The 66,713-nt window shown below is 38.0% G+C and overlaps 2 protein-coding genes across 9 annotated transcripts in view; both read left to right on the top strand.

Moving 5' to 3' along the window:
- Nucleotides 1–1,939, top strand: part of LOC107566042 (uncharacterized) — a 25,887-nt gene extending 23,948 nt beyond the window's left edge. For all 3 annotated transcript variants that reach the window (XM_016251411.1, XM_016251409.1, XM_016251410.1), the window contains exons 20-21: nt 958–1,017; nt 1,132–1,939. In XM_016251411.1, the coding sequence (XP_016106897.1) occupies nt 958–994 (37 nt within the window). In that variant the 3' untranslated portion in view covers nt 995–1,017; nt 1,132–1,939. The remainder of the gene's footprint in view (nt 1–957; nt 1,018–1,131) is intronic.
- Nucleotides 1,940–38,237: 36,298 nt separating this feature from the next.
- On the top strand, nt 38,238–62,666 carry abi3bpb (ABI family, member 3 (NESH) binding protein b). 6 transcript variants are annotated; one of them, XM_016251403.1, is made up of 22 exons: nt 38,238–38,526; nt 43,775–43,954; nt 46,405–46,473; nt 46,636–46,768; nt 47,525–47,706; nt 47,801–47,853; nt 48,385–48,421; nt 49,043–49,114; nt 49,320–49,394; nt 51,298–51,498; nt 52,639–52,809; nt 53,354–53,419; nt 55,603–55,671; nt 55,873–55,983; nt 56,151–56,240; nt 56,363–56,572; nt 58,124–58,229; nt 58,822–58,901; nt 60,172–60,201; nt 60,821–60,979; nt 61,072–61,194; nt 61,612–62,666. In XM_016251403.1, exons 1-22 carry the CDS (start codon nt 38,259–38,261, stop codon nt 61,725–61,727), a joined length of 2,601 nt encoding a protein of 866 aa, XP_016106889.1. In that variant the 5' UTR covers nt 38,238–38,258; the 3' UTR covers nt 61,728–62,666. The 6 variants fall into 6 exon arrangements, with proteins under 6 accessions (XP_016106889.1, XP_016106888.1, XP_016106892.1 ...); XM_016251402.1 differs by having other exon boundaries at nt 55,870–55,983; XM_016251406.1 differs by lacking the exon at nt 49,320–49,394 and having other exon boundaries at nt 55,870–55,983.
- The last annotated feature ends 4,047 nt before the right edge of the window (nt 62,667–66,713 follow it).

Here is a 66,713-nt window from a genome sequence, read left to right as displayed (position 1 = left end):
ATATATATATATATATGTATATGTGTGTGTGTGTGTGTGTGTATACAACTTATACAAGCTAATCTGCAATTACTTACGCATAAAAAATTAAATGGTACATGCATGCATAATTCTGAGCTAACAACAGTTTAACAAAAACAGCTAACAAAAATGAGTTGTCCAAAACTTAAGAAGTGTACACTGGATGATTTTTGTTTTTTATGACTAGTCCCACAATGTTCTGGAAAGCACTAGAATATCACAAAATATTACAGAATGTTACAGAAACTTCTAGAATATTTCCATCCTTGCAAAAGCAACACGTCTTTAAAAAAAAGAAAGAACATGCAAATTTACCTGTACTAATCCGATGTTTCATAATTAATGATAGAAGTTCTAAAATTTACCTGACCTAAATATTTACCAAAATTGATGCTACTTGAAAATAAATAGTACATAGCACCAGAGAATTACAGAGGAGCCATTAAAAAAATAAGTGAAACTACATTTGATTACATTGTATTGTATGAATCAGTCAGTACCAGAAAATATCAATAAAAATTGTTAAATAAAATTAAGATAATAATAATAAAATCACTAATTTACTCAGTGTATTTCTAAGCTAGTATCATGTTGTTAGCCTAGCAACATGTTATCATGTTAAGTTTTCACTCGTGGGACATTAAGAATTTGCCCTTATAAGGTTCCATTTACTTAGTCTGCCTTTTATTTAGGCATTAGACAGCAAGTCTAAAAGCAAACCAAGAACATTCTTTGGTTCTTAGACTCAAGCCTGGCAGAAAAGTTTCAGTTCAGAGTTCAATTCAAGGCATCAGTCAAGTCAGTAATAGCTGACGTCCTTATTTGATTCAGCATCACGTTAAACAGACTGCTTTTCTCAAGCAGGAAAGCCTCTCATTGTGATGAATGAAGTTTTATTGGTTTGTGTTTATTTTATGTTGTATGTCTTCATTATAGGGCGCTTGACGCTAGACGAGAGAGCTCTTCCAATTAGTGTTGCAAACCGCTAAACCTAAGGTACCTGTGATGATTCTTCTTCTTTTTTTTTCACATTATAAAAACATTTGTGATATATACCGATAGATTGCCTGGTGATGCTGTATGTAATTCTGGTCATATTTTGCTCAACAGACACTTGCCTTTTTTAATGCAAGAAGAGGTCCTCTTCAGCCATGGTGGACTTTGCAGGGAGATAATTTGTGAAGATGTAAATGGACTTTTGATTTTATGTGTTTATGGATGAGTGTGCAACCATCACGATGGATTGACAGATTGTGATCTAAAACAATGTATTTGTGATTATGTTTACTGTTGTTACCGATGGGCTGATTTATTACTGCATTGTCAAGGCCATATTCATAAACACTTGTTAGTGACACATATCCGTATCATCTGATCACACCAGATAATGCAACTATACGTCCGGGCTTCATGTTGGTTCCTCTCTTTTTTTTTAATGGAAAGCCTGTATTTATTTCTTATGGTTTTTCATTTGTCAGTGCCTTCACTTTGATTGTTTCTCTTTGTTTTTATGTGCAATGTGGGACATAATTTCTTGTGTCCTAAAACACAGACTGACTGAAGAGAGAACGTTTCGCAATAGTTATACTATTTTAATGAATACAGAGAAAAGTAGTTCCATACTTATATTTGCAACTTTAGTGTTTAGCCCTCATGACAATTTTTTTGTTTTGTTGCAAAAACAGCTTATTGAATAAGAATTTTCACTATACAAAATTGATTTTAACTTTCCAATGTTTCTTTTAGTAATGTGTTTTCTGTTTAGTGACTATCCTGCAGTTAATTTTTCTACTTTTGTAAAACACTTACCACACACACACACACACAAGTCATTTAATCAAAATGTTAATGTCTGTTATCACAACAGATTGCTCTATTTATGTATATTTTTAATATCGTTGATTTCCACAATGATTTTCATGGTGGTCACAGCACAAGTTCTGTTTTACGAATAAAGAATAGTGCACAACATTGTGATTTATTGTTTGATTTACAATTTATCGACAAATTAATAATCTACAAATAAATGACTTTGGACGCACCAGAAATTACATGTACAAGTGTGTGCAATTTGCTTTACAAGTTGGATTAGAAAAAATTTTATTCGCAGGGAAGGTAATCTGTTTGGATGCTTATTTTCATTTTCTATGAAAAGCTCTTTTAGATACTGTGATTCTTTGTCAGATTAGCCTCTGCACTGTGTTCAGGTACTTAAGATAACGTTTGCGTATTTGGCTAAACTCTTACCGCTACTAGGCATCTGCCAAAAGCTTACTCAATGACAAGTTGCCATAAATATACTTGGTCATGCTGAAGGAGATGGCTATTAACTAATTTGTCATTTAGCTGATGCTTTTATCCAATGGGACAAATCCAAAGTCCTATTCTGGAGCAGTCTTAACCTCAGGCGGCATAACCACAGACTCCCCCGCAGGTTAGGAAATTGGATTTTTGAAAGCTACTAGTGGCTCACTATAACTACACCAGCTCCTGCCAGGCTATTTTCTAAATACGAATTTGTAATGTAGCAAATCTTTTTAGCCAATGCAAAAATTCTGTAGTCCGCGCAGATCTAGACAGTAGGGATGAACCGAAGTGCCACAAGATGATTGTCTCCATGCCACGCCACACTGATGCAGTAATTCATGTAAAAGGAGGCCCAACCAAGTATTGAGTACATGTACAGTAAATTAATATACTTTCCAGAAGGCCAACAATTCACTAAAAATATATTTTTTATTGGTCTTATGAAGTATTCTTATTTGTTGAGATAGTGAATTGGTGGGTTTTTGTGAAATGTGAGCCAAAATCATCCCAATTAAAAGAACCAAAGACTTAAACTACTTCAGTCTGTGTGCATAGAATTTATTTAATACACGAGTTTCACAATTTGAGTTGAATTACTGAAATAAATGAACTTTTCCACAACATTCTAATTTATTGAGATGCACCTGTACACCGGTACAAACAAATATGGCTGGGGAAAAAAACTCATTCTCCCCTTGCCTTATATCGAAATCATTTTTGCTTTCTCCTCTGTGCTTCTCCATTCGTCACTCTCTCCACGGAGCTTACGTTGCACCTCGTCCTCGTTGCACAACTCCTTGTCGTGAATGCGCCTGCTTGAGCAACCGGAAGCTGGAGATTACAGTGTATAAATGTTTAAAAATCAATATTTTTCTTACACTAACACATCGTTTCGCTTCAGAAGGCCTTTATTAACACCCCGGATTTGTGTCGAGTAATTTTATGATGGATAGAAGCACTTATTTCGGCTTCAAAAACAGGGGCACCATTCACTGCCATACAGCTTGGAAGTGCCAGGACATTTTTAAATATAACTGCGATTGTGCTCGTCTGAAAGAGGAATGTCAGATACGTCTAGGATGCCCTGAGGGTGAGTAAATCATAGGCTAATTTTCATTTTTGGGTGAACTATCCCTTTAACTCTTTAATTTTAATGATACTGAATTTAAAAAACACAAGCCAATAAAATAATCACACTTACAGAAAAACCATATGAACAATCACGTTAAAATCACATGTGAAATGTGTGAAACACATGTGAAACTCATGTGAAACTCATGTGAAACACATGCAACACACATGAAACATTTTCATGGTGTAAATGTGTGAAACCCATGTGATCACATGTGAACACGTGAACAAATGTGTTCACGTGTTCACATGTGATCACATGGGTTTCACACATTTACACCATGAAAATGTTCCAAAACCACGTTTCATGTGTGTTTCACATGTGATTTTAAGTTTCTGTAAGGGTTATTGAAAGTCACACAATAAAATTGGACAGAAAATATATTATTATTAAATATCAATATATTATTTTATTCGATTCTATGCAACAGAATTAGATTTAACTTTTTTTTTTTTGACTAGACTAATTATCCAAATATTGTATCGTTGTATCGTCCTATTATTATTATGTGAGCAGAGCATAGCGGGGAGCAGATCAGTGAATGAGATGGTAGCGTCATTTTACCATTTTACCAGTGTTACAGCAGAGCAGCGCTATAGAGTGGTGGAACTATTACGTCACTTTGTAGGCCAGTCGTCTGTTAGCATCACACTGGTTCCCTTGACAAAAAACCAATAGGATTTTTCCATAGGCTTTTGGATTATCGTAAAAAAAAGAAGAACATAGTTCATGACACTTACACGTTTTGTCCATCAAGATAATCTTCAAATAATATAACTTTTATGAATTTTGAAGCCAATAAATTTCAATACAATTAGAGTGCATTAATCTATTAAATAACAGCAGCGTGAGCACGTTTTTGGATATGGTAAGATTACATTTATTTTAGTTAATAAAGTACGACATTTCCACTATCATTTTGTTAGGGTGCTTACACAAAATTATATTTTATCCTTGCTTTTAGAAAATCCTCAATCTTTCTGCTTTCTAACAGCTTCATGTGGCCGTAAACATTGTAGCGTAGCTTTAAGCACTATGAATAATTAAAGTTTCACTTTCACCATGACCACGTAAAGCCAGTAAATGTGGTGTTTACATGGAATAATCGTAATATGAGTTTACTTTATGGTACGAGCCCAGAGTCTCCGCATCAGTAGGAAACAAGCGATAATACCACGGACCTTATTTTAGGGGATTTAATCTAACTCCCATTCAAAAAACCCATTGACTCCAGGACGATGGAACCGTAAGTTCTAAAGCTTCCGGGTTTTTGCTTACAAAGTGAAGTCATAGTTCCACCACTCTGTTGCAAACAGGAATAACTATACTGCATAGAAATTTCCTGTCAACACGTTATTTGAGCGGATTTTGCTTTTCCGCTGAGCATGAGTGGAATGCACATTCATAGAGCGGAATATTGAACGAAATGTCACATCGCGTAGTGACGATGGCTAGAGGGACAGTGAAATCTGCCATTTTCGGCCGATAATTTCCGGCGGCCAAAATTTCAGTGCATCGCCAGACAGCATAACCATGTACTGCCTACAACCTTTTCACTGACGTCTGATGCATATTGAACACAAAATGGGAAACTACTAGGGAAATTAAAACATGTCCAATCAGATTCTATGAGGATTTTTGAGGAAGAACCAGATTTTTCAAAGTTTGCAGGTTATAGAACCACATATATGAAAAATACTATGAAATAGTTTGTTTGAAACGCTTAGTAGCAAGAAACCAGTTATCCACAACCATAACACTCAATTTGTTTTTGTAAATTTTTACATTAATTTGTTTGGTTGTTCTCTGTACTACCATTATCTGAAGACACTAGGCACCAAGGTTTGAACTGTTGGCACTGGCCAATTCTTGGCCATAAATTCGCTGCCAAGTGGACAGAAATGTGTCAATTGTCTGTGCAAAACTACCTCAAATTTGTGTTATTTGTACTAGGACATAATATAAATAGTTCCTGGATTGTCCCTTTCAAGTTTAAACCTACAATTTCCCCAGATATTATAAAAAGCAAATAGCCTCTTCAGCTTTTTTTCTTTAGCAGGTCTGTCAAACCCTTCTCATGGAGGGCCAACAAGTGTAGTTACAGCCTGTTCCAACACACCTTACTGTAATTGTCAAGTAATCTGAAGTCCTTGATTAGCTGACTGAGGTGTGTTTGCTCACATTTGGAACTAAACTAAAAAAAAAAATTTGGCCATCTAGGAGCAGGGTTTGACACCCCTGATCTAAAGCAACTTTGACTACACTTATTGCGTAGGTAGTTTGACTGAAGCAAATTGGGTGCCTTATTCAGTGGTGATGGAATCCCCCAAAAGTACACAGATTTCCTGTCATTGTCAGGAAAGTCCCCTTGATCCCTCACATTTTGGGCAATGTAATGCATGATGATGCATCCTAAACACAATCTGGTTCAGTGTCATCTCACCAAGCCGAGGTTATGCAATACTGGTTTGACCGTGACTGTGGAAAAAGTAATTTCAAAACTTCCCTTGGATGCTCCAATTACCCCGGTTCCTGAGATGAACTGGAAAGTCAATGTCAAGGAGTGGATAAGGTTTCCTCAGACAGCTTTTTTATCTCCCATTTTCTGTTCTTTTGTGCTGTCTAACCTTCTCTTCTTCCCTCACTCTGCCAACTCTTTTCAAACGTTGTCCAGAAGACACTCAACAAGTGGCATCAATAAAACAAATCCTTGTGCCAGTACCGGGCGTATAAGTTAACTCCACCATGGAACAAGTGACTTAACCTTTGGATGTACAATGCCTGTGATGTGTGTCTCCTCGAGCTCAGCCCCTACAGCTGGAGAAAAAGAGAAAGAGGGAATCTCCCGCTTCTCAAGAGGAGAGCCACTGTTATGTGGAAATGGTGAGGCAGCTTCCTTGGGATATCTTATGAGCCAACTCTCTGTCCTCATCCTTCATGAAAACCTTAAGTAACTCAGCTGTTGCGTGATTCTGGAAAAATGGCAGGCCTTATGTTGCTGATCTGAGCCTTCACTCAGTGCTGGCCCCACCGGCAATTGCCTCCAGTGGATGAAATGCAAGAAATGTTGCCTGGATCTCCAAAACCACAACACGTTTACAGTTAGCCCCCATCCGGAAGTGCCAGGACATTTTTAAATATAACTGCGATTGTGCTCGTCTGAAAGAGGAATGTCAGATACGTCTAGGATGCCCTGAGGGTGAGTAAATCATAGGCTAATTTTCATTTTTGGGTGAACTATCCCTTTAACTCTTTAATTTTAATGATACTGAATTTAAAAAACACAAGCCAATAAAATAATCACACTTACAGAAAAACCATATGAACAATCACGTTAAAATCACATGTGAAATGTGTGAAACACATGTGAAACTCATGTGAAACTCATGTGAAACACATGCAACACACATGAAACATTTTCATGGTGTAAATGTGTGAAACCCATGTGATCACATGTGAACACGTGAACAAATGTGGACACATGTGGAAACGTGATCACATGGGTTTCACACATTTACACCATGAAAATGTTCCAAAACCACGTTTCATGTGTGTTTCACATGTGATTTTAAGTTTCTGTAAGGGTTATTGAAAGTCACACAATAAAATTGGACAGAAAATATATTATTATTAAATATCAATATATTATTTTATTCGATTCTATGCAACAGAATTAGATTTAACTTTTTTTTTTTTGACTAGACTAATTATCCAAATATTGTATCGTCATACAAAACTATTATTATTATGTGAGCAGAGCATAGCGGGGAGCAGATCAGTGAATGAGATGGTAGCGTCATTTTACCAGCGTCACCATGTTACAGCAGAGCAGCGCTATAGAGTGGTGGAACTATTACGTCACTTTGTAGGCCAGTCGTCTGTTAGCATCACACTGGTTCCCTTGACAAAAAACCAATAGGATTTTTCCATAGGCTTTTGGATTATCGTAAAAAAAAGAAGAACATAGTTCATGACACTTACACGTTTTGTCCATCAAGATAATCTTCAAATAATATAACTTTTATGAATTTTGAAGCCAATAAATTTCAATACAATTAGAGTGCATTAATCTATTAAATAACAGCAGCGTGAGCACGTTTTTGGATATGGTAAGATTACATTTATTTTAGTTAATAAAGTACGACATTTCCACTATCATTTTGTTAGGGTGCTTACACAAAATTATATTTTATCCTTGCTTTTAGAAAATCCTCAATCTTTCTGCTTTCTAACAGCTTCATGTGGCCGTAAACATTGTAGCGTAGCTTTAAGCACTATGAATAATTAAAGTTTCACTTTCACCATGACCACGTAAAGCCAGTAAATGTGGTGTTTACATGGAATAATCGTAATATGAGTTTACTTTATGGTACGAGCCCAGAGTCTCCGCATCAGTAGGAAACAAGCGATAATACCACGGACCTTATTTTAGGGGATTTAATCTAACTCCCATTCAAAAAACCCATTGACTCCAGGACGATGGAACCGTAAGTTCTAAAGCTTCCGGGTTTTTGCTTACAAAGTGAAGTCATAGTTCCACCACTCTGTTGCAAACAGGAATAACTATACTGCATAGAAATTTCCTGTCAACACGTTATTTGAGCGGATTTTGCTTTTCCGCTGAGCATGAGTGGAATGCACATTCATAGAGCGGAATATTGAACGAAATGTCACATCGCGTAGTGACGATGGCTAGAGGGACAGTGAAATCTGCCATTTTCGGCCGATAATTTCCGGCGGCCAAAATTTCAGTGCATCGCCAGACAGCATAACCATGTACTGCCTACAACCTTTTCACTGACGTCTGATGCATATTGAACACAAAATGGGAAACTACTAGGGAAATTAAAACATGTCCAATCAGATTCTATGAGGATTTTTGAGGAAGAACCAGATTTTTCAAAGTTTGCAGGTTATAGAACCACATATATGAAAAATACTATGAAATAGTTTGTTTGAAACGCTTAGTAGCAAGAAACCAGTTATCCACAACCATAACACTCAATTTGTTTTTGTAAATTTTTACATTAATTTGTTTGGTTGTTCTCTGTACTACCATTATCTGAAGACACTAGGCACCAAGGTTTGAACTGTTGGCACTGGCCAATTCTTGGCCATAAATTCGCTGCCAAGTGGACAGAAATGTGTCAATTGTCTGTGCAAAACTACCTCAAATTTGTGTTATTTGTACTAGGACATAATATAAATAGTTCCTGGATTGTCCCTTTCAAGTTTAAACCTACAATTTCCCCAGATATTATAAAAAGCAAATAGCCTCTTCAGCTTTTTTTCTTTAGCAGGTCTGTCAAACCCTTCTCATGGAGGGCCAACAAGTGTAGTTACAGCCTGTTCCAACACACCTTACTGTAATTGTCAAGTAATCTGAAGTCCTTGATTAGCTGACTGAGGTGTGTTTGCTCACATTTGGAACTAAACTAAAAAAAAAAATTTGGCCATCTAGGAGCAGGGTTTGACACCCCTGATCTAAAGCAACTTTGACTACACTTATTGCGTAGGTAGTTTGACTGAAGCAAATTGGGTGCCTTATTCAGTGGTGATGGAATCCCCCAAAAGTACACAGATTTCCTGTCATTGTCAGGAAAGTCCCCTTGATCCCTCACATTTTGGGCAATGTAATGCATGATGATGCATCCTAAACACAATCTGGTTCAGTGTCATCTCACCAAGCCGAGGTTATGCAATACTGGTTTGACCGTGACTGTGGAAAAAGTAATTTCAAAACTTCCCTTGGATGCTCCAATTACCCCGGTTCCTGAGATGAACTGGAAAGTCAATGTCAAGGAGTGGATAAGGTTTCCTCAGACAGCTTTTTTATCTCCCATTTTCTGTTCTTTTGTGCTGTCTAACCTTCTCTTCTTCCCTCACTCTGCCAACTCTTTTCAAACGTTGTCCAGAAGACACTCAACAAGTGGCATCAATAAAACAAATCCTTGTGCCAGTACCGGGCGTATAAGTTAACTCCACCATGGAACAAGTGACTTAACCTTTGGATGTACAATGCCTGTGATGTGTGTCTCCTCGAGCTCAGCCCCTACAGCTGGAGAAAAAGAGAAAGAGGGAATCTCCCGCTTCTCAAGAGGAGAGCCACTGTTATGTGGAAATGGTGAGGCAGCTTCCTTGGGATATCTTATGAGCCAACTCTCTGTCCTCATCCTTCATGAAAACCTTAAGTAACTCAGCTGTTGCGTGATTCTGGAAAAATGGCAGGCCTTATGTTGCTGATCTGAGCCCTTACTCAGTGCTGGCCCCGCCGGCAATTGCCTCCAGTGGATGAAATGCAAGAAATGTTGCCTGGATCTCCAAAACCACAACACGTTTACAGTTAGCCCCCATCCAAGAACCGACTCTCACTGTGAACCATTACAGCAGAGCCATGGAAACGCATGCACAACACAAGCCGGGAGTGGCTGAGAAGTGGCTGCGTTTCAAATCACGCACCGCTAAAAGTGGACAGTGACATCAGATCGGTGTGTGGGAAAGAGGAATATTCACCACAGCAACTGGAGGGGTGAATCATTCATTTATGTGGTGTGAAAATATCATGGGGTGTAAGGCGAAGCTGACTCATCACACCCTTAGCGCTAGGATTAGTAACCACATTACCTCGGCTGTTTATTTGTAAAACTTGGAGATGTTTTGGCTTCTCATTTGTTGATTAATGTGCATTGTGCACATGTCTGAATCTTGACTCGCAGAAGTTAAGGTTATGAATGCTGAGTTTGCACAGCTGAGGATACAGTGAAATCTTTGAGGCAAGACTTGCTTTTTGGGCCAGCAATCAAAACCTGGCTGCATGTGAGATTGAGCCGTAATCACTTTGCACAAGTGTGGACAGATGTGTTTGCAGTGCGCATCCCATCCATTGATTAACCCAGATAGACACGCTTTAGCATTCTTCATTTATGTGGAGATGGATGTGTGACGGATTGAGCTTGGTGGGAGTCTCTGGAAAGTTTGGGAAAGCCTGTTCTGCATGGTGACAGCATGTGGTGCTGAAAGATGATTTTTAATGCACAGGTGAATGATGTATCTCTCTCACATCCTCTCCATCCTGCTTTCCTCTGCTATTGTGCTCTGCTGAGACTGCAACCCATCCGTTTAGTTGATTTAGCCATCACTTCGAACCATAAGTGGAGCAGAGTTTTTTCCATAACTTTCTGGAATTTTCTTAAAGAGCCTGGTTTTTAAAGGTGGATTTGTGCAAAAGTGTTTTCACTGAAGCAAATTATATAAAGAAAAGAAAATAATGGTTGGAAAAAGTGTTAAATTACACAAACTACCAATATGTATGCAATATATTTTGTTAAGTATTAATATATTTTATGTACATGACTTATTTAAATTCATTAATTGAAGTTGAAGTTAATTCCATCAGATTCATTTGTAATATACAAACCATTCCTGCCACTAGGGGGCTCTGTATTTACACCGTTTAGTGTGTGAGTAACATTCAGCCTCTTACACCCAAACTGAATTAGTTGCTGTGCACTAATTTTCACATGCTGAGCACTCAACACATTAAAAGCACAAAAACCTCAGTACACATTTGCCCATAAGATAATGACTGGGTACCTGAATGCTTGTTTATCCGTGTTTAAGAGCAGTTACTGAGAGACGCGTCTCCACTCTACCTGTTTTGGGGAGCAGTCACTCCATCCAGGTGTTTTCATTGTTTTGAAGCACTTACCTCCAAGTACAGTTACTTAGTAATTTGGCACGCAAGGAACAGAGAGGACAGAGACAGACAGACAGACAGATAGATAGATAGAGCTAAGGCAATAATCACAAGCTCTGTTTTCTCTCTCTCTCAAATGAAGTGTTGAGAAGTCCGATTCCTTTTAGTGAATCGGTTCATTCACATGGTTCATATTTATTTGACTCACTGAAGAAATAAACAATTCACAGATTAATTCAACCTTATTTAAAATTAATTCTCAACCACTTTATTCATTCTATAAAGTTTGTGATGATTCTCCTTCGTCTCCTCGCTCCTTCACCGTAGGCACACCGTGACAGAATACTGGACCAAGACAGAAAAGTAAACAACACTCCTTCTCCCCATTTTGTTTTCATTTTAAAAGTCTTTTGTTTTACCTTGTTTTCCCCCTGCGATCATGGAAATCGCAGCTCGTTTCTCTGCCTTAGCCCTGTATGCCTGGGAATTCTGCCATCGCCCCGTGGACCTCCCAGACACCAAGGGACTATGCTGGAGGGAAGGGATCTACCGGTGTCTGGGGAGTGTCAGGGCCCGGGCCAGAACCAGCCCGCCATCAAGCCCGCCGGCTGAGGCACTCTCCAGCCGACCGGCCGTTCCAAAGCCAAGCCCGTCAGCCGCGGCATTCACAAGCCCACCGGCCGTGGCTCTCTCCAGCCCCGCCAGCCGTTCCTCACTCAAGCCCGTCGACCACGCCTTTCAACCCGAATCTAAAGGGGAATCGAAGGAGGAGAAGGCGGTCGGCTCCAGCCCCAGAGCTTGCTCCAGTGTCGGCTCCAGCCCCCGAGTTCGCTCCAGTACCAGGTCTTCGAAAGCACCTTGCTGTGCCTGCTCCTCCAGAGCACCCTCCAGTGCCAGCTCCTCGTAAGAGTAACCTGCACCAGCCTCCAGGGTGCCCCCCGGTGGAATTGTTCTGGGAGGGTGGAGTAATGTCAGACTCTGTTCCGTGTCTGTGTGTGTTTCCTTGCCCCACGTGCTCCATGTTATGTTTATTTCCTTATTTGGTCTTCCTGTTCCGGTCCTGATTGCGTTATCATTTGTTCCAGGTGTTCCCCGTTCTGTTCCATTGTTCCCAGGTGTGTCCCATTAGTTTCAGTGTATTTAAAGTTTTTTCTGCCCTCGTTTCCCGTCCGGTATTGAACGTCGATCCCCGTGTCCTACGTGTGGTTTTCTGTGTTAAATAAAGTCTGTGATGATTCTCCTATGTCTCCTCGCTCCTTCACAGTTGGCACACTGTGACACCCGCATCTTCTAGATTGAAGAGAAGTTGAATTTGAAACTAAATTAAATTTTTTTTATCTAAGCGCTTGAACCAGCCAATTTAGAATAGATGGATATTTAGGAGGATCCGATTTAGACAGAGGAATAATGATGGATAAATGAAAAAAAGTGTGGCTTTTGTAGTAAAGAGCTTGTTCCACAAGCATGTTTTTCATTACTTTTTTTTCTTTTTGAGTTGAACAACCAAACAAGTGCGAATCTCTCTCTCAAATGTTGCGTTATCAAGTCTGATTTGTTTTAGTGATTCGATTTGTTCAACGATTCACAGACTAATCTAAACCCCTGCCCAATCTTTTTTAAGACCATTTAAATGCAGCCGTTTGACATTGTTTTTAAAATCAGTGAAACTTATTATTTATTTCAATTTATAAATTATTATAATGAACAAAATAATATTTTTTGTCAGATAAACAATCAAATTGCAGAATGAAACAGTATTTTTTATGTTTATACATTTATGAGGTTTGCCAACTGTCCCGTAATAGCTGGGATGTCCCATATATTGGGCTTAATTGATGTGTCCCGTACATGACCTCCCTTGTCCTGTTTACTGACTGCTACGCTGATCTAACCACTTATTGATACAACAGCAACAGCAGCAGTGCTGACCACGACACTTGAGAATGATAACAGACACCTGTCATCATCCAATCACAGCTCGCGCTAATGCCAATTCCCTTCACCGTCCGTGCTTTGACTTCAGCAAGTCAGTTTTGGCGAACGCAAACAACGTGATTATTTTTCAAGAGTCCAACATCCAGTCGCGCAAGAAAATATGCAATCTACCTGAGAAGTGATCAATTAGGGGGAATAGAGAAATTTTTTTTATGTTTTAGTAATTTCTAGCATACTCTTAACCTTGAACCTTTCTAGCATACTCTTAACCTTGAACCTTATTCTACACAAAATGACCAATAAAAAAGTGTCAAGCACCAAAAGCAGCCCATATTAAATCGATAAGCTCTCTTTAATTCAAAAATATGCATTTTCAGATATACTATATAGCCTAATGTATATACATACTATATATACATCCCTTATTTTGTCCCTTATAAACCACAATTGTCCTGTATTTTCCTTTTCTGAAGTTGGCAACCCTAATTAAAGAAGATACTGTCTTCTGAAATAGTTCCAATGTATAGCTATTTAAAGGTTAGAACATGGGTAGTGTTTGGACGGACGGACAGACAAAATGGAGGGATCGTCGGTCGAGAAGTCTAGCCAAAAAAGGAAGAAAAAGAAAGAAACAAGGAAACACATGAAAAAAATTTACATATTTTCAGTATGTGATATTAAGCAGAGTTACAGTGCCGGAGCAGAGAGTGAGACGCAAAACCAGACAGCAGCACGTGGCTGAACTATTTCTCTCGTTCCCCTCTCACGTGCCCGTGAAGAATCAAAGCTATGAGCCAGTTTATTGGGCGAACGGCTCAAATGACATGCAGACTTCCCTCCTCAGGCCTTGGACCGGCCCTAGTATTGTGTGCGCGAGATGCTCTTTGATTTCCATCATTCAGTGCCGACATCCTTGTGGTCTCATGCAAATATGTGTTTGTGTGTACAGTGCCAGCACACGTAGGCCTGTTTGTGTGAGAGCGTTATCCTGCTGTTGACATGTTGTACTTCATCTGTCAAGGAACCTTGGAGTGCTGTGAATGATGAAGTGCTGATGAAAGACTGCAAAAACATCTCTTTGTCTTTCAAACCTGCTGAAAGTTGCTGTTTTGACGCCAGTCACCTTCGCATCAGCCTCTGACCAACACCACATAACAACCAATTTACCAAGAAGCGAGTAAATAATGGAACACATTCATCAACAAGGGAAAAATGTACACAATCGTTGAGCCGAAAAACATTTCTGGTGTTACCGCCACACAATACAGTACTGGGGTGAGCCGAGGAGTTTGAATGCTCAAAAAGAAGGATGTTTTGAAGACCCGTGGGGACGTTTCCTGTCAGTGTGGATTGTTCCGAAAGGCCTGCAGAACCTCCTCGGAGAAGTTTAAAAAACAACACATCAGGATCAAATGACTGTATAATTGTAATATTGTTGAATGAAGATAAGTGACAGAGATTTACCCGTTTTTTTATTGTCGGAAAATAGGTTTAGTCACAGCAGAATATTGATATAAATACAGCAGAGCCCAGGCTAATGAGAAAATAATGTGTGCACAGCTACAGTAAGCTAGAGCAGATCTTCCGAGAGGCCTTGAAGTCGTTTAACGGACAAATCGCACATAATCACACCAGCGATCAGTCTGCGGTAACGGCGGGGGCCGGGATCCAAGCGGGAGCTCTTTTTTCCACCCTGGTACTCATTAGATCCCAGAAAGCTCTGCGTCGAGACAATTTGGAAGCAATCCATTGTGACGGACGCACACACGTTGATAAGCACCAAATGTACAAATGTTATGCTACCTGAAATAAAGCAAGTGGGTCAATGACCTGATGACCTATTATTTTATGAGAAATACATCGCTTATGATCTAAGCAGTTTTTTTTAATTGCTGAAAATATATATTCGGAAGTATAATGAAGTATGAAATAAATAAAATATAAAAAAGAATAAAAAAACAGCGTTAACCAATTATATTTTAATTACATTACAAATCAAAGTCATGTGGTGAAACCAACATGTAGAAGTTTGTCCCAATGTGTCCATTTTATGATAGCGATGTTAGTTTAGGTTGTAAAATGTCATGTGGTGCGACTCCCCATTAACATAATTAAAGTTAAAATATAATTAGAATTTTTTTTCCAAATCATCTCAGTGGCAAAAAGTGTCCCGATTTACCTGAATGATCATTCACAAGCTTTATAAAAAGAAACAATAAAAACAACCTTGAAAGATATTTTTGGCATCATTCATGTTCGTAGCCACGTGTGGGATGAGTTACGAGTTAAAATTAAAATCCCCAACCCTAAGAATGAACAATAGCAAAAGAAGAAATTTATTGAAGTTATTAATAAAAAACTATAACGTGTTACCAGTAATTGCTTTTCCAGATATATTTCTGGAAGCTTTAAGAATCTAAATGCCAGGATGTCCAACTTTGGAATGGCTAAAATCCATCGTCTCATTTAATATGTCGGGTCTCTTTTCTTACTGTGAGAAATCTTTAGCATTTAAGCATCTCCCTCAGAGGGACTGGTGCTGAGGTGTAAAGCTGCCAAATTCAGTAACGTAATAATACCACCGAATGGCTCCAATTGCAACCATCAGCTCGCAAGTGTATAAGAGCTCTGCTTGGGAAAACACACACAACCACACAGCTCTGGACTGAATCTGTTCATCGCTCTACCAAAGCAGGTGAATGTGTTTGAAACCGAATAAACGTGAAGTCTGGAATTTCCCTCCGTAGGGGCAGAGTGGAAGTTATGGGATGGGGAAGCCAGTAAATGGATGGACCAAAACAACACAGGGAAAAACAAGAGAAACTGTGAGGGAAGGAGAGATTGATTCATCCAGTGGCTCTTAATTTGTGAAATCTTATTCACTTCCTCACATTTAAATGTCACAGTGATTTTTTTTATTATTTTAAATTTTTTTGGAGCCAGATGACTAGAATGACTCAAACTATAGTGCACAAGTCGACTACTTGCATGTGTATTTTGGATTTTGACAGTTACAATCACCATCATCTCGAGAGCCGATCCTCCCTATACTCAAAATATGCAAGCTGCGTAGGGCCCCCGAATCACCAGGGGCCCTCCTTGCTCTCAAAGATTTCATTTTTGAATTTGGCCAGCGGTTATGAAAACATGAATGATAATTTATTTTAATGCTGTGCGCTGTCAGCCTTTCTACATAAAAATCAGTCAAATCACGTAATGTGAATGTCGTACAGTATTGCTCGAGACAAAAAAAAACGTGTTGAAAGCGTACCAAGCCGCGGTAGAGACAGTGTTTTTCAAGTGCTTTTCAAGTGTGATTCGAGACGGAGTGAAACATGGACAAATGCGTTTCATTCATTTGTTCATAACCACTCATACCCCACTTCACTCTTACAAAAATGTAGAGTAGCATAATTGAATAATATTTAATATACATTAAAATACACACACACACACACACACACACACACATACACACATACATACATACATATATACATAACTTAAAGCATTTCCTGCCAAAAAAAGGGTGCCTTTTCTGTTTTTCTACAGATTTTTTTTTACAGTGTAATATAATTCTATTTCTGAAAATGTAATGATGAAATTTGAATATTTATTATAAAACATTAACTGTATTTAGTATGATTTTTATTCAAATAAAACTATATAGTTTTATTTTAAATATTACATAATTATATTTTATACTGTATAATAGGCCTATATTATTTTTGTTATTTGTACTTTTATTATGCTATTTTTTAACATAGAACATGGAACTACACAGGAAATATCAACATAGAACATGGAACTACACAGGAAATATCAACAATGTGGGTCTAAACTGACAAAATGTTGTGCCCCCCCCCCTCAATGAAAATAGTAACTTTTAACTATAAAAAAAAACACTTCATAGCTAACATTGTTGGTTCTTTATGGCATCTTTTTCAGTTTATTTTTCAGTCATGTTGTTCTAGCTTCATGACAAGAAAATGGAGAATGGAGACTATTTGGAACTATTTTCAGCAAAGCGAGAAAATTAACAATGTGTTGAATACTCTCGTTGACATGCAAGAGCTGAATATTCCACTACAGAGAATGAACAGACAACACAGTCCAACAGCGACACAATTTCAACATAAGGGAGCATAATAAATCATGCTCAGCCAGACCCAAGACGTGCACTGAAGTGTCGCTTCTCTCACATTTTTTCCTAATGTCTTTCACAACAGGCACTTTGATTCACTCTTTCTGAACCTCCTCTGCTTTATCTCAGTGTGAGGTTTAGCTGGCAGCACATGCGTTCAGTGAGTCTTTGTGTGTCACAGTTTTGCATTTCAGTCGTCAAGTCTCCGGGCCCCACTGCCCTCCAAAACCAGAGTTCAAAGTACAACATCAGCCCGAGCTCTGCGATATCTCGATAAGAGGACAACTAATAGAAACTACATTGAACGGGAGCGATTACACGGTACGGCGGCTCAAAGAGCAGCGACGTTTGCAGCAGCTGGCAGCGTCACATTTGTACTATGACCCTCTACCCAGATAAGGTAACAGAACAGCCTCTAAAACAGCTTCCCAGGGCAAATGTTTCTTTCCATAGTGATTACATTTCCATACACAGATGGAAAGTTTGTTTCAACGTATTTAACCAACCCTCAGCTGGGTTGTATCAAATGTGTGAAAAACCTGATCCCGTCAGAGAGCCGAGAGTGGAGACGCAATTTTGGCTTTCCAGCACGATTTCCTGATGGATTCTGGAAGAGCGTTTTTTTCAGGGTTTTGTTTTGGTCTAAGCGGCCGATAGCATTTAACGTTGTATTGGTGCGGAAAAGGGCTGGAAAATTTCACCGGGTCCTGACTTTGCTTCCTCTCAGACTTCCATGTTTGGCCATCCGCTCTAATCCATTAACAATCATTCTTTTATATTAATGAGCAGTGAATATTAATCCTTCTAAATTCTTCTAAACAATTGGAGGTGCTTTAACAACAGTATGACAGAGTTAAATGTACTGATGGTGGCTGTTAAGGCAAGAGAGCTGTTTGGAAAGTGCAGTAAAACTCTTCTGCATTTCCAGTGATGTCAGTGCTAAGTTTGCAATGCGCTTTAAAGCTTGGGCTAAGCTTCAAGTTGAATACTAGGGTTGGAAATCGGGAAGAGTTTTTATTCAGTCTGATTTCATTTTGTAAATAAATACTGGAACCGGATTGTTTTCATGATGTTTGGATCTGGTTCTGGTTCTGCAGATAAAACTAAAACTCAAAAAAAAAAAAAATAATAATAATAATAAAAAAACGACAAATGTGAACTAAAACTCTTGACAAAGTATTTTGACAGTCTTGACAGTATTTCCTGCACCGCTATCCAGTAGCAAAGCAGTGTCCAATTTATAGTGACAGGCAAAAGTTTGATTTATTTGTACTCAGCATACAATGCAACCTTCTAGTTTAACTCACAATCATAGAATAAAATCACAATATATTTCCTTTGAACGAATCAGCCAAAAAGACTCAAACAATCTGTTTAAATGGATAGTTCACCCCAAAAATGTGAATTACTCAGTCTCAAGCCATCCTAGGTGTATATGACGAAGTGATGCATTTGTGTAAGAAAAATATCAAACTTTATAAACAGTAATCTCTAGCTTCCGCTAACTGACGTACATGCGTTCACGAGAAAGTGGCGTCCAGCGGATGACGTAAGCGTAGAGTAAGCTCCGGTGAGAATACGCTAGTCTCGTGAGAACCAAGTTTTGTTTACAGCAAAGAAAAACCAGTCTCCTCTTGGCTTATATCGAAATCCTCCAACATTTTTCTTTACAAATCCTCATTTTGTACTTCTAATTCATGACTGGGGTTTTGTTTTGCTCTCTCCTCTGCACTTCTGCATTCGTCACTTCTCACAGGAGCTTATGCTACAGCTATGTCATTATGCTACGCCAAAGTCATCTGCTGGAACGCCTCTCTTGTGAATGCGCGTACGACAGCAGAAAATAGAGATTACAGTTTATAAAGTTTTAAATATGGATAATTTCTTACACAAATGCATCACTTTATTAAACCCGGAGTCGTGTGGAGCACTTTTTATGATGGATGAATGCACTTTTTTGGTCTTCAAAATCTCGACCACCATTCATTGCCATTATAAAGCTTAGAAGAGCCAGGACATTTTTTTATATAACTCTGATTGTATTCGTCTGAAAGAAGAAAGTCATTACACCTAGGATGGTTTGAGCGTGAGTAAATCATGGTGTAAATTTCTGCCGGGTCTTTTTTACTGTCATTGCGCAAATTAAAGACAGACACAGCCAGATCATTTCCATAACGATCAACGCAATCTACCAAGAGCTGTGCGATTTAGCGTCTACAGACATGTTTTTTTGGGCGCAAATACAATGGTGCAAATACCAGTAATTTGACGAGCACAAACGTGCATGATTCATTTTAATACTCTCCTCCCATAAATTTTACGTCTGAAAGGGAAACTCCTACAAATGCATATTCAATAAGGTCAGGCGCAAAACATGTTAGTAAATCTAGCCATTCATTTAGTCATTAATTTGAGTCATTTGATTGTTAATGTAAGACTTGTGAGATATACTGCCTGAATCGTTCTTTTGAGTGGGACTGAATGAATAAATTTCTCTAAAATGTTATTGTCAAATGGCTTTTCCAACAACATGAGAAATTAAATTTTTGAGTGATTTTTTCATTTAAAGACAAACATTCAGACCATTTGTTAAAATAAACAGTATTTTATTTAAAATCAAAAATATATTTTCAAAAATAGTATTGTCTATAGCAGGGGTGTCAAACTCAATTCCTGGAAGGCCGTAGCCCTGCAGAGTTTAGATTCAACCCCAGTTAAACACACCTGATCCAACTAATCAAGTCCTTCATGTTTATTTGAAAACTACATGGTATGTATGTTGGAGCAGGGTTGGAACTCCAGCCCTCCAGGAATTGAATTCCTGGTCTATAGTATCTGTAATATATAAGGACCAATTATCAGGTCAAATATTTTCTCTAAAGCACTGAAAGTATTGTTTAGGAACTGGAATCGTTACGCAGAATCAAAATCTGGAGCAAAATAAACAAAAATCCACATCTGCTACATTCATAAGGTATAATCAAATAGCAGAATTCATTACGTCCACTTTTACCATCAAAACTCTTCTACAACTTGTTTGGATCTGTTTCACCCTGCCTTTCCACTCCACTGGCTCTCTGTTTAGCTTGTGGCAGACTTTGGCTCTGGTCTGTCTCCATTGCAACATCCAAAACATCCTATTTTTGATTTTTTTTTCCCTCCTTTGAAGGATGCACGTGGGCCACACCTAAATGAACTCTGCTTCCCATGTAAAGAAGCATTTGAGAGGTCTCAACTTTTTCCCCTTCTCTCACACTCTCATTTTCCTACCCTTCAGTGCTGAAGGATCCCACCATTGTTTATGTGAGGAGACTGTTTACGAACTGTTGTGACACTCACAACTCTTTTGAAGGACAGCACAGAACTCTCGATTGGAAAAGCAAAAGTGTACAGTGAGGCCAAAGCAACAGGAAGAACAACAAACTCAAGTTTCGGACATCAAGGGCCTCTTGAATCCAACCAAAACCCCTCAGAGTTCAAATATTCCTGAACTGCTTCCTTAACTGCACTGAACTACTTTTTAATGCCTCGTATTTGAAGAAAATTCCTTATGAGACTTTGATCGCACTGACTGATGTGTGCTGTGACTTTGTGCAGATAACATTTCCACTGGACGGGTGCCTGTGGAAAAGACGGTGCAGCGTGGCAATGGGGGCCTGCAAAAGCAATGTTCGCTCTACATGCTGTGCGCATTTGTTCTATGTTCCTTGGCTTCCAGTATTCTTGATTGGAGGGCAGCCGAAAAGTCCAGCTTCCAACCAAACATTTTAAGAAGATCTAAAGCATACCATCACACTGGCAGCTTTATGAAAACTATTTATCTGTATCTGCCTCATATGTACGAAGTCATATTGAAATAATAGCTTCGTTCAGAGGAAACAGGATGACGATAATGTAAATGATAGCTAAGCAGACGTATACTCAATGTTTTGTTAGATTATGTAATATGTTGCTGTTGTGAGGTCATGAATGACGTAAGATGACAGTATCAGGATCAATGAGAAATCTTTTTAAAATCACATCATGTTCATAGAAATGTACTCTGTATTAAAGTAGTTTTTTATGGTTTTGAAAAACGCTTTACAGTTTAAGCAAAAGCTTATAATCAATTACTCTAAAAATGTCATGTGGTGTAACCGAGTAAAACATAGTAAAATATTTTCCTTAAACTTTTCAATACATGTACACATCTTAATCATTATTTAAAAAAATTATTTTTTAATCTATTTCGATATTTTCACTGTTTTTACTGTTTCTTGATTTTTTTTTGGAAGTTGCACTGCAATATGTATATTAATAAATAACACTTTTTTCGACGGTTGCACCATAGAGGTGCATCTCAATAAATTAGAATGTCGTGGAAAAGTTCATTTATTTCAGTAATTCAACTCAAATTGTGAAACTCGTGTATTAAATAAATTCAATGCACACAGACTGAAGTAGTTTAAGTCTTTGGTTCTTTTAATTGTGATGATTTTGGCTCACATTTAACAAAAACCCACCAATTCACCATCTCAACAAATTAGAATATGGTGACATGCCAATCAGCCTTTGATTTGGCAAACTTTTTTTCAATATATATGACAAAGCAGGTCCATTTAATGATTTTCATCTTAATCATAAAATATTATGCAAATAGTTCAATAGTTTCATTCAGTTCAAGAGGGGTTTTTCTTCATTGTGAAGTCAGGACAGTTGTATCACCCTGATTTTTTTTTTTTGACTTCATGCCTCCAAAAATATCACGATAAATTTTAATTCAGAAATTAAACACGTTTATATTACTAGAGTTGTATTCAAATCATTAAATGCATGAATTGCATTTTTAATGTATTTTATTATTAAATCCATTGATTCATTGATCACATTGATCATCATTTTCCTCACGCAAGATAATCAGGTGATTCCTGTTGCTTTGTGGTTTAAACAAGAGACTCTTATTCAAGGAGGTGTTTTTATCAGTAGCTCTGGGAGAGCGGTGTCTTATGTAATGTCAGATTATACTGAGACTCAATGTAAACCTCATGGCGGGGTAAGGAACTGGGCACTTTTCATTCAGCAATCAATGTTGTTCACCACTGGTCCCTCAGTGGGTGATATTTGTGGTATCCCAGCATTATTTAGCTATGATCTCACTGCATACAATTCATTGCTGGGGTTTGATGCTCTGTTACGCATTTTAAAAATTTCGGCGCACATACAGTAATTGACCAACCTGGTCTACATTTACAACCCAAATGCAAGATAATATTTCATATACATTTGTTCAAGAGACAAAACACCATGGTAAGTCACAAAAGAAACCCAAATATTGTGAGGAACTTAAATACATTATTGCGTAACGGCCTTTGATCCACTGTGCATTGCTGTTGGGGCCTGGCCAGTCCGGTGCAGCCATAATGGCTCCTGCAGGCTCCGCTATAAACTGTAAGCTGGAGCGCGCTAAACTTCTGGAGCTCTAGCTGACCGTAAAACCCACCGAACTGGCAGCACATTGGCCTGTCAAAAAGGCATGAATGACGAGAGAACGAGAGATGGAAATGATGGTAAGGTAAAGATGTGAAAGGCAACAAAGAGCTTCAAACTGATTTTCAATGTAAGACGCCAAACAAAATCGAACATTATACAGGTCAAAGTCCACAGCCATACGTTTTCTCTCAAGACTGACGTATGTAGATCTCATTACTTCAGAAAGCACAGATGCCTGGTCTATACTACCCGATACCCCCATAAATCAAGTGTGAACTCATCCCTGGAGAGATGTTTCAACTTGGCACTGATCTGCTAGCTTCTCTGACACAAATCGTGACCTTAAAGAAACAGTTCATCCAAAAATGAACATTCTGTCATCATTTACTCAACCTCATGTCGTTCCAAACCTATATGATTTTTTTTCTTCTGTGGAACATAAAAGAAGATATTGTACAGAACTGATTTGTCCATATAATTATCCATATAATGTTATAAAAATCCATGCATCTCCACATCGATTGGAGCTTGGCATTAGGTTACTGGAAAAAATATACAAAGCATAAGACAATTTCATGTACACTATCTTCTATCGGGCAAGCCCTAACCCTCTAAATTCAAAACAAATGTTTCTTTAGGTCCTGGAACCAAAAAGGAGTCACACATCTTAAAAACATTATGTATGATCATAACAACTCCAAGAAGAGTCTAAAACAGACTTGACCATGATCTCTAAACACCTTTTGTTTCTATTCACTATTAAATCCGGACATTAATTAATTCATTACAAAACATCACACCTTTACACTGAGAGGCTGCATGTAATGGGTAATTAGCGTGCTAAACTAAGCTAATCATCATTTAAGTTACATCAAATACCCAGGCTCGTTGGAAGTATACGTGCCAGTGCCACCATTTTTGCAAAATTAATTTATGTTGCTTTTTGCACAACAAGTTAAATATGCAGTAAGTGGAACTTAAAGCATGTTCAGTTTTATCCAAAACAGATGAACGTGAATCTGGTCAAATTTAAACATTATGTTGGTTGTTGCTGTGAAATGTCCGGCGAGTGGTGCTAAAAGGTAATGCTGTATTGCGTTTGAAAATAACGTACCTACTGTACAGACACTAAACCTAACCCTAAACCTAACTGATAGGATTAACATGAGATAAAAATGCATTTACCGAAGCAACCATGCCATTTCTGAGCTTTCAGCTTACTTCCACAAATCTTTTAGCTCTTTTATGTTTCACAAGGCTCTAACTGAGCACAATGCATTGCACATGCATTGCACATCAGGTGAGCTAACGAGCAAGTTTACTATGCCAGAACAGTCATACGAATGGAGCCGGTTATGTGATGCAAACGTCAAAATGTATTCGTTTACAAATCATGCATATGGTGAAAGCATTTTGAGGTTTTATATAGTAGTATTGTACAAAGATATGTGCATAAATAAGCCTTTATTAATCGATAATTTGCCCCTATAATCACAATTTTTGTAAATTGGAATTAAAGTTGTTGGTGATTTACTGCTATAGTGGCCATTTCAGCTGGAAACTGCAATGCATTATTGTATTATGTATAGGTATGTTACTCTTTTGGATTAGTTAACTAGACTTCAAGGAGGATATTTAAAAATATACAACTATCAGTTTTTTTTTTGGCAAATTGTTTTTGACGTTTATTTTGAAGAAGCTCAATTACCATTTACCTGGACTTTCCAAGGGAGGACAGTTTAGGAAAGCATGTTTGATTGTTGCCTCCTTTCTCTTGGCTTTAAGCTGATGTTTGATGTTAGTGTTAGAGTACATCTGTGCACTTAATTTCCTAATTATTTCTATTCAGCCTGGGCCTCTGCACTGCTGCTTACAACATCTTCTCTTCAAAAATCAATAAATTATGAGCAGCTTGGCAAGCTACATTTCAAATTAGCTTCCCCAACACTAATAGCTGTCCTTGATTACCTTTGATTGAGTATAACATATACCTCATTCTGGGAAACACAATTTTTCAAGCTAGTTTGACTATCTTTAGAAGGAAACCTGGCAATAACAACGAAAAACCTTATTGCGCAACAGCAGGAAAATCAAAATGTCATAAGAAAACATCAGCTGTGTAAATACATACAGGACATCTCTGTGAAATGGAGGCATTCCTGGCTCCAGAGGAAATGTTCTTCTTTTGGAGACCACCGTTTTCCCCAGCAACAAGTTGTTTTTATTGGCATTTGGAATTTATAACATTAACATTTTGTGGTTTCCAATATTGCCATATAAGGTTGTATGGTTTTGGTAGATTACTTTGCAATACACCAATAAGCCTCTCTTAAAGGATATAACTGTCACCAACATAATAATCTTAAAATTTGGATATATAACATTACTTATGAGACTGTTACATGTTAAGAAGAATGTCAACAGGACATGAACACTTAAAAGGTTTGGGGTTGATACGATGTTTTTAAAAGACGTTTCTTATGCCCTTCAATGCTGCATTTATTTAATAAAAAAATACAGTAAAACTGTAATATTGTGAAATATTATTACAATTTAAAATAACTGTTTTATAATTGAATATATTTTAAAATTAAATTTATTCCTGTGATGCAAAGCTGAATTTTCAGCATCATTACTTCAGTCTTCAGTGTCACATGATCCTTCAGAAATCAGTCTAATATGCTAATTTGCTGCTCAATAAATATGTCTGATTATTATCAGTGTTGAAAACAGCTGCGCTGCTTCATATGTTTGAGGAAGCCATTATTCCTGGATTCAGAAGATTTGCAGAGCATGTTCCTGGTGTCCACTTGTTCTGTAGCAAAAGACATAGGTATATATGTTTTATGACATGAGTGAAATATTCCTTTGCCTTTTTTTAACAGCTTTACAGGCAATTAAATATGAAATGTCACAAGATTAAAGCAAAAAGCTTCATGGCATTTACAGAACAACATTCCCTCACTTATCCTCACTTAGCCGGCAGCCATATCACCCTGTAGCCCAAGACTGGTTGCCCACTGAAGCTAAGCAGGGCTGAGCCTGGTCAGTACGGGAGACCTCCTGGGAAAGCTAGATTGCTGCTGGAAGAAGTGTTAGTGAGGCCAGCAGGGGGTGCTCACCCTGTGGTCTGTGTGGGTCCTAACGCCAGTGTATTGACGGGGACACTATACTGTCAACCCGTCCTTCGGATGAGACGATAAAAACCGAGGTCCTGACTCTCTGTGGTCATTAAAAATCCCAGGATGTCTTTTGAAAAGAGTAGAGGTGTGACCTCGGCATCCTGGCCAAATTTGCCCATTGGCCTCTTATTATTATGGCCTCCTAACAATCCCCATATCTACTGATTGGCTTCATCAGTCTGTTTCCTCTCCACCAATAAGCTAGTGTGTGGTGGGCATTCACGCGCACTATGGTTGCTGTCACATCATCCAGGTGGATGCTGCACACTGGTGGTGGATGAGGAGATACCCCCTGACAATGTAAAGCACTTTGAGTGCCTAGAAAAGCGCTATATAAATATAATGAATTATTAATTAATTATCTTGGTGTGTTTCCATTTCTTTGACCTTTCTGCTTCTCAAAAAGCATTTTATAAATATCCAGTTGCATATAAAGTTTGTTTATCTTTGTTTACCTCCACTTAATGTAATATTTCAAAGTCTGCAAACACACATTTCCATGGTATTCTGGTCCAATAAACACATCTATGGCCAAACCTGGACCTGTAAAGTGTGATAAGTCTTGTATTGACTGTTTTCCATTTGGCAGGTATCACATCTGAGATCACTGTAAGCATATGGTCTCCAGACTCCAGGCATTTATCTTACACAATACAAAATGGGAACAAATCTTGAATTGATTCCAAAGATCACATACGAGAGAACACCTTTCATGAACCCAAACATGAGGCCTTCAAGATGTTTGCTAACCAGCCACATCCATCCATGTGAAACCGACAGTGGCTACCGTTCTGGTGTGACAGCCGGTTGAAACAGGATTGTGAATTTAAGTAAAAAGACAAAATTCACTGGCTGGAGCAGGTGCTACACTTGGACGTTTTGTATCAATCTTACGGTGGTTGGAAACTATCTACAACTGGCAGGTTGAGCTGTTTGGAACAGGAATAATGAAACTGCAAAAACAAGCATCCCTCTACATCCTCACCCTGGATTTGCATCAAAACTCTGTCATCGAGCTTCAACAGCATCGTCACTTGGTTGCCATAGTTGGATCATCTTTTCTGACCAAATTCAAGCAGTCAGAGGGTCTTTCCCTACCACGTCTTCTGTTGTTGATAAAACACTGTTACACAACCGCTGGTGCCTCTACGATACATCAGTGTTATGTTGGATAAGTGATTAACACCATCTGTGCAGGAGATCCTTTTGTTTATGTTCATAATGGATGTGAACTGTGGCCATGAAGGGCACCACCGAACCTTTGGCAAAGGAAGTTAAAAACAAGCAACATGAACTTAAATGAACCAAAACAAACATTTACAAAAACGTAATATTTCAGAGAACTAAAAATTTGCAATGTCTGTTTCAATGAACATGTGCTTTCACAGATTTCTAAGGCAAGTGGACTTTGAACAAAAATGTACATTCAATTAAGATGCACAATATTGTGGGTAAAAACATGTTTTTCTAAAATGCTATGCTCAAAATTTACACGTGCTGTATTTGTTCAGTTTCACGGTTCAGTAAAATAAGTTTGTACACCTAAAGAGTCAGTTAAATAAATAAATAAAAATCCTTTAGTCATGTATGACGTTGAGTACTAAATGATCCAGGACTGTGACTCATTACATTACATTACATAAAATAAAATAACAATTTTCTATATTTCTTACCTTATTGTATTGTTTTTATTTAATTAAAAAAAACATGCCTCTCTTAAGGGCTGGCGCAACACCTAGATCTATCTTTGCTCTCCCGCCAAAACATACACCCACATTTGTTCAAAAAGTAGGCAAACCTGACTAGAAACAGCAACCTTACAAAAACTGGACTGCAGTGCGACTAATACATTTGTCAAGAATTTCAACTTCATCACAGCAGGCGTTTAATAAGTGTCTATGGGCTCACTCATTGACATTCACTTACATAACTTTCTGGATGCACTGCAGGGAAATCTATGATAGCTAATGGTAATCCAAACCTTGATTTACAACTGCAAGTCTCTCTACAGCTGCTGAGAAGTTGGTCATGGCTATAGATAAGAGAAACACACATGATGGGGTGAACTGTCCTTACTTCACAAACTCTTCAAGATATTGCGTTTCTGTTTTTCTAAAAGGAATATAATAAAGTGCCTCTATTATGCCATTTTTAAGGTTCTTAATATTGTTTTTTGGGAGTCTCCTACAATAGGATTACATGCATGCAAGGTAAAAAAAACGCTTTTGTTTTCTCAAAATATGCATTTAATATTACCTCATTTTCCAATGATTCGTTCGAAGCAGTTTTAAGATTCAGTCTGTCTAAACCCCTCCTTTCTTTGAGCCTACTCTGCTCTGATTGGTCAGATGGCTCAGTCTGTTGTGATTGGTCTACCGTGTACAGCGCATGTCAGAAACGATACGCCCACTGCCATAGTTCTGTATTCTAAATGCTCAATAGAAAATATAAACATCTATTATCAATCATACTTACAGGATGTGATTCAGTGCAGCCAGTTGGTCCAAATAAACTGGGTACTGAACCGTCTTTCAAGAGGAAGCGTTTTGTGAATCCGTTGAATTCCTGACGACTCTTTGGAACTTTGCAGATCATTTACATTTACATACAGCTACATTACACTCTGCATGAAAGGCAATATTCAAAATGGCATAATAGGGGCACTTTAAAGGAAACCGAAAATGACAATTCTGCCATCGTTTACTCATCCTCGTCTCATTTCAAACCTGTATGTAGAAGACATTTTAAAGAATGTTCACACTACAATGAAAGGATATAACAACATGAAAGTGATTAAATGATCACAGAATTTCACACACTCAAAATAGCCAGCTAATAAATGCGTAGCCACTGTTTTACTAGCAGTACACACAGAAGCTCAGCTTCATCACAGCTGGCATTTAACAAGCTTCTGACGAACAGAGCCCATTCACTGACGTGAACCTGCATCACTTTCTGGATGCACCGCAAGGAAATCTATGATAGCTAATCGTAATCCAAGCAATGAACTACATCTGCAAATCAGCCTACAGCAGCTGAGCAGTTAGTCATGCCTGCAGATAAGAAAAACACACACGATAGCAATGAACCATCTTTTCATCAAAACACTCCAAGATAAAACCGTTTTTTTAAAGTACTGCCTGGATTTACCATGGTAGAGAGATTAAAATAACTTCCTGATTCTGTTTTTCACAGAGATTTAAAGGCATAAACAAGCTAATTATAACGAGAGCTAATTTTTTTTCGTGTATATTGTTGTTTTTGTATCTTGACAGGAAAAGAGAAACGTAAACATCCCTTAAATTTATTTTTTTTGGTTGTTGTTTTGTTTTGTTTGACCTCATAATTTTGAATCAAAATGCAACTCAACCTTCCAGTGAAACAACAGACTTCTCTTTGATTATGTATGACGTAATTCTTCAATCATTTTGTCCATTTAAACCCCGCCCTTTCTTACAATTGACTGCAAGCACATATTCAGTTCTGTCTCCAGTCAGTCAGCAACCAATGTAGAGTTCCCACTCTACATATAGTCTTTTTCAATAATCTGTTTCACTCAGATATACAGTACATCGCAATATGGAAGAAAATATCTGTTTCTACTTCCATTACATTACAACCGCAGAAGAACATAAGTCACATGGGTTTGGAATTAGATGAATACAGTAATCAAATTATTCATTAACTATTTCGGAAAAAAAAACATTGAGTAATGGCTGTGTTTACACTCTGCATGCAAATGGATGCCAACATCAACTCAAAATTACCATTAAAAACGCTTTCTTCAAGCTTCAACTATGATGAAGCAAATCATTACTGAACATAACACATTATAATTATGAATGATGATGGTACAATTTATTTTATACACATTGTATGCACTGCTAATGAAGAACAGTAATAAAGTTCACCAAAAACCACTAATTTACTTTATGAGGAGGAAACGTTGTGCAACCAGACTACATTTCCCATCATTCTCTGCTGCAGCATGGGAATCATAGAATAAGACATCAGTTCCACCAAATGTGCACCTATTTATGCCGCATTAGCATTATAGAGCCTCTAGCCTTTTTGGAAAGTCAAAATGAAAGAGAAAAGTATAAAATAGTCCAGCAAGTCCATTTTATTCAGAAAAAAATCTCTTAAACGAACATCATGTTGTAATTTACAAACTCGTAAGTAGGAACTTCCCTGGAGCACTTGAAAGATTAGATTGCTAATTCCTTAATTCCTTATAAATGTTTTTAATCTCTCTGCTGTCATAAGCCTTAAAGGTGAAGTATGCTGGAGAAGTAAAAGCCATAATTTTTTTGTATTTTTTCAAATGTATATTAGATCAACAGTTTTTACTTTGGCATTAATAGGTTTTGCATATCATAACTGATCATAATTGATCTTAAATTCAAACAAGCAGTACTGACAGTACCGCACATGCTCAAATACTTCTAACAGTGAAAATGTGAACTGTGAGTGAGAGCATTCTGTCGGCCGTGTCTCTATTCATGGAACATCACAAAAATTATTTACTATAATAGCTGCGCTTTACAACATTTAGCATTTGCGTCCATAAAGCTCCGCGAAACTGTTGAGAGAATTCTTGTGTTACAACCAATAGTAAATGATACTCCACAAATTTAACTCCAAACTGATGTTCAGTGTCATTTTAATTGATAGAGAACTGTTCTGGTGCAACAAGACGTACCCAGATAATTCCTAGAAGTTGTTTCAGACAAGACGTTGCTGTGCTTTCAGTACTTTGAGACTCTGGTGAGGAAACCCAAACCTTTGGTGTGTCTTGATTGTTTCGTGGGAACATGGAAGAAACTTGTCAACAGACCATTGGAAACAGTTAGCATTCGGCCAGTGGAATATTATGTAGCGACAGCTGGTTTTACTGAAACCAAAAATATGTTTAAAAGGTGTGTATCCTTCATGTTATATCCTGAATCAACAGAAGAATTAACATTACAAATATTTAAATCTTTGCCAGATTAAAATAACATGCCTGAAATTCTTCAGCATTCAATGTTTGTGTATTATGTTTAGTAACATTTTTAGATGCATTCAGTATGTGGACCTTAGGGTTGGGACTGGGAACTTTTGTAACTCTGGGTTGAGAGTCTTGGACTAGAGTGGAAATATTTGTAACTGCGAATGTCGTTTTGTATTTCTGCAGTCATTATGTACATTAATGTGTTTTTAAATAACTATTTTTGTCTTGTTATTCAGTAAAACTATTTAATAATCCTTTAAAACAAGACCAATTAAGAAAATAATTTGACAAAATTAATTTGGTTTGCTACGCACAAAATGTTGGCGTCCATAAGATTGATTTTTTTTTTTTTATTATTATTATTTACAATTAAGACTTTTACGTGGATTTCAATTTCAAATTAATGCTGTTCTTTTAGTTTGTAGTCAAAGAATCCTGAAAAATGTTCATGAAAATATTAAGCAGCACAACTGCTTTCAATATTGATAATAATCAGAAATGTTTCTTAAGGACCAAATCAAAATATTAAAGAGATTTCTGAAGGATCATGTGACACTGGAGACTGGAGTAATGATGCTGAAAATTCTGATTTGCATCACATTAATAAATTGCCATTTAAAATATATTATAATAGAAAACTGTTATTTTAAATGTTAATTATATTTCACAATATTACAGATTTTACTATATTTTGATCAAATAAATGCAATTTTGCTGAGCATTAGAAACGTCTTTAAAAACTTTAAAAAAAAATCTTGTGGGCCCTGATTTTTTGAACAATAGTATATGCTGTATATATTTTAACTTTGGGATATTCTGATGTTTTTAAAACTGGAAACCAAGACAAAAATACTGATTAAGAAAATGTTTGATGGGCTTTTAAAAACATCTCCACTTAATAGTCTCTTCTTTTCACTGCTAGGCTATTTCCTGTTCCTCTTTTTCTGGTCCACCTAACAGAAATACAACCTCAGGCCTAAACTGCTCTTGTGGATGGTCACGGGTGATGGCCAAGGTCATCGTGAATGAAGCCTTGGAACATTTAACAAGGAAAGGTAGAAATCTGAGTTGAGAGAAACTTTCCATTAAAACCATGAAATGGCTGCGGTGGCTTTGTTAAGTGTGTCATCAGACAATGCAATTTATGACTCTCAGAAACCGCTGCTGCTTCCACCGAATTAAGATGTTTTGGCAGCGGATAATAGCTAAGGGATTTACCAGCATTACAAGGGAAATGTGGGAAAAGTATATATCTGAGGCTAGATTCTGTGTCAGTGCTTCCATGGACCGGTCATGAAGCTTCTGTACTGTATGTGAGGTGGGACTGTTTAAAGTAATACTGAAATCAAAATCTGATAATTACATAGCACCAAATGGCTCGAAAGAATCATGGGATGGCTGTGGCTTAGTGGTAGTTGGTAATTGTAAGGTTGTAGGTTTAATCTCAAAGTGTGAGGCATGAGATACCATCATTGTAGTCTCATGTAGCCAGACCTTTGATGAATGTCAAAAGGTCTGGTCCAAAATGTATCTTATTCTGGACTTTAACAGGAAGAGACACAAATGCCTCAATCAAAACTCTTCAACAAAAATCATTCTTAATTGTACATTATCACTTACAGCAAGGTTGCTTAAAGCTACTTCCATTTCCGCAGTAAGCTACTGTGTTGAGGGAAGAATCATCTAAATTAAAGTATAACAAGTCCAGATGGTCCTCAACAAACTGTCCAAAATATTGCTTGCAAATGGAGTTGTTGACAGGACCTACTTTGGGAGCATCTAGATGTGGTGCGATGGAGATTCTAGGTCACCACTGAATTAAAAAAAGTAAACAAATGCTTCACTGCTCCAGTTTTGGTTAGAACAACATCAGCCTACCATCAATGGTCTACCAACAAAGCACCACAAGAAAAGTCAATATGCGACGATCATAAATGAGGAGGATGAAGCAGATTCGGCCAAAATGTTCAAGACCGACCCAACTGGGTTACACACACACACACACACACACACACACACACGTACACGTATATGTATATATAAGTGGTGTGTGGTGGTGTTCTGAAATGAGGAGGCAAAGACTGAAAGTCCTTTTTTTAAAATCAAATGTAAATTCCTGTCACATGTTCTTGGTTAAATAAACATTACTTACACTATCAAAAAAAAAATATATATATTTTTATATTTTTACCTTAACAATGTAATCAATACTCTGTTTATTAAAGCCAAGTATGAATCTCATCAAGTTATTGTTTTTAAGCATTTTACATTTATTCCAAAACAATAACTCAAGGCAGTAACAATTTAAACAATATATATTTTTTGTGAACGTATGTTCAGCTATTCTTTTTAATAGTTAACTTTGAACTATTTTTTTATTATTCGGTTCATCAGTCATCAAAGTTCGGTGAAAATTGGTCAGAGACAAAGAAATTTACTTAAAATTACACCATGCTAATTACTCACTAAAAACTCCCACAGATCAGGTTTTCAAGCCATTTCAAGTCTTATTTTGGCATAACAAAGTGGTTATATCTAAGTATGTGAGTTGTTTCATTACTTTTTTAAATTATTCTTCCCATTAATGCCATTAAATTGTTTCTTTCAGACTTATTCACGAACGCAGAACGCACACAAGAGGTGGGATTTATCGCATGAACCAATCACAGCCGAACATAACCAGTCAGATCCAATCATATCACGATGGAGATGTTGCCTCCTTTCATGTGATTTCCCCACATTCATTCCCAATTACCCCCCCACCAAACTCACCACATGCTTTAGGGGTCTGTTAAAACTCAATGGGCTCAGGGGAGGCGAGAGAGACGTGGACTCTTGGTGTTACTTTACCTGCTGGGGTCATTGTTGGACAATGTTTCTTTAGAAAAATTAGTGATTTATACACTTTGTAATGTTACATTTTGTATATAATATAATATAATATAATGCATTTCTATAAGTGTATAGAAAGTGTATGTTTTCTAGGCAGTAACTGGTCATTTAAAAAAAAACTGGTCATATTTTTACCATCATATTTTTGTAGTTGATATAAAATAAAGTTTTAGATGTCACCCTTCCATGAAATGTGTCTTGTCAGCTGGCCACATGTGGGTTTTTGCTGAGCACACTCCTGTCTTTAGTGTTAAGTGTGCTAAGAGTCTCGGTGTGATCCAGGCCCCTCGAGCGAGAGAAATTAAAGTCTGATGCACTGCAGCCTCTTTAACCATGAACATGTGGAACATGTAACGTCCGCACATTTATGCACAAGATGTCCAGAGCATTAATAGGCATTAAAACCCACAGAGTTTGGGTCTCATCTGGATCACAAAAGTGGAGTGAAAAGACACTCTGACCTACATTCACCCAGTGATCTTCTTTTCCTCTTAGACATGCAAATAAAGTGGTGGAAAATACCCAGCATGCAAAGGGGCTTGGGACGTTTCTCTTCAGCTGGCTCCAGATGTACTGTACAGCTGGTCCTCACAATGTTCGGTTGAGGGGGGGCTCCCTGACCCCCTTAAGAGTTAAGGGACAAGAACGGAAAAAAGTATGAATTGCATTTGTATGTGTTTTAACTGATAGATCCTGACAAAAAAAGCATAATGTAATTTACCCACGTACACAATTTGATTTAGGTTTAAGGTTGGGAAACCCCATGAGCTATTCAAGCACTGGCTGGTCCCAGCCAGGCCGTCCTCTCATTGTCACCGACCAAGACAAAACATTAACCTCTATCTAGGCCACTATCCACTCACACGCAATTATTTATGTCCAACAACTAACAGCTAAAAAAATATAACAGACTGCACTGTTCTAATCTTCACTCAAATCTCAGCAGCACATGGTGATCTCTAAGGTAACATATTATGAGTTACAAGCTGAAGAACATGTTCTGTGATTCACTCCAGCAGAGAATTACAATGATTGATGGTTTAGGTTTAGGAATAGAGGTTAATGTCCATGAGCACATGCTGGAGTTCTTTGAGATCAATATGCTTCTTCTGGGTCAGAGAGGAAAACACAGCACTGCAGGGTAGGAACAGACAAATGATGAATGGATGTCACAAAACAGGTGAGTGTTTTTCCTCTGAGGATGATGATGATGGGTAAGAAATTATGGTTCATGTGACTCAGCAGGGAATTTCAGAGGGGTTTCGTTTTTAAAAAGCCAAACACGCACATTAGAACCATTCCAGATCATAAAAGTAAATGTTTCCTGTTTTGACATCAGTGGTTGAACTTACTGGACATTTGCACTAATATTCAGTAAAAATTCCCCTGTCAACCAGAAAAAGAAACTTTGTAGCATTGGGCATTTAAAAGTCAGTTCTGCAACTTCTCTTTTCTCTAGTTGAATACATCTACTGGTAAACCAAGTGTCTGGAGTTTGATGAAAGTCAGCAGAGAGTGTTGTTGAACGTTTGCCCTGGTAATTCAGGGCCACTTTGAGCTGGGCTTCATTTTAGCATGAAATGTTTCACAGATGGGATTAACAATGCTTCTATGTACACATATCAAACAGGCCTTGAAATCCAAGGAACTGCTTGATGTGTGCAAACCAAATGTCAGAATAAAGTTTAGAATCAGAAATGTGCCATTAACTTGATGTGACATTTTCATTGGCCATTTGTGCCGTAATATAAGCCACGCAGTTCAGATGTTTAGAGAAAAACCAGCTTTAACTTCTCATTCATGTGGAATACAATGGAACAAGCCCAAACCTGAGCAGCATTAATATGGCCTGTGTCAGTGATACCTGTGAGGAAGGCAATTCAACCTGACAGGTAGGTCATGGAACATCTCATTTATATAATCTGTTAAATATGTATAGCAGGGGGTGCTGGAGGGAAGTCTTTAAATGTTTGTTTCCTTTTTAGAAAAACTTCGTAGATCCGCATCACACTCCTCCAACTGATGCCATTTGCCGAAGGCTAAAATACAATGGCTGCATTGTAAGGCTAAGAATGATTTTCCCTTCTAAAAGGCTCGATTTGCAGGCCAGACATGGTGAAGCTGTTATATAAGCCGTGATTTCTATGACATACACACTGCAAAGAGCCTGTCATGTCTTTCCTTTAGTTTCAACACTCATCACTTTGATATGAAGCAGGAGAAGCCATGAGAAGATTGTGTGTCATATGTGTGTGTTCTTCTGTTAGCATGGACATGTACCAAAATTTCAGTAGTTGATACCAATTTCACGGTTCTCGATATCACAGCAAAGTCAACAACAACACGACAAATGTGCTATGGAATTTATTTTATATATATATTTAAAATAATTCGATTAATTTTTGAATTATATATCTTATTAATTGATTTCACTAATTAAATTCATTTAAAAGTGAAAATATTTTATATATTATTAATCTGCAGGGGCTAGTATAATTTTGGCACATTGGCAAATTATTATCTTATTGATTTATTATTATTATTTATGTACATTATCTTATTGATTTATTCACTTATTTAGGAGCTTGTGCGCAAATAAATTTGAGGATTCAAAAGATAAAAGATTGTTATTTGCATTGTTATTAGTTATGTTGGCTATGCTGGTCCACCAATGAATGCTGATCTAGTTTAAGTTTTCCAGTAGGCTGTATTCAATATCCTTTCAGATGAACTGTATAACCAAGAAAGGTGTTGGCATACCATGCATTCAAGCTGAAACATTATTAAAATTGCTGAAACATTATTAAAATCCATTGCTCAGTTGAAAGGTGAGCTGCTTGACCTCAGGGTGATGGTTAGGCAGTTAAAAGGCAGCATGACAATTTGAGGCATGTTCCTAGGTAGGTCAACATGTTTCAGGTATGAAAAACAAAGCAATAATAACCTGATTCTGGTCTACAAGTCATCTCTAATTTGTCCAAGACTCAGCGCTATCCAGCTCTGTCTTTTGAAGTGACTCATTAAGAGTTTACAAGGCAATCACAGAGACTCAGAGTGGTACCAGCTGTAGAAACCATATATATATATATATATATATATATATATATATATATGCAGGGTGAAAGCTCTAGCCAAAGGGATCCCATGGCCTGTTGAGTTAGTTTAGAGCTTTATTAATACCCTTGGGGAAATTAGTTCAGACTGTCGTGGTGCTTCACATATACAATCAAACCTTAACAAACAAACATACAAATACTCGAAATGCATACAAATATATAAAAAATCCACAAAATCAACTCAATTTATTACAGAAACTATTGCTTGATTCTGGCAACTCAATTGGTTGTAAACTGTTGTGTTGGCAAAGCAAAAAGCTGTAGACATGATCACAGCTGCAAACGAGTGATGTTTTGTTTGAATCATGATAGGGAGTGGTTTTACAAATTGTCCTTTTTTTTCTTTTGAGTTTGTTTTGCTTGTAATGCTCTTTAAAATAACTCTTCTTGGAGCACGGGACATTCTGGAGTAGAACTCTTGTTTTATGGTACTCTGTGCTGATGATGTAGTAGGAGGCACATGCTAGGCTGTAGTTGCATAATTTTTGGGTGGCTTGATTCATGAATATGTCTTTGTTCACATCCTGTGGGTCAGACGAGGCTCACTGGAGTGAGTGCTTCCCTTTGCACGTTGCATGCAGTGGCACGTGTTGGAAGCACTTGTCATTATAATCACTTTCCACCCACCCACCTCCCCAATTTTCGCCTATGTCCCTAGAGATGAGGTTACTTGGCAGGGAATGTGTGGCTGGACACCCTTCTAGACAAGACGTAATGTACAGTGGTTAGCAATGGGCACAGATAGACAAGTGATGCTGTGATGATGAAATAGAGGGATACTATATTTGCACCAGGTTATATAGGTAAGTAGGTAGCTTTTTATTGTCATTCAACTGTACATACAGAATGCACATATGAACGAAATTCTGTTCCACTGGCTCATAAATACTGCACTAAACTAAACACGTACCATAAAATCAGTATAAAAAAATATATATAATAAAAATTGCAACAGTGTTCATTTAAAAGAATATAGCACTAAAAGGAATGACAGCAGCATATAAATATTAAATAATGCACATAGTAATATCACTGGAGGAAGGGAAGTTTATGACATCTTCCTGTCCGTTTAATGTCCTGCTTATGTACTTCATTAGTCATTGTTCTCTTGGAACTCTATTTGCTATTGTAGGGGTGCCCCAAGTCTGTGTACTAGGTCCAATCAAATTTTGGAGGGAACACTCTGACACAAGAACAGACTTGCACACCCACAAACACAAAAGCTGCTGGGGAAAAAAATCCTTGATGGAAGAAAATGTGAGAGAGCGTTTGGTCGAGCAAGACCAGTAAATGAAAACCATGCTCACCCCCCACAAATGTGTGTGTGTGTGTGTGTGTATGTGGATCGGTGAGGGTGGGTGTCATTGAGGCATGCATCAGCAATCTCCTCCCTCCCTGGTCACTATACATCCTGGAGGACTCCTTGCACTGTCTATCACTCAGCAGAGGCACACGGTGAGCTCAAGAAGTCCTGACTTGACACTAGCACCAGCAGTAACAGTCCTAGAGAAATCGGGCAGCATCCCTTCTCGACTGGAGCAGAGCACCATGGCAGGCAGCACTGTCCTTCACTTGGGCTTCTTTCTGACGCTTGCAGGAATTCTCCTCCTCGCATGCAGCTCAGCACAAAGAGTCAGAGGCAAGTTCAGCACCACGGTGCCGCATACTGCACTCATGTCTTTTGGTGATCAGTGTGTTTTTTGTGATGCACCTGTTTGTGTTTCAGAATGTCATGCATTTCTACAGTAGTTCTAATGTAATCTTAAAAAGATTTTTGTAGAGTAGGGTTAGGACAAGATTCATTACGATTAACCTGTTGCATTTGTATTGCAAGATGCCCTGAACCAGTCATTGGTTTTATTTTTCATTCCTTTTTAAAAACATGCAATGCATTGTGCAGGTGCATTTGGGCATGCATGAGCAGATTATTAGGGAAATTATATGAAACATGATTACATTTGTGGTGAGGCCAAACTCTGCAAAGGGAAAAAATGGGGTTGGAGTTTGAAAGGTGCTGGAAAATGAAGAACGTGCAATTTGTCCGCTGTTGTCCAGAATCCAACATCAGAAACCAGGCACTTTGATATTCTGGCTTTGCCAGTTGCAAAACGGCATTACATTTTGATAGACTAAATTTTGAAACAGTAGAGTGATAATGGTTACCACATGGTGTATGGAGCTGGCCAAAATCTTTTTTTTTTTATATGTTTTATTTTGTGTGTATGTATATGTGTGTCTGTATATATTCCATTATGGTGCTTGATGTGCTTGTGTGTGTTCTAGGGTTTGTTGAATGAATACATTGCACCTAAGTATCCTGTTCATAGTGCATTTTTGTGTGTGTCTACATATGTTCCAGCGCCTGCCTCCTCAGTGCCAGCAGTGTAGGTGTGTGTGTAGCATGTATCTTTGCAAGATCTCTAGCTCCCAGTGTCCCTGGGTGCTTAGATTAGCTATTGCATTAGTGATAGAAGCTCTCGATTCACTATCAGAGCTCATTTATTAGCTATTAAAAACCACCTCCATCTCCGGAGGGGAGGAATGTCTGCGCTGGCTCAGTGCCCTGTCTCTTGTACCGAGTTTCATTCAGCACAGCTAGTCAATCAGCCCAACAGCATTCTGTGTTTATCTTTCGTTGGCCAAATTCGTTTCCTTATGGATTTTGACTGGACAACAAGACAGAGTTTAAATTACCGGATGGGGAGTTCAACAAGTGTGAAGATGCTTTGAATATTTATCTTCTCATCCCTGCTGAAAAGAAACACACTTATCTGGTCAGGCTGGTCTGGTTTGCTGGTTTTAGAGTGGTTTTGGGCAATTTTCAGCTGGTTCCACCTCACTGAAGTAGCTGAACATCAGTTTGGTCAGGCTGCACAAACAAGGTAGAACAAGCTTGATCAGGCTGGGAGACCCTCTAGACCATCTTAAAACATTTAAAACCAGCAAACCCTCTTAGGCTGGTTTTAAATGTTTTTTTTTTCAGCATGGATGAACTTGATTGATAATTGACGCCTTAAAAGGAAACAGCAGTCTGAGATGTCTGTATGTTCACCTGGCTCAGATGCAGCTTCTACTTGTTACTGTACTTCAACTTGCCGCGGGGCAAAGACGGCTTAACAAGTCATGTGCAGGCAGATGCACTGTAAAAACAAGCACTGAAGGTTCACAATGCACCCTGAGACCCGAAGCCAAACACTATCAGGGGGGAAAAAAAGAAAGAAAGAAAACATTGAATTGTGAAAGAACATGTGTTTAGGAGTGGTGTTAGCAATGAGGGGTTGTGTGTAAGCAACTAATACTGGTTGTTTTAATATCAAAATGTCTCTAAGTGAGCACCAGAGAAAAGTCAGAACAAGACAAAGAGGATGAAAGGATTTGGGGGGTGAAGGGGAGAGGAGAGCAGCTGTTGAGTGCAGAGATCAGAACTGTTGTAAATGTGCCTGAAAAACGAATTATTTGCTGAAGTCTGGGAAAACAGTAGATTTACACTCTCTCCACGCCCTCAGGTGATTTGCTTCTTCTGAAGTTTAGTGCCATTTTTTTTAAATCATCTCCTTGGATATTTGGGTCATGTTTCTCCTGTAATGTGGTGCACAAGAGCCTGGAGTTCTACATAAGGACTAGATTTCTGGATTTTCCATGAAAAGTGCTGAATTAAAGGAATACTTCACCCAAAAACAAAATCTGTCATAATTTACTCAACCTCATGTCATTACTGCATGGCTTTCTTTCTTCTACAAATTAAGAAATTTTGAATAATAAGAATACAAATAAAAATTCAATGGGCAGAAATCATGAAGAAAAAAAAACAACAGTGGAAAGAATTGACATTCATTTTATACACTAAAGACACTTGGTGGCTGTTCGTTGTAAAGCCCAAAGATCTCTTCTAATTTTCTTGAATTTGCTTATTTAAAGTCTTGAACATGACGGAAAAACAACTGAGCAAAAACAAGTTTGATTTGATAAAGCAAATTGATTTTGAATGCAGACTTGGCAAGTGCCTTGTGTAGCATGGCTTCTGTCCAGGAGGAATGCTGTGAATCAGACTGACCCTTCTAGAAATCAATGTGTTTGTAAATTATGTTTCAAGTGGAACAAGTGCCAGATGTCCAATAAAAACTGGACCTTATTCATGCACAAGCTAAAAACTAACCATATCTGACAAAACACAGCTTGGTGGTCGTCCATCTGCAATTCGATAATTTAGCAATAATTTTATTTACTTCGCAAAGTGAAGTGCACAACGTGACTTGGCTAAAAACGTATTATTAGTTGAGTTACTGAATCCTTTAGGGATATTTTTTTTTTCTTTTAAAGTTGAAATGTAATATTAGTCTTTGGCTTGTTCACTTTTTAATAAGGATGTTTTCCCTGAAGACAGAATCATTTTTGTACACTGTTGATGAACTTTGGAAGTATTTTTCTTTTCTTTTACATTGCATTCATTCACTTAAATGAGAAAATAGAATGTAAATGTAATTTAAATATTTATTTATTTACATTTGGAATGTAAATACTTAAATAGGAATGTATAACAAATAAAATAATTAAAAATGTAAAATAATACAAAGAAAATCAACTGGATTCACAGTATTACCATTGCAGTAAAAATGCTCCATGATTTGACCTGCATGATCTCCCTGAAAAAAATTTTATTGTGTTTTTCCTTTCCCTTGACCACAGAGGTCCATCCATTGTCCAGCCCTCCTCCACTGGCATGACAAAACGGCAAAGAGGCTTTTTATTATTCTTGTCAGATGTAAAACTATTACATTTTGGGAACGGAAAAAAAATCCCTTTTAAAATATCTGTGGTGGCAAGCTGGTGAGAACAGGTAAACCAAAAACACCACTCAACTGCAAGTGTCAAGCCTATCCATGACTCAGAGCCTTGGCCCCAGTCTAAAGCTACAATGACATGGTTAGGATTTGAAAAATACATCTGAATGAATAGGTGAAGAAACAAGACTGTGCCTGCCTTTTAATGATAGTTAATCAAAGTGATACGGTGCATTGCTGTAATGGTAGGGAACACCTAAAGTAGAGTTCATTTTCAAGTGTTCTTCACTGAGCTGTCATTTTACAGTGATCCCAATGATTTAGTGGTTTGTAGTTATTTCCCTTGTACAAATCCAGCAGCTTCCCTGACCACACACGCTTCCTCTTTTCTGTTTGTTTAACAGATTTCAAAAGATTAAGAAGACACGTTACTGAATTAGCCTGTTGACTTTCCAAACATCTATGCTTCAGTGTTGGGTGATTCTTCATAGACAGTTCAGAAATCAAAATTATGTCATTGTTTACTCACCTTTATGTCTCTCCAGACCCATATGCTGTTATAGTTTCTTTTTGAACACAAAAAGTAATAGCATACATACAGCTCTTTTCCAAAAACAAATGTTCAGAGTGACTGTGGACATCCAAAAACAACAAAAAAGCCCCATAAAATGATCATTAAAGGGGTCCATGAAATTCATGCACTATATCACAAGTCTTCTGAAGTCATACATTAGTGATGAGTGAGGAACAGACTGAATTGAAATCATTATTTACTGAAATCCTCCCCTCTGGTGAGCTGTTGACTCAAGAACCACTGCAACTGAATCAGTTGAGTTGAACTCAAGAACTGGATCATTGAATTATTATTATTTTTTATTAAGTCTATTCTTTTCATTGCACTGGTTCTTCCAGTTCACAAGTCAGACTGAGTTGTTTGTGAATTGAATGTCTAGTTCATCCAAAGAATAAACTCAAAAGAACAATTAATTAGATTGAAATACTTGAATTTCTAATACAAAGTTGTCATATGACTTAAGGTAACTTGAAATGTGTAATGTAGTGCACTATCATATGGACATTCTTATGGTGCTTTTTGGTGGTCAGTAGGAACTGTTGCCGTTTGGAAAAGATTTGCATTAATATTTTTTAAAAAATCTAATATTTTTGTCTCTACTGACATCAAATCGTTTTAGGTTGGTGAGTATGTAATGGATTTTCATTTTTGGGTGAACTACCTAATGAGCCTGATTAATGAGCTTTGGTTGAAGTGGTGCTTCATCGAGACTTTGACAGATAGGGGCGATGAGCTTGACCTGCCAAGCTTGCAATTTCTCATAAAGTTAAATACACACATCACTTTCCAAAGGCCCAGACCAACCAGTTTAAATCAGTTTAAGGAGGACGTTTTGTGGCCTCTTTAACTCAGCGTTAAACTGTTCTGATTGATGGAGAAAAGGTGGAAGCGGAAAAATCTCTGCTCAGCCTGGTGGCTTATTAGATTTAGAATGGGCCTGAAACTGACTCGAGACATTTTCCATGCTGCAAATTATCCAATGAAATGGTGAAAGACGACGCTGGTATAAAAGGAGGTAATTTATAATGAATTGCTTGGCGCGGGATTGAAAAGATAACGATCAGATCACTTTAAATGTGTGACTGTGTCCAATTCCTGAAACTGTACAAAGCCTCAAAGGCTCATAATTCCTCTGAATGTAATGCTGCGTAACTAGTGCATAATATTGGAGGTCCATATGCTACTGTGCTTTGAGTGAAGTGATGAGGAGTTCAACTGTGAAAGCCATTGTCCTTGATTTACCTCAATGATGATTTTTCATGGCACACAATTTTGTGCTCCTCAAAAGAGCGCTCCTCAGTCCCCCTTTGGCCTCATAAATCAACAAACCCCATCCAACACATGGGAAACATAAAGACTTACTCTTTAAGTAATTAATCATTTATTCATTGCGGTGTTCTGAAAGTCACTCTTTTTGTGCAGTTCCTCTCTACTGCCATTGAATGTCAAACACAGAAACACAGAACATTTGAAGAGCTGCAGCACTGTTTCTTAACCCAATTAAAAGTATTTCAAACACTTCCTTTTCGTAGTAAGAAGACAGAATATGAAGGTTCGAATCAACGCGACCGGGGATACCATAGTTCTGAAGTTTGTTCGACCCAACCCTGACATCAAACTTGAAGGCTACATTTTAGGATATGGTTCCAGCATGTTCTCCAAACAGTTCATTCAACTTCCAGAAAATGGGGAACCCTATGAGACCGAGATTGGTAAGTTCGAGTTTAACCACAGACAGCCGTTATTTCACTTAAGAGCCTGAAGGAAGCCCACAAAACAATCATTAATGTTGTTTTGTGGGTTAGCATGGGAATGGAGGAGTAACCACAAATGTTGATTCCTTGACCCATTGAAACCACTGTCTTGATTTGCACACCTATGTTTGCGCCAACTCTTCCATTATTTGAAAACACAATCTGTAATTTAATCCCAAATGAATGCTATTTGTTAAAGGTTTGGTAACCACATTATTTGTCATCACCAAAAAGCCACACATCCCGCTTGACAAGGTAAAAAGGTCACATATTACTCCCAAGAACACTAACCACTTTTTTTGTCTGTAAAATAACTTCCTGTTGTCCATACATCATCACTTTCCCAGGAGATACAATCTCAGAGTTCATTCTGAGGAGGTTAGGGTCAGGTCATAGGGACCCTAAAGCTAATGTTAGTTCTTAAAAAATTGGCCCATGCCAGGTGCTTCATTTTGCTTTTGCAGATATAACAGAGTGCAGTTGCTTGTGGATTTCGTTGGATTTAACAATACTATATTGGTTATTGGTCGATATTAGAGATTTTTGTTTAAATTCGGTATTGGCCGATATTGGATAGTTAATTGTTCATATACATTTCTCTAATTTTTACATTTGAGATGAAATTTGCTGTCATTTAACATGAACTTTTAAGTTATTAAAAAAAAAATTATATTTTTAAGTAACTTTTAGGAAATCTCAATATGAATATCCATTTTCATATTGTACATTATAATGCTGTGATATGTAAGTTTACTTATAGCAATTAAAACAATGATTTCAGTTTTGGTGTTTTATTTTAACAAAATTGGATGGAATTTTACTATTGGCTATTTATCGGTTATCGGCTATAACATGAAAATTATTATAAAGGTTGTGTAGAATTTGTATATTGGCTATTTATCAGTCATAACATGAAAATAAGTATTTGTTATATGTAGAATTTTAATATCGGCCACTTATCTGTTTACAGCAATGACGTGTAAATAATTATCAGCTTATCAGTGTCGGACAGAATTTTTAAATCCTAGAAAATGCAATTCTGGTCATTTGTGTTGACTGCAAACAATACATACATGCATATCTCTTTTTTAAGATTTAAGATTGAAGTGGACAAGGTCTCAACCTTTAAGTCAAGGCCTTTGAGGTTCAGCTCAATGGAAAGCACTTACACATATATAAAAATAATTACACACCGACGCTTATGCGCTTATCCAGAAGCTTGCAAACAAAGCATTATTTGTTCCAAAAGGAAGGGCCTCTAAGTTTTTGGCTTCTTTACCTACACAGTCCAACACAGGAACATACAGTCACATCATTATTTAATATTGGCTACAGGCAGAAGGATAATTTCACTTGAATTTACAGTGTGTGCTGAGATTTCAATATGATACACGTGCACAACAGATGGTCAAAAGGCGAAAGCAGTTATTGGCGTTTTCCCAACTTGACATGCCTCACGCACATACACTTATAAATGTCCAGACTTTTGTGGACTTTGGTACTGGCCCATCAGTCTAATGGGCTTTTTTGCCTAAATGAGTTTTTCTGTGTACATATTCATAACTGTTAGAAAGGCATAAATGACAAACTTATCTCCCCAACGAATCAAATTTTGGCAAATGTGCGGTTTAATTCTGTTACAGTGGAAACACGGATGTTTAGCAAACCTTTGTCATCACAGAGCTATAAGTGAAAAGCTTCACATTAAACAACTCAAGACATTTTACTAAACAAAAGTTCACCAGAAACGTTCAGAATTGTGCTCTTGATACAGAAAAGACGATTAAACAAATATAGCTTAAACCACATGTAATAATTAGAAAAAAACTTTTATACCATTTTTAACAAAATGTTAAATGTAATGATTCGTGGTGTAACAAACAAAACTTTTCCCTAATAATTTTAATGTGTAAATATCTTAGTCATTTTCAAATATATTTGTCAAAGTAAATGTATTTTTTACAACCTAAACTTGCCATGTCATAAAACAGTGATTCCCAATCCTGGTCCAGGAGAACACCCAACACTGCACATTTTTGACGTCTCTCTTGTCTAACAGACACATCTTGAGGTCTTGGAGTCTTTACTGATGAGCCGATGAGTTGAATTAGGTGTGTTTGATTAAGGAGACATCTAAAATGTGCAGTGTTGGGGGTTCTCCAGGACCAGGATTGGGAACCACTGTCATAAAAGGTCAAACAATCTGATTTTATGAGACTTATTGACATTGACACACAGTCATGAGAGTTTTCAGGCGTCAACTTTTGTTGACAAGTGTTTTAGGCTTTACATTTATTTTCTTCATGTTGGATGGAAGTTCATGAAAGGAACTTGCACTGCACCATGAAATTGCCCTTTTTATGGTTTTGTTTGAACCCTTAAATAACTTGAGATGCTTGCTTTCACAGATGCTGAACCCAAGTACCTGGTAGCTGTTCAGCCCATCCCAACCAATGATGTGAAGAAGCACTGCACAGGTAGGGTGCAAAAACAATGGATTAAAAATCAAAATAGTCCATGACAGGGTATATTTAGTGGGAAATACACAACAGATGTTTTATGGAGCCAGTGGGAATCTTTGAAGACTTTCAGTTAGCATTGGCTTCTCATAACTTTGTGTAAATCTGGGCTTGAAACAGGTAAGGTGAACCTGGACAAACCTCTTCACCTGGTAATCGATTCTGTCACGCCGACATCTGTGCTTCTGTCCTGGGGAACCTACTTAAAGACGCCCTACGAGGGAAAAATCATGAACGACTGCTTGGAGGATGGGTGAGTTACACACACAACATCTGGATTTTACTTTTTTCCTCCACCAAGATGTTCCATATGAGTGTCCTAAATCCCAAAAGGAAGACTTAATTTACTTCACTTCATATTTAGGGACCATTTAACCTGAAAAACATGGGGGGAAAATATAATGAAATATCATGGCACCCTGTCTCTAGTATTTAGGGTTCCTGTCCTCAGAAGCCTTACAGTGCAGTGTAGGTTTTTCTTCAATGTTTTCACTGCACTGACAAGAGACTGGATTTATGTCGCATAACCGAGAGACCCATTCAATAAGTGCGATGTTTTTCTACACAGAGGAAAAAAATGTGTGGCATATGGAAACCTGCCACTGCAGGTGTGATGTGTCTATGTTTAAATGCTTTTTGAGGATACATGCACTGTTGGGACGCACTGACATACTCCCAGCCTCCCTAAACTCGCTCTGGTTTTCATATGCAGAAGTATGTGAACTATTTTCTTCAATAAAGGGAGACTTTTGGAAAGGCCATTGGAAATGTTGACCTGGACCAAAACAGTTGCGGACCAGTACTCTTATTAAACCTAACATAAGCCCCTCTGTTTATCGCCTGATCACTGTTATGGTGACAAAAAACCAGTTTACTAAAAATGTGGGACCTCCAACATGCATCATTTGATGACTTATTATAACTGGCCAAAACTAGGGTGTAGAAATGACTCTTGAACCTTTTGTATACTAGATACAGTACTTAAATAAGCAATGTGTCTTTGAACCAGGCATTACACCATCCGCTATAGAGAAAGAAACAGGAAGTGGATCTACCAGACCTGCCCCACCTCCGATACTGTGATCGACAACCTCAAGCCCAACACACCCTATGAATTTGGCATCCGATCCAACAAAGACGACCGTAGTGGAATGTGGAGCAAACCAGTGATCCACAACACCAACATGGGAGGTAACGGATACCCTAAACATAAATTCAAATTATTTTGGTTGATAAACTGGAACATGATCAAGTGTAACTTGCACTGCTACCATTTTGTTTTCAGACAAAAACATGCAGATAACCTACAAGCCCACCCGACCCCTTGTCAAGACTTTGGTATGTAGTGTTGTTTCATGTCAACTTGCTGTATATAATGGAGTATAGAGGACTTACAACTGACTTTAACAGGCAAAACCACATGCCACGCACCACTTTTAGTGTTCCAGTTTAAACCAGCCTGGGTTGTCGGTCTAAGCTGGTTTAGGATGGTTTAGATGGTCTTGCACCATGCTTTGCCAGAGTTGCCTTTCCTAGTTTCTTGCCCATCATGGTCTATTTTTAAACTGTCATGGACACAAAGAAATTTGTCTGCGAGCAAACTCTTTCTCACATATTCTCAATCTTGAGTCAAGAATCCAGTTGTTGGCTTAAGTATGCGTGTAAGGGGCTTGATTTTCTCAGTGGAAACTGGAAATAATACATGCCTGTCAGGGCATTTCAGGAACACTTTAGACATGGTGGCGAGACCCTGATTACAGAGCTCCTTTACATGATATGAAGACCGAAAGGGGTTCTGTGTTCTTTCACTCTACACTTCTTTTTTTTAAAGAGAGAAGGAAAAAAATGTGTGTAACCCTCTTTTTACAGGCTGGACCCCACAGCAGTCTGTTCCCACCTCGACATGGTAAGACCATCAACTATTACTTTTAAGAATTGCCCCATATGTAGTAAAGAAAACAAGCGAATTCTGTCATCATTTACTCACCCACATGTCATCCCAAACTTGCTTGACTTACTACCTTCTGTAGATCACAAATAACTTGACAATAGCACACTGTTCTTTTCCATACAGTTGAAGCATATAGTGACAAAGGGCTGTCAAACTTGTCAAATGACAACAAAGCACCTAAAAGGTATCAAGAAAAGTAGTTTTGGGACATCTGAAGAGGTCAGGTAGCTTTTGAGTGTGGAGCATACTGAAAGTTAAAGGTGAACTGTCACTTCTGCCATTGGTCAAATAAACTGATAACTCCACCCAAACTCACAACATTGGTTGAGGCAGTGTTGCTAGACTTTTTAGGGAGCTTTTTGTCATTTTTAAACCTTGACAGCCTTTTTTGTAGCTTGACAAATCCTGGTCACTGTATGCTGTATGGTTACTTTGTACAAATTGTTCATTTTACACGGTCCATGTGTAAAATGAATGGCATTCAGTACTTTATTTTTATTTATTTATTTATTTTTCTGTGGAGATCTGTTTGAAAGCATTTTCTGTTGGTTTCTTCCTTCGCAATCTTTTTTCTAGCTCTCCACAACATAAGCCAGCCAGGACCGCCCAGAAACACAGGCATTAATGGAGGTCCCAAGACATATTTTGGTAATTTTCCCTCTCACTCTCTCTGTACTCTTCTTTCATGCAGGATTTGGTTTTATTCCAGTCATTTGCCTTAAACTGGCATTTGAAGTCACAGTAAAGACATTTAATACTTTCTCCCTCTCAAGAGCCTTGTTGGGGATGCCTGTTCATTTTGTCTCTCATTTTTTTTTTCCATTTACAAAAAACATTGCATTATTTCCCACAGCGCCACCAATGGGCCAGCAAGGAACTGTGGCTGCTCCAAGAGCCAATGAGCCAAAATGGCCTCAGCTCCCATTCGGTAACCGAGAGATGTTTTGTTTTAAATCACTCTGCTTATGAGCAGTCAGTTGGTAATCGCTTTGCTGGGCATGGGTGGGGATTAAAGACATTCACTGTTATGATTGGCTGCATGCTGGCATGCCTTGTAAGATCGTTGAGTTAGAAAGTCCCGATTCCACCGTGATGAGGATTGCTGAACGGTCGCCTCCACAGTGAGGAGGAAGTGTGAATGTAAGTTTTCCCAGGGTGCTGCACAGCGAAAGCCCCTCTGTGGTCACGCATGGTCACGCATTGGCGCGGTTTCTGTAGGCCTGCTCACGCTCCACCCATCAGCACCAGTCAGACTCTCTGTGTCCACCAATCAGCTCTTTCCCTGTCATGCTCATCTCTGTCCATCCAGTCCCCTATCATTTCATCACCTGTCAATCACATCATAACTGTTATAAATGTTTGGTTTCCTCAGTCCCCCATCTGTTTTATTACTGTGATCATAAACGGCACTCTGTCTTTGTTGCTCTTTTGTTGTCCTTTTTCCTCTTTGTCCCTCTGTGTCACTATGAATCCTTTGTTTATACAGTATGTAGTGGTATAGCAGCAAATGTTGTCTCAATTAAAGCTTATCCCACTAAATAAAAATAATATGACCATGATTTATGGTAATATGCTATTTAAACATGGTTACCATAAGGGAACGTTTGTAAATATCATTGTACCATAGTGTTGTAATGTAATGCCATCACTGCACCATGGTAATGGCAGAGTAAATTTTTTGTAAAGTTCCATTTGTCAGTCATTATTTGAGTCAGTATGTGGTATTACCAATTTTGTAGAAAGACTAGTATCATTACATTTGTTTTATTTTAGTATCAACGTGGCCTTTTTCATAGTTTCACAGTTTAGCCTCTTTTTCTGAACCTCATCTTGTTTTCTATCATCTGAGCTTCAAAACCATCTCTTTTTCTGATTTCATCAACCCTTTCATTCATTTTCAGCGTTTTTGCACTTTGTTTTGCACTTTCATTCAGTCTGCATGAAGTCACTGCACGCAGAGAAAGAATCAGTCCCATGACAGTTCTAGCAGGGAAAGGCAGAGTTCTGGGAGTCCCACCTCCTTTCCTGTCTTCCTCTGTCTCTGAACTCTGGATAAGATAACAGTACAACTTTCTCTGTGCTTTTCCACTTGGAGCCAAACTGATTATGAGACCAAAGTCAACAAGTTCATTCTCAACCCCCCTGATAAAATCATCAGAACAAATGTTGGTAACAGGCACTTAAGCATCCGTACCATCAAGAATCAATGGAATGGAACTCAGTAACTGTTACAAATGTGTTTACTATCAAACATTATTTATAAAACACTCTTAAAAATAAAGATTATTAGCATTGATGGTTCCATGTAGAATCTGTAACCTCCATGGAAACTTTCCATTCCACAAAAGGTTCTTGATAGTGAAGATTTTTTGATTTTTATAATGTCCTTCACACTAAGAAAAAAAAAACATGGTTCTTTTAAGAATTACTCACTGAAAGGGTCTTTGGAGATCCTTCTATGACATCACTGCGAACCTCTACCGTACCCCTTTGGATACTTTATTTTTAGGAGTGTACAGTCCACCTTCTTGGGAATCTTCTCCAGTCATGGTCTCAATAATCAGTCCTGCTGGAAAATCCAGATAAAACCAGTTTAAGGTGGTCCAAACTGCTGGTACAAGCTAGATGGATTCTAGGTGAATTATCAGTTGTCCTACCACCTGGTGGGACCTCTGATTAACCTGGTTTGAGCAGCTAGACCACTTTGCCTAAGCTGCTGATCCGATTAACCATGTTCCATCTTCAACTGGTTGACCAACTAGACCACCTTGAGGTGTAATGACTTGGTTTTTCCAGCATGGAGAGCTCACCTGCTCATTTCTCTTGAACAGATTCAAACAGTCATGTTAGAAATGACTCCTCTCAGCTGGTGGAGATCCCTCCCATCCTTCCCCAACTCCTATCCACTAAGCCCTCCCATCCTTCAGTCACCCCTACCCCTTATTCCTTACCCAGCAGTGCCCGGACACCCCTACATGGACACCCCCAAACCAGGGCACATAGTGCCACTCAGATGCCACATAGTTCCTCTGGTAATTCTTATGTTTCCTTCTTGTTCTTTTTAAAAGTTCTTTAAAAAATACTACTTTCAGGATCTGATGGTTGACAGGTAATGAGAAAATAACATATTGCTTCAGCGAGTCACTATTTACCACACAGATACTTGGGTATTTTATTTTGCAATTTGCCGTTCAACCTTTGGCTTTGCATTCTACCACTGCAAACTTAGTCTAAACTCCAGAGTATCAGACTTCAATGCTTTATTAAATTAATTTTCCACTTTTTGAGGTGGTTTTGAAGAAAAGTAATATGCAGGAAATTAATGGTTGTTCAAACCGTGTTTCAATCAAATGAAGTAATTCGGTAACTTCAGCCACAAAAATACATTATTTCACACTCCAGCTCAATGGATTACAGGAAGAGCTGTCTGTAGTCTATGTGAGCAAGACCACCAATAAAAACAGCAAGAACCGGTGACATCAGTTCACATAATCCTCTCATTTATTTGCTCTGTCAGGCAAGCTATCACAACTCTCCCATCAGTGTATATCATGTCTGTGTTATTGTCTGAATCAGCTTTCCTGTATCCTCCGCTACACAATGTTTTGTCTTCACAGGACAGGAATGCACTGCTGCACTTTACTGCAATCATCAGCACATCAGATTTAGTCCTACTGCAGTCAGAACAGACATTATTTATTGTTAAATTCACACATCATTCAGTTTTTCTATAAACAATAGTTTCTGTTTCAAACCTTGGAAGCTGCCTACTTAGACTTATTGTCAGGCATAATAGGTTTTCCAAAATACACGTAACATGATTATCGCATACATCCAATGTATGAAAGCCAATCCCATAATGCATTGCTATGTACAGTGGGTACGGAAAGTATTCAGACCCCCTTAAATTTTTCACTCTTTGAAAAAAAATCAATTCAAGGTGGCGAATAAAGCGTGCAAAATTGTAATAATAAATATAATTCTTCCAGTACCAAAAAGTATATCAGAATTGTTACCCAAAACACGACTAGCTAACTTTGACATCTCTCATCAGCCTGCAGATGGCAACTCTTTTTAACACATAGCAGCCCTTAAATGATTGTACAGTGCCTGCCTCAGCATGCAATGCTTCCCAGAGTAACCAAAGCTGTTGCTGTTGTTTTTTAATCTAGGTAAGAGCATCCGGAGAGACTCCATCTCTTCTCTTCCACCCAAACCTGTCGATTCAGTCCAAACAGTGACCACCAGGAACCAGACGTCACTGGGCAGATACCATTTCTCTCTCTCTAATGGCATGAGACCTTCTTCCCCCAGGTTTGGTGCCTCCTCCAGAAGATATGGGGGTAAAATACATTACTCTTACCCCTCTTACTCCAGTCTTTTTCTTTCTTTTACTCTTTTTCTTTTTTATTATGAGTTTATTTATTTAATTATTTATTTTTTAATTTTTTTACTTGAGATCAACTTAAAATACTTAAGAAAATGTTTTTCCCCCTGTTTGTTCTCCCATGTCAACTATTTCCCCTCCCCTTTTAGCTAAGTTATGTTGGTTGCAGTTCTCTTGGGGCAGTTTCTCTTCAAGAGCCAAATTTTCTCCTTTGCAACATGTGGTGTGTGTGCAAACTGGCCATCATACTCTGTCACACCTGACAGTTTTACAGTCAGTGAAATATATGCGATTTAGCCCGATGGGCACTCAGAATGCCAACATTTGCACTAATCTGATCTTGAAAGCCTTCTCTTCCCCTCAGGCAGCTGAACGGCAGCCTATAACTCTATGTAAACCCCCAGTTTTCTTCAGCTGCTGTGCACCTCAGCAAAACAACAATATGATGCTACCTTAGCCTTCCTTTTCTCTATAACACCCACTCTTTTCCCCTCCAACAGCTAACGGTGAGCACCATAAGGGACTTTCTCTCCCCAAACCAGTCATGTGGCCCACAGCAAGAATGGGTAAACAGAGCCAACTCGTCCTCTATGTGTGTTAGCCATCATTAACCTGCAGAAAGTCTGTTTGTGACGCAGCCCATGTGCCCATGTTGATGTCCTTCCCATCCATAATCTCCTGTAAACTCATGTCTGTCCATCCATTCATTCACCATTCAAGCCATTTGCTCGCAAATCTGCCATGTTGTCTTTTACATTTGTTGTCATTTTGCAAGCTTCTGCAGATCCCGTGCTGCCGCAAGCTTTATGGTCTAATTGTCAAAGCTTTTCCCAAGATAGGTTCCTTTAATTTCTAAAGCATCATGGTGCTGTAGGACATTTATTTTCAAGAGAAAACATGTATTTTGGAGGACACAGAAACCCACCGCATTGTCATAAACTGTCTCGTAACATTCTGTGCCTCTTTTATTTGTGCATTTCAGCAATAATATTTGAAACTTCTGCAGAGGACTGTAGCTGCTTCTGGTTAAAGTTAATTGTGTGCATGACAACTTGCATGCTTTGATGTATTCTTGAGCTTCCATGTGGTATGAGGGCTTTTTAGACTGCCATATTGTTTGTCTGTGTAGCACAAACAAAAATAGCCTGAATTTATAGTATTTATCCATTAACTATTAATTCTCATTACTGTTCTTTTCAACAAAGTTAACATGGCAAAAGACACTGGAGGGTAGCTTACCGAGAATTGCTTTAGCATTATGAATAGAATTTCACTAGCAGCAATTCCACAACATAATTGATTTAGTGCCCAGATGACTAACAAAATCATAGAAATAAGGTATCAGCAGAAAAACAGCCACAAAATATGCATATTGGTTCTGACTAGACTTGGTTTTGGAAAATGCAGCAGACTTCCGCAATCTGGCATACTTTGTAAAGACTGTAGAGCACCACTGCAGTTCAGATACTGAAGTGGCACTTAAAAGTTCCAATAGGATGTTTAACTACATTAAACATCTGGATATTTGTCTGGATTTGTACCACTATTCCCTATTATTTGATCATTTGATGAATTACTGCTGCCGTGATCAGTAGAAAATCTACACAAATAAAACACGGACAAAATAAGGTCTACAAAATGATTGTCACAACTTATTACTTACAGCTTGTGCAAAAACAGTGGAATACAACAAAATTAGCACAAACTGTTGACATGAATTTTCTTCTACTGACCAATAGTTGGAGATCTGAGGAGATCATGTCTAGCTGGCTTTCTTTGAAGAGAGGTACTACGGCAGATTTGTTTAACAGTGACTGCCTGGAATCGTCTAACCACAACAGTTTTAGATCACCCAAAACATCTGCATCACCACCAAAAATCTCGGCTAGCTCTCTGGAAATTAATTTCCCTCTGCAAAAGTATGACATCTGTTGGTCCTTAATTTTATTTTCAGCAAAGTTTGGCTTTTTCGCCACCCAGATTTGCAGTTTTGACTTATACCACAGGGTTTAGTGAGCTGAGCTTCTTTTGATTGGCCTGTGATGAACTGAAGGTTTCACAATTGGTGCCTTGGATGTAAATTGAATCAGTTTTCCTGGGAAGAGTCCACTTGCTCCAGCCTGTTTGCTTTTGGCTCGACTGCAAGATGGCATTGAGAACTGAAGGCTTGAAAGGCAGTTGAAGTGCCAATGTTTAGACTTTATCCATGCAGTCAGAAAGAAAACAGGGAATTTGATTAAATTTGCCGTTAACTTCACAAGTGAGTTTGACCTCTCAATTTGTTATTTTCGTTTAGCAAAGCATCCAAATTGCAGGTTCTCAAAAGTAAACAAGAATTATGTTCAATTTTATTATTTAGAGTATGGGATACTCCAGTTTCCATAGATCAGGGGAAAGATTTGAAAACCTGTGTTTTCGTCTTAGGAGATTTTATGTTTGACCACATTGTGGTTCAGAATGAGGGCATTTCATCTTTTGTTCCATATTTTGAGTTAAGTTAAAAACTTTCTGCTGTTTAAGTTGAATGTATTACTTGATCATAAGTTAAGAGAACACGATGAAGGTGTGTGAATATTATGAGAATGTGCGGTTGCTACTTTTGACCTGTTACAGTGCTTTTGGTGCCATTTTTGACTTACCGTGTCCTTGTTAGTTCATAGTGGAAACAGATGAGAGATGAGAGATGGGAGAGTAGGATATCTGAATCTGGAAGGATTTCACTTCACGACTTTTGCTTCCATCATTACAGGTTCTCCCGCTGCACACCTTCCTATTCCAGCAAAAAAGCCTAATCTTGTTGACAAACCTGGAGGATTAGGTGGGTAAAATGTTAATTAAACTTAAAAGATAAAATACTTTTGTCCATCTCTTGGAACCCCATAATCTGCTAAATGAAAACTACAAAAATGTGAATGTAAAAATGTGTTTTGATATACTTTTCTGCCAATTAACACTAAACGACTTGGGAAGATGCTATGTTTAAAACATTTCATGTATTCACTTGTTATGTAAAAAGCAGAAAAGATAACAGACCCGAATCAGGACAAAGCTTCCATCTTGAAACCCAGGCTGTCCCTTGTAACAGCAAAACCATCCAAACCAAAGACAACAACATCTCCCACAGTGACAGGTTTGTCTTTATGTGATGTTTTGTATTATTCTTCAATGTTCTGCTGAAGGTTAAACATCTTTTGAATACATTTTTACATGATGTATAAAAATATGCTGGTTGAAACAATCTGTTAACCATAGTTTTGATATAGTCGACACTGTTTGTTCATATGTTTGGCGTCTTAGCACCCCGATTTGAGACATGGGAGAACTCTTCAGTATTCAGCTCGGTTCCTGCTTCTAAAGTTGATGCCATGGGCAAAGAACGCTACATTGGTAATAAGACTTTCTTAACTGCTGTAGCCGTGCATGCCAAGGACTCTGAATGATGCAAATTTGAGTTTCAGAGCCAAAGCAAAGAGGAGTCTGAATTTAAACACAAATATGTTGTTGTCCAGCTCCACATGTAGTCTATAAGACGGATAAGAAACCAGATGAACCCTGCTCCATCACCACCTCTCTGAGTTACTTCCCTGAGGAGGAGGCTGGCGAACAAAATGTCACCAATCCTCCAAGAACAGCCCCATCCAACCTCACTGTTGTAACCGTGGAAGGATGCCCCTCCTTCATTATTCTTGATTGGGAGAAAACAGATAATGAGACGACAGGTAGGATTGAGGGATGAATTGTGAAAGGAAAACCATGGTCTAATATCTATTGGTTTATATCTGAGGAATATAATGTGTGATATATTGTGGTGTTAAAATGAAACTGATCCTTGTCTTTGATTCATCAAAGTCAAAGTTTAGGGTATGACTCAAAAACCATTGCCTTTGATCAATCAAACATTGACCATCTATTTCGAGTCAGTCAAACACTAACCATTGACTTTGATCTATCAAATATTAACGTTCAACTTTGATTAATACAAAACCTTGACTTTGGTCAAACACTATCCCTTGACCTTAATCCGTCAAACACTTACCCTGTAACTTGACTGGTCAGCTTTGATCAGTCAAAAACTCTACTAGGTGAGTGAGTGACTCTAACACTGAGTGAATAAAACACTAATTCTCAGCTATGATCAGTTGAATACTAACTCTCTACTTTGACTGGTCCACTTTGATAAGTTAAACACTAACCCTCTACTTTGGGTCACTCAAACACTCTCGATTTTGATTGGTCAAACTCTTACCTTCTACTAGTCAAACACTACTTTTCAATACTTATCAAACACTCTACTTTGATTGGTAAACTTTGTTCAAATACTAAACCTCTACTTCAGTAAAACACTAACCCTAAACTTTTGAGTCGAACACTAACTCTCGATTTTGATCGGTCAAACAATAAACCTTTCTATTTGTGAACTTTGTTTTGTCAAACACTAACCCTCAATTAAACTAAACACAAAAAAACCCTAAAATCTGAGTCAATCAAACACTAATCCTCAACATTAAGCTGTCAAATACTAACCCTCTACTTTGGTGAACTTTGATCAAACACTAACCCACGTAAACTGTGTTTGGTCAAACACCAAATCTCGAATGTGATCGGTCAAACACTAACCCTCAACTTTGATTGGTCAACTTTAATCAGTCAAAACTAGGTCACTCAAACACTCTTGATTTTGATCGATCAAACACTAACTTTCGATATTGATCAGTCAAACACTTACCTTTTAATTTGATCTATTAAACTCTAAACTTCTTCTTTGATTGGTCAACTTTGATAAGTCAAACACCATTCCTCTATTTTGAGTTGATCAAACACTAACCCTCTAGTTTGATTGATCAACTTTGTTCTAATACTATAACCCTAATCTTTTATGAGTCAAACACTAACTCTTGATTTTTTATTGGTCAAAAAATAACCCTCTACTTTGATTTGTGAACTTTGATTAGTCAAACACTAACCCTCAATTTTGATCAGTCAAACACAAACCCTCAACTTTGTTGATTCAGACTCTAACCCCAAAATTTGAGTCAAACACTAACTCTCAACATTAAGTGGTCAAATACTAATCCCTTTACATTGGTCAACTTTGATCAGTCAAACACTAACCCAAGATGACTTTGTTTGGTCAAACACTAAATCCTGACTTTAATTGGTCAAACACTAACCCTCAACTTTGATTGGTAAACTTTAATCAGTCAATTAACCCTGAACTTTGATCAGTCAGTCCAAAATCCATTTCCTTTTCATTTTTCTTTTTTTCACAGAATATGAGGTTATCTCAACTACTAAAGGTCCTGATGGTGAACAGGTTTCCATTCTGACCACCAACCAGACTCATACAGCTGTGGAGAACCTCAAACCAGAGAGCAGGTGCAGTCTAAATGCAGAACTCCAACCTCTCTATTTAAGGAACCCTGCTGAATTTGATAGATGTATTTTAGTTGATGTGGGTGTCAAATACCAGGGGTGTTAGGACTTACACGCATCCTGAGGTTTGGACAAGGTGTTGGACATGTGCTCTGTGGTCTGGCTGTAGGGGAGCCACCACACTTGCTAGCTTTTTAATGAGGCTGAATATAGGCTCAAGATCTGGCGACACAATATAAACCAGTGCTTTCTATGGACTGCATCTCGAGGCACGTGGGCCTTGGTAATGTCTCTACATCACACATGGAGGATCCATTAAAGGGGGCCACAGACTTTGAGTCTTCAGACTGCAGAATAAATATATCAAGTGTCAGGGCTCAGAAGACAGGAAATAAGAACCTCATTTTGCTCTGAATTTGACAACATCCCACAAGGTTACCAATACAGAAATTCTTTTTAAATCATTTTGAATTAAGCAGACTCGCTGCTGTGTCAGGGGCATAGCATTAGAATTGAAATGAATATACCTAATGGTTTTATGTGGATCAAAGCAGAAACGTAATGTCCCATTAACTTCCTATTTCTTACCTTACAGTTATGAATTCAAGGTGAAGCCCAAGAATGAACTCGGAGAAGGGCCGCCCAGTGAACCAGTGACCTTCAACACAGAGTCAGGTAATGCATTTTCTTTTATTTTCTTGAAGAATTACTTCTTAGAAAAAAAACGGTGAGAACAAAAAATTTAATATTGTGCTTTATTTTTAAAAAAGTGTATTTAAAAACTTGAGATGTGTACACTCACATGCACACTGTTCAATTTTTATTTTATTTTTTAAGATGGTTACATTTTGGAGTCATTCAATTTTAAATTTCTTGAAATTATATAAAAGCTTTTTAAAGCCAAACAGATCCATTACTACAAAAAGTAAATTTTTGGGCACATGTGTCTTAAACTAGAAAAATAATTTAATCTTGAACTTATCTTGTCATAGGCATATTTTAACTTATATGCCATTTTAATGTGAAAGAGATGTCCTGGAGCTATCTGAATGTTTGTTTATTATAGTTTAACCATAAATCATTCCCATATTCTCATATCCCGACCAAATTACAGTATTAACATAGAATATATTTTAAAGTCATACATTAGGCATAAAATGCAAATATCCCCAGGGAAGAGCTGCAGATTGCTTTGCCATGGGTTTGCATGCTGCCTGTGCAAGTCAGCCAATATTTATGACCTCTCCTTTATCTCTTAGAGATATATGTATTGAGTTGTTTGTCGTTAACATAATGACTCCAGCATGTCCTTGTACTGTTGCAACATTTGGCCCTATCACTGCCTGCAGATGCACCCCTGGAGTGCTGTCACACAGCCAACATTTCCCTGTCTTACAAGCTCACTAACAACATATCATAAAAAAGGAACAAATAAAGATTCATATCATCCCCATGTTTTATGGGAGGGGGCTTTAGGTTTAAAACTTGTCTGGCCTGCATAAAGAAAGAGACTAGCAACAGAATGGAAAGCAGGGCAAAGGCAATGAGGAAGGAAAGAGAGTCCATATGTGTGATGACGGGGAAAAAATAGAGGAAAACTGAATGATGAGATCTTACCGCCAAAGCCCCTGAGGCTCAGTCTCTCCCCTATAGCTTTGGCAGATCCGGCAGGTTAGTTCATGCCAGCTGATCTCTCTTCATAAGGGATATTCAAAATCCACTGGAAAAGCGCAGTATTTTCTGCTTGTTGGAATTTATTGTAGGTTTTTTTTTTTTACTTAAGGAACTCTGCCCACCCATGGATAGCCAATGCAGAGTTGGTTGATTTGTGTCAGTAACTTTCCTATAGCCTACAGATCATTTTGATTGTCTCTACGGCCAGGTGGCTCTAAAACCAAACCATAATTTCTGATTTCTCCTCATTCTTGCCGGTTTTCTCTTGCAGCGGATCCGCGGGTAAGCGAGAACGTTTCAGGTATGTGCTTCTTCTTTGCACACTATTTCTCTCAGGTGACAAATTCCTATCTGTTGAATAAATGGATAATGTAACAAACAGTCCTAGTAGAGGAAAGTAAGAAAAAAGAATGGGTAAAGGAGCTGTGGAGACTTCCTATGAGTTCACTTCTTCCATACCAAGTTCTCAGCCAGACAAAACATTTACCCAAGAGTGGCAAATGGATAACACCATCCTCTTCCATCCCTACTCTCAAATAAGGGCCTCGGTACTTTCTTGCACTCATTGAGCTGCAAGAATGGGCCAGTTTGATATCAATCTCCCTCGATTTCTTCCTGTGTATTTTCTATTCCAGCCGAAATTGACATAGTAATGGAAAAATGGATATAGAGAGCAAAGTTAGCCAATGGTAAGACGAGGTTATGACAGGAGCCAATGGAAACAGAAACTAATGGGGCAGCCCCTCAGCTCTTAATGTCCAGCAGGCCTTTGCTAACATGTGTATAAACAAAAATGGTGTCTGTACTCCAGTAATCTTTTCAGAAAGAAACAATGTTTTGCACAGTCTGTGCCAGAACATAATATCTGGCCTTGTCAGTTCATAAAATAACATCTTGGGGTTTCTCGGTATGCCGTTCAGGTAAAGATGCCATTTGGACCCAGTTCCCCTTCAAAACCGACTCCTATTCTGAGTGCAACGGGAAGCAGTATGTCAAGAGGACGTGGTACCGCAAATTTGTTGGCATCCAACTCTGCAACTCCCTACGATACAAGATCTACCTGAGCGACTCCCTCAACGGTCAGTCTTTCAAACACTAATGCATACAATGGGTTCATTTGAAGCTAGAATAGATTATAAATTGGCAACTCTTTTCTTCCTGATCCCTTCAGGTAAATTCTACAATATTGGAGACCAGACAGGTCATGGTGAAGACCACTGCCAGTTTGTGGACTCATTCCTGGATGGAAGAACGGGCACTCAGCTTCCTGCAGACCAGCTACCATCCAGGCCAGGTATTTAAACTACAAGAAACCACAAATATGATGTTATTGTGCTTTCTGTTGACATATGCAATAAATCTGATTATGTACTCACCTTTTTGGCGTTCCAACCCCAGAATGAGAATAAGTTGATCCAGTTTAAAATACTATTCCAAATGATTAATTCTTGAATTGTATTGAGCCACTTCTGAACTCAGCAAATCATGATCCATCTGCAGAAGTTAAGAGGGGAAGATTATTCACACAGATCTTATCGTATGACATACGTCAGCTCGAAATCTCCAGTCCCCATGTGGACTAATTGCATGGACAAAAAGCAACTGGCCCATTCTTCAAAACTGTGTTGAAAGGACATTGTACAAATTTCAAATATGAGTGTGAGTAAATTATTACTGGTTGGAGTCTAATGCTTTTCTTGATGATTTTCAGGCTTCTACAGAGCAATGAGACAAGAGCCAGTCCACTTCGACCAGATAGGTGGAAACTCCCATATCACCTACGTCGCATGGTACGAATGCGGTACGCCAATCCCAGGGAAATGGTAGGGCCGGAGCAAGTGTCCACAAGGAACCCTTAAGAGTAACTCTCATTGGTTGTTTTTTTTTTTACTGTTTTCCCCCCACCAATGATGGTGAGTTTGGTCACTCCTCAGCCTACGTCACCAAAGTTAATACCATGCATAATAGTGTACAGGATCAAAGTCAGGGAATACTTTTCAGTGGATTTGTGACATGTAATAGCAAAACAGTGCCTCGTCTTGTTATTTATCATACAATAATTAGAACAAAGTAAAATAAATAAATAAATACTTCATTATGAGAAAAACACTTTGGATACATTGAAGTGATGAACATTAAAAAGAAAAAAGAAAAAACAAAGGTAAAAATACTTGTTTAAATATTGGGAAGCTGGCTCCCTGAAACTATTTTGATATTTTGTGTAAACTTATTTATCAAAGTTTGTGGTTCCTTCACTGGCTTTCTTCCAGTGAGAAAGGGCCAGGCTTTTATTAAGCGTTTTAAAGACAGCCTAGGCTTTTGTCTACCACCAGAGGCAGCTGTATTAGTTTAGGTCTCTGATATGTCAGATGATATGTATAGCTGGGACTCTTTGCTATGTTGCTTTTATGAACACATTGTACTGGCTCAACAAGTCAGGTTACCCACACTAGAATAGACACAAAGGACTCAAGACGACGACACGTCTATGTTTACAACGGGTTGGGATGAACATAATAATTTTCTTTACATGCATACACACACGAAACATACATTCACTCAGATGCTTTCTACTATGGCTATAGTCTTCCAGTTGTAAGTCCTGGTATATTTGATGGTTCTAGATCATAAGGACAACCTTACACTTGCAATTTGCACAGCACAAATATATTTATATGTATATGGAGAGAGTATTTTTTCAGGAAACCTATGAGAGAATTAAAAATCCTTCCCATTTAAGCTTGTGAAACATGATACAAGTTTGAAAAAAAACAAAAAAAACTTTTTTTTTTCAGTGTTAACCCACTGAATACTTTCAAGGAGTCTTGAAGATCATAATACTTCAAGGAGAGCTTGTCTGGGTCCCATATTTTGTACAGTTTTGTCCCTGCCAATCCCTTGGCAGAGTTTCTCTGGCTTATCCGTATTTTCATGGAATTTGTTTGTAAGATGAAACTGTTGTTTGTTGTTTTTGTTCTGGATTTGTTTTCTTCTGTATGTATTTTACAATAATAAAAAACAGAATTTTTGTCTCTTTTTTAATCATCTGCGTCCTGTCTTTGTTGTAGCACCATTTTTTATAGATTTCTAGAGAATACAATGAAACACAGTCTCTCAGGTGGGTCTGTAAACACTTGGGTCTCTTTGACCGCTGGGAATTTGACTACCATTAAACTCCACTTAACTTGCCTCATCTCACCAACTCAAATTATAAAAAATAAACATCAATACATGCTTTACTGCATTACTATACTTTTCCAGAGTTAGAAAAAGAGAGAGGTTTGCCCTGCCAAATCCAATACAGGGACATTCTCCGAAAACCACAAAGCTAGAGGGAAAAAAAGACTATAAAATTCAAAATGCCTCTCGGTGACTTTATGAGCTTTCCAACCAAAAGAAAGAAGGGGAGAGCGTATAAGAGAGAGATATAACGATATAAACATTAGTTTGGGTTGACAACAGAACTAAATACCGACATACTGTGTTCAAATAACCACAATGGCAAAACAATCTGTTTGGTCCCAGTTTTCCGCAACTTTTTTTTTTTTTACATAAAAACATTGCTATTATGCAACCTAACATTGTAGCCAATTCAATGACGTATGGATGGGTATAGAGTTTGTGGGGAAATGGGTCTAAAGTCCAGATTGTGATTTTAAGGACATGATTTTACAATTACGGAAAGACTTTAAATGGGGTGACAAGGTCCTGAACAGCCTCAACTGGTATAAGGCTGCAGATTATGAGACGTTTTACCTAAACTCATTGATTGCAGGCCATCCTCACAACTTTGCTTGGCTGTTTTCGTCAGCGAGGCATTCACACAAATCAACAACTCTCTCTCTGCAGACTTTACAGCTTACTTTAATCTTCTCACAGCTGCATTCAAAGTAGCCACTGCATGGTTCGTGCCTGGCCTGTCAGCAAGAATGCAGCCAGTGAGAATTAAGCTTCCTGCGACAAGTCCAGTGTCCAATTTAGGTCCCAACACGTGCTGGGAGGACCTCGGGAACGTTCACAAATACACTTTGGTTTGTTATTAAAGGGGCTCTGTGTTTACTGACGAGACTTTGGTAGCAAATTTGACCATTAGTTTATGTGTATACAATGGTTACTCAAGTACTAAGAACTGGCTGGAAAATGCTCAGTTTTGGGTTGTTTTAAAAGGAGCTGTAGATACAGAATGCATTCTTGTGTGTGAAATAGAGTGGAGCAAGTTTCTTTCCAAATTTAAACTATTTTTAACTCGACAAGTCATCTTAAAAACATGGTGTTCAGGCGAAAGACTGTGAGACATTATGCAGTCTTTTTTCAAAGACACAATTGGACACAATTTATTATTAAAATGCATCAGCTTGGTTAATGAATGTTAATTGAATTAATATTTAAGAGGTTCAGAAATCCAACCTGATTTGCAGGTTAATTAGATGCTTGACATATACTGAAAATACTGTATACTGGTGCAGAAAATTACAAAGAATCAGCAAGTAACACATTTTAATGAAATGTTAAACTTTTATGTATAAAGACTAAAATAGTAATACCACTAATCTTTGTTTACTTGAAAATGTTGCCACATTTGTTTGACACCCATTTGGACAATTATCGTTTTAGGTGGGTGGCTAAATGTTTTTTACCTCATGATAATGGAAATAAAGAATGGAAAATTATTTCTAAATGGGATAGTTCAACAGAAAATAAAAATTTGTTGAAACCTTAGTCGAATTTGAGAAATTTAGCATTACATCACTTGCTCAGCAATGGATCCTCTGCAGTGAATGGGTGCCGTCAGAATGAGAGTCCAAGCAGCTGATAGAAACGTCACATTAATCAGGTAAAGTAGGTGATTCACAAGCTGTGTGTTTATAATAAAATCATTAAGACATTTTTAACTTTAAATAATCACTTCCAGCTAAAATACAGTTCTCTATCCATAATACTGAATGAGGAGAGAGATATGCACAGATCAAGCACCATTTACAAGCAAAAACAGTTCTAAAAAAATATGTCAGAGGACAAACAAATGGACAACAACAAGGGAATGGACTATTTCACTGGAGGAAGCATTTTTTTATGTATTATGGACTTGTACTATAATGGTTACTTCGCCTCCGGCCACAATAAGGTAATGAGTCTTACTCAGCAATTATTGCAATTAATTGGGATTGTTTTGATTAACATTGAGTTTGATAAAAAATCTTAAAGCCCTAAACTTTGCGCACAAAGGGTTTTTGGCGATATAGGATGGATGGGGAAGAGGAATGAATGTGCTGACTATCAATCTGAACCAAAATAAACCCCACAGAGCATATGAAAACGTGCTGCGGTAATTTTCATGGCTCATTGGAATACAGCTGAATTGATCTCATTTTATGTGCACGTATGTTTGTAAATTGTCACTAAATGTCCTCGATCAGTTGTGGTGAGATGAATATACATGTATATGTGGTTTTAACCACAGACACACATACGCATCCACAGAATAACCAACTCAGCATAGTTTCAATGTTATTTAGAAAGTCGCATCTACTTTCAAGGGCTAACAGAACATGCTAACTAGCCAAACACTGACTTTTTGACACTGACTCCCAGACTTAATGGAAAACCAGTCGATTTGATTGAAGCTTTCGATATGTAGCACATGGTCTATGAACCACAAGATAGATTAGCACTAAAAAGATTCAGTCCATAACACAGAACTACACTGTAAAAAATGACCGTGAATTTAACGGTAAAAAGACTGTAAAAATGCTACAGTAAAAACCTGTTAAATGGTTAACGGTAAATTCCCCTACTATATACGGTGAAAAACTGTATTGGACATTACATGTATTGGACATTAATTTTACGGTAATATACCGTTTTTGGAAGTGAAAAAGGCAGTGAATAACCATACAGGAAGTGAAAAAGGCAGTGAATAACCGTACATTGACATTCCCAGAATTCCCTGCGTTACATTTCAAATTTGATGTTTTTTTGTTGAAATAACTATGTTTCTTCTTAGTTTTTTCTTATCAGTTTTGTATATTAGGGTTGAGTGTTACACCTAATGTTGTTGAATTAATGTTTACTGCATTATTTCAGTTTCATGTGTGTTATCATGATGGTGTTTGGTGTTTGTGTGAATGACACGGCATTAGCATAAATAGGCGCCGGGAGAACATATCATTCTCTTCTTCGTCTTCACTGACTGTTTTGTTTGAAGCGTGCATTTGAACGTGGTAGGAGCGATATCTATCCTATTGTTATGGCGAGCACTAGCAGAACGTTTAGAGGATGTGTGCATCCGTGTCGTCGCTATTTGACACCTGATGACACACACAATCTCTGCGTTTTTTGTTTGGGCGAGGAGCACGCACGCGATGTCCTTGAGGGGGCAATTTGCGTGCATTGTGAGCGTTTTTTGGTGAAAAAGCTCCGCTCTCGTTTGTCTCTTTTTTTCGAGAAAAGAGGGGCAGCCATCTGCTTCCAGCGGTTCAGGACCCACCGCTGCTGAGGCACGGAGGAGAATGAGCTTGTGGGGATTGCAGGTGGACCTGGCCGATGAGTTTAAAGAGGGACTTTCCCTCTCGTGCTCATCGTCTGTGGATGAGAGAGAGCCGCTGGAGGATGATGTTATTTCTCTAACATTGTCTGATCCGGGGGCCAGTGCTCTGCTGACTTCATAGCAACCACCTTACTGATGGTCCGGACTAGAGGCTTCTCTGGAACGGGGTTCCGGCGCGGTAACTATGGTGGGTGAGTATGATCCATTCTATATATATATATTAATTTAGCTCACAACAGGAAATATGAATAATTAACCATAACTAG

This window comes from Sinocyclocheilus grahami, unplaced genomic scaffold (genome assembly GCF_001515645.1).
Source record: "Sinocyclocheilus grahami isolate Dianchi unplaced genomic scaffold, SAMN03320097.WGS_v1.1 scaffold1042.1, whole genome shotgun sequence".
Classification (NCBI taxonomy): Eukaryota; Metazoa; Chordata; class Actinopteri; order Cypriniformes; family Cyprinidae; genus Sinocyclocheilus; species Sinocyclocheilus grahami.
This window is presented reverse-complemented; position numbering and strand designations above follow the sequence as displayed.

Coding starts and splice junctions, on each gene's coding strand:
- abi3bpb (XM_016251402.1), top strand. CDS start 38,259: ATGCATCAGCAATCTCCTCCCTCCCTGGTCACTATACATCCTGGAGGA. Junction 46,769..47,524: donor AACGACTGCTTGGAGGATGG/GTGAGTTACACA, acceptor TCTTTGAACCAG/GCATTACACCATCCGCTATA. Junction 55,984..56,150: donor AACATCTCCCACAGTGACAG/GTTTGTCTTTAT, acceptor TTGGCGTCTTAG/CACCCCGATTTGAGACATGG.